Genomic DNA, 72,089 nt, shown 5'->3' with positions numbered 1-72,089 from the left:
GGCAAAGAACTGGATACTGAAGTGACGTTCATCAATCAAGGAGAAAATGAACAAATTGTAGTATATGATTGTGATCAAATACTACTGTACTGTAAGAAACAATGAGTAAGTTAATTTTTTTAAACTTGGAAAGACTTACATGAAGTAATGAAGACTAAAATGAATAGAACCAAGACAACACTATATAAAGCTATAAAATTTATACTTTTAGATTAACTTGTGAATGTCCACCTCCAAAGAATATATTGAAAATAGCAATACAAAAACCACAATCTTACACATCTTTTGGTTTGGTGATACTTTCTGTGGTGCAGAGAGGGTCATGAAGGGCTGAGATATGTAGGAATAAATTCTATTAAATAATTTTTTCTTGAAAATATGGTATTGAGCTTAAAACCAGAAGGAAGTGAAACAGAGAAAAAACTACAAATTAAGATCCCTATCAAATGTTGGAATAAAAATATTAAATAAAATGATGTCAAAAAAGGTAACATCAATACTTGAAAAAGGTTAAACATAAAGATCATGTTAGATTTATACCAGGAATTCAGAATTGGGGTTCAATATTAGGGGAAATATAAATGCAATGGACCAATGGATAATTAAAACAATAAAAATCAGATGAGTACATCAAGTGATGAAGAAAGGCTTTTGAAACAGTACAATGACCACTTACAAAGTTTAAAAAAAATTAGAAAATCCAAGCAATTAGGAATAGGAATAAGTAATTTTTTCCTAACTATAGTAAACAGTTTTTATAAGTCCAAGGGTAGACCATTTGTAAAGAAGAAATATTAGAGGCCTATACACCTAGGTCAGGGATAAAGTAAATATATTTATTGTCATTATTATTATTTTACAAAATTCTAGAAATATTAGTTATAGTAATGATAAGATAAAAGAAATTGAAGTAATCAACAGACAAATAGGAAACAAAATAATTACATTTTTTGCAGATGACATGACGATTTACTTAGCCCTAAAATATCAATAGAATTAATAACCAATAAAGTTGTAGGTTATAAAACAAAATATATGTAAAATCATTCTTTTGGAATTATATCACCAACAAACTCTTGCAGAAAGAGAAAAAGAAATGCCATTTAAAATAACTAAAGAATATATAAAATATTTAGGAGTTCATCAATAAGACATCATGGGAACACTATAAAACTCCTTACAAAATTCAAGGTAAATTTAATAACTGGAGAAAATTAACTGCTTATAATGGGGATATGCTAATATAATAAAAATGATAGTCCTATCTACATGAATTTACAGAATCAATGTCATATTAATCAAATACAAAATAATAACTTTGTAGGACTAGAAAAATATGACAGAATTCATCTGAAGAAAGAAAAAGTGAAACCTCTCAAAGGAAATTATGAAAAAACAAGTGAGAAGAAAGTAAGCCTAGCAGTACCAGATCTCAAACTATGCTACAAAGTAGTACTCATCCAAACAATTTGGTACTGTTTAAAAAATAGAACATTTGATCAATGGGACAGATTAGGTTCCTAAGAACCACTATCCTATTGTATTCAATAGGACTGTATGTTCAATAAATACAAGAAACCAAACTACTGGGTAAGGTTTAACTATTCAACAAAAACTGCTGAGAAAACTATATTTAAGTCAATTAGACATTAGGTTTAGATAAACATTCCAACCCTAAACCTTCTTGTGGATACAGGATTTAGATATAAAGATGCCATTTCTAAAGAAATTAGAGGAGAAAGGAAGTAGGTACCTTTTACAAGCATGAATAGGGGGAAATTCGCAAAGCAGAGGTTTAGAGAAGATAAAAGGGACAAGTTTTATTGCATAACTTTTGAAAATTTTCTGTACAAACATTATCAATGCAGAAAGCCAATCCATGAATGAGAGTGCAAGGAGGGAGAATATGTCCAGATAACAGTATACATACACACACAGACGAGATACAAAATGAATACAAAGTTGTTTGACCAGGGAAGGCTCTAACATCAGGAGATCAGGAAAATTTTCATGTGATACTTGAACTAAATGAAGGAAAATTGAGATGGCAAGTGACAAAGGTTAGGAGAAAGTGCTTTCTAGGCATTTCAGGGTTAGGCAGGGCAAAGTCTTGGTGATGGGGTGTGGAGTGTATGTTTAAGAAGACAGGAAAAGTAGGAAAAAATCAGGGTGTGAAGAACTTGAAATGACAAAAGATGAATTTTTGCATTTGATCCTAGAGATAAAAGGGAGCCATTTGGAGTTGAGAAATGATATGGTCAGAACTACTTTAGGAAAATCACTTTGGCAGTTGTAAGGTGAATGAATTGGTGAAGAGAGAGATTTAAGGGTGGAGAAAGTATACAATGGTATACTAATTACTTGAAGAGGAAATAATTTTTAATATCATTTTAATATTAACAGTTGATAAATGAGATTTTCATAAGGCACTTGGAAAATCTTAAAATACTATATAAATATAGTAATAATAATAATACATGACAACAATGGCCATACATGTGCTTTTTAAAATAATTCTTTCTCTATTTGAGAAATGCCAACAAAAATGGCAATTTACATATACAGAAAAAGATTATATACAATATCATGAATCTCTATTATGAATTATTAGAGCTCTTTTCTTCAACAAATTCAACATTTCAGAGTGGTCTTATTTGTCTATCTCCCTCTGAACTTTTTGCTGTTTTCTATGCATTTTTAAAATGCTTCATTGACTATCTTCTTTCTTTTTTTATCACTACCAATCATCCATTCTCTCTCAAAAGATTCCTAAAGTTTAAAAAAAATCAAACCTCATTTATGACAAATAAAAATAATCATGCAAAATAAATACATGTATTGATCAGGTTCATCTCATTCTGCACTTCTAATCCATCTCCTCTTTGTAGGAGTACAATGGTCATCACTGAGCTTCTAGAGTCATTGGTTGTCTGTTGCAAGGATCAGAGTTCTTAAGTGTTTAAAAATTATTTTCCTTAAAATGTTTTAATCATTGTACAGATTGTTTTTTAGTCCTATGTACTTCATTCTGCATCAGCCCATACAACTTTTCCCAGGTTTCTTTTAATTCATCCCTTTCATTATTTTTTATGGTGCAAAAATATACATTGCACTCATATACCACAGTTTATTCAACCATTACTCAATTGATGGGTATCCACTTTGTTTCCAATTCTTTGATGCAATAAAATGTGCCACTATAGATCTTTTCTCTCTTACTTTGATGATTAAACCAAGAAATAATGTCACTCTGTCAAAGAGTATGACTTCAAAGTTTAGTGATTTTTCTGGGCAAAGTTCCAAATTATTTTCCAAATGATTGGACCGATTCACAGACCCATCAACAGTTCATTAATGAGTCTGTTTCTCTTCAGTCTTTCCAAGAGTTTTCATTTTCCTTTTTTTTCTTTTTTGCCAATTTTGTGGATTTGATATGGGACTTCTGAATTTTTTAAATGCATATTTCTTACTGTTGGAAATTTGGGACATTTCCCCCATGGCTCTTGATAGCTTTCTTCTTTTAAGATGCCTGTTCATATCTTTGTCCCATGTATTTATTGGAGAATGACTCTTGTTCTCATATATTTAAATCAGTTTCCAGTATGCCTTGAATAGGAAACTTTTACCAGGGGAAGTTGCTGAAAAGTTTTTTTGGTAGATCATTGCTACCCTTTTAGTTTTTCCTGCATTGACAATGTTTGAGCAGAAGCTTTTCAATGTTACATAATCAGAAGTTTCCATTTTCTCTCCTGTGGTCTCTTCCATTTGTTATTTGATCAAGAATGTTTACTTTATCCAAAATTATAAAAGCTATCTTCTATGTTTCTCTAATTTGTTTATAATATAACCCTTTGTATCTAAGTTCTGTATCCATTTGTGGCTTATGTTAACATATAATAATATATTTTTTGTGAATCTAATTTCAACCAGACTACTTTCTAATTTTCAGAGTAGTTTTTGTCAAATAGCAAGCCTTTACTCTGTCCTTGAGATCCTAAAAGTTTATTTAAACTTTAAATACTGTTCAATTGCTTCTGGATCTTGAGTATTTAACATGTTCTACTGATCATTTTTTCTTTTGTTTTTGGCAGCACCAAAAAATAATGATAAATACTACTTACTTATCTACTTTAGTGTAATACTTTTAAGCCCTTTAGATCCCATTTTTTCCATTATTTCCCTTATGTTTCTCCAAATGAGTTTTACTCTTTTTTTCTCCTGTTCTAGAAAATGACTGATAGCATTTTTTATGATTTTGAATAAGTAAATTAATCTCAGTAATAAAACCTTTTGTTACATTGACACAGTCTATTCAATAGCAATTAGCATATGTCCATTTATTTAAACCTTCCTCTATGTAAAAAATGTTTTGCAGTTGTTTTCATATAGTTTGTTTATGTTTTTTGGGGGTAGACTTCTCAAAGTTTTATATAGTCTTTAATTATTTTGAATGAAATTTCTTCTTCTATCTCATTCTGCTGGTTTATTTTTCCAAAATTGAAAGACTGCTAATTCATATAGATTTATTTTACATACTAACACTTGGCTGAACTTATTGTTTCTACTAATATTTTTTCTTTTTTAATTTAAATTTGTTTGTTACATTAAAATACCCCATTAACTCCTTCCTTATCTCCTTTACCCCATTAGAAAAGGTATCATTTGACAAAAAGATATACATACACATAAAATTATGTCTTACTTATTTCTATTTATCAATTCTTTTTGTGTAGGTGGGCATACATTTCATCCTTCAAACAATATTTCTATTGCTATATATAATGTTTTGGTTCTGCTCATTTCTTTCTTCATTATTTCATAAAGATCTTTCCTTGTTTTCCAAAATTAACTTGCTGGTCATTTTTTATGACATATTCTATTAATTTTAGTTGAATAATCTTAATTTCTCCAAGTAAATCAGCATGTTCCCTCAATTTTTCTTGTTTTATTGCTAAAGCCAGCATTTTTAGGACCATAGAAAATTAAAATGGACATCCTTGCTTTACCTCTGATCTTCTTGAAAAGACCTTTAACATGTCTTTGCTATAGTTAATAATAGCTTTTAGATTTAGCTCTTTGATTTCCTCAGTGTCCATTGAGGAATATTTGGGAATATTTGATTCCCTATGTTTACCTGGGCTGGGAAAAAATGTACTTTTTTGTACTTTTGGCAGGGAAGGGAATGTCTCCATTATGATTCAGTCTGGTAAATTTTCTGGATTTTTGGAGGACTTTGAAGGGAAGCTAAGCTGTACTATTTCCTGTTGCTTCTCCATCTTGGCTCCTTCTTGGTTTCTTACGTCGCTATTTTAACAAGAAGTCTATCTCAGTCTATTTGCTAGTCTTCTTAAATCTTCCCCACATCACATCCCCAATCCTTTGCCCAGTGCCTAACCTAAAGACACAGAACATGAGTTCAAATTCTGGTTCTACCACTCACTACCTGTGTGACCTTGAAAAAGACACTAATTTCTCCAGGCCTCAGTTTCTATATCTGTAAAAATGAGGGCACTTGGATAAGTCCTTTTTAGTTCTAGATCCATGATCCTATGGATTTTGAGCCATGACTTTGCACAAGAAGTTTTGCCTTAAAGTTTGCAGTTCTCCTTTCTAGATTTTGTTAACCCTTAACAATGGCAGAGGAAAAAGATGAGTAAAATAAATGGGATATTCACAAATCCTGAATTACACTAATTAGGATACTGATCTCTGCTTTTACAGGACATTCCCTATACCTGGAATATTTTTCCTTTTTTCCCCCATCTCCTAGTTCTTTTAAGGATACTAGTGTAAGTGCCATCTATCCTAAATTCCTAAATTGTTACTCCATTCTCCCTACTCAGATTGTTTTGTTTTGCAAGTATCTTGCACTTATCTATGTTATAGCCTTTTCCCTGTAATATGTAAGCTGCAGGAAATACTTCATTTTTTACTTCAAAACTCCAGAAAAATGTAAAAATGTGCCATTGCCACTCATTAAAATATTGAACAGTACAGAACATGGATAAATTTTCTGATTACTTTATGAGAGACCACCTTCTAAACTGACATAGACCCAGTGGTGCCTATTGTTTGAGTCCAGTCATTCAATCAATTAGAACCCAACCAAACTATATATATAATGGGGATGAAGAGAGGATTTTGAAGAATGAAGGAGGAAGGGAGGAAATGGAGGAGAGTGAGGAGACTGTTGAGTAGAGGAAAGGGACTAACCATAGAAATGTATTTAATATTTCTCCTTATCCAGAAACATAGCATTAGAGACTTTGTGAAATGTTTTACTTGAAATCAAAGAATACTATGTTTACAGCATTCCTCTGGTTTACCAGTTTGGTTATCCTGTTAAAAAAGAGGAAATGAGGTTAGTCTGGAATTAACCATTCTTGATGAAGCCATACTAGCATGTAGTGATTGCCACTTCCCTAAGCACTCACAAACTCCCATATTTGTTTATCAAAATCTGGATTTATCCCTCAATAAAATGTAAACTCCTTCAGGAAAAGGGCAGCTTCCTTTCTGTTTTTACATTCCTGCATCTAGTATAGTGCTCTGCACATAGTAGATTCCTAATAAGTATACCATTTTTTAAAAAGTTAAATTGAGAATAATGATTCATGTTATATATTATATATAGTATGTATTATGTGTATGTATGCATATACACTTTTGAAAATATAGATATTTTAAATCTGCCATGAGTATAGTCATTCAGTCTAGTATGGAATCCAGACCTTTATATTGATTTGAACTAAAGGGTCCCTCTTTTACCCTTGCTCTTTTTTTCCTTTTAGAACAAATCCTTGATGAAACTTTCAAACTTCAGCTTTAGGTTACTCAGAGTTTCCATGAAGGCTAGAATTTAGAAAGAACCAAACTCCTTATGAAAACAAGCTGTTGAAACCCACAAAAATCCAGACATTGGTGTTTGACTCAAAAGTCGAACAATGCTGTCATTTTGAAAAATCAAGGACAAGAGAAACATAATGGGGATGGAGATGACTTTGAAGAAGGGAGAAGGAAGGGAGGGAATGTTGGGACATGGGAAGGCTCCTGAGAAGAAGAAGAGAACTTGCTATGGAAATTATTTTTATCCCTTTATATAGCCTGACCAGAATCCTTGGGTGTAGGAAGGCTGATGCCTGTGACAAATCAAGTCAGAATCCAGGATATCAATACTTTTGAGAGGCATTGGCATTTACACATAGACCAGCGGAACTTACCAGAAAAATGGCCAACTTGTTCCTGATACACAATAAGCAGGAAGACCTGACACCTTAGAAAGAACTCTGACCAGTATTATTAAGGGGAGGCAAATGACCTAGGAAGTCACTTCTTCAGAGCTTGTAAAATGTTCCTTTATTATTTATATTTTAAAATAACTCAGGATTTCCTAGTTACCCTTTGAGCCAATCTATGCTTTTCTTTATCATTCAGTTGTTGGAGAGCAAGAATCACATTTTAGCCCTATTTATTAGGTTTTTAAGATTTTTCTTCAGTAGCTGAGCTCTTCAGAAGATGTTGAGTTTCCCGTGAATCTGAGGTTTATTAAGAACATGAGTGCTTCTTCCTCATTTTGTTAATGACACCTTACCGTAATATGGTGATTTCCAGTTGACAAAATTGGCATCTATAGTCACAATAATAGCTATCATATGAATAATGCATTAAAGTTTGCAAAACACTTTACATATATGATCTCATTTAAGACTTACAAAAACTCTGGGGAGTTGGTACCACAGGTATTATTATCTGCAAAATACAATGAGGAAACTGAGGCTCAGTTTATGATGTGACTTGGCCAAGTTTGCACATCTAGGAAATGGAACAGCTGAGACTTAAACCCATGTTTTCTGACTTCTAGCATAGTGTTCTTTTCCCTATTACATCTCCCATACTAAGGATTTACAGCTACTTAAAATCTATTATAAAGGAGAGTAATTAATATGACCATGGATGGGCACCATGATTCACTAACATCAATAAGTGATGGCTCATTTTGTTGATGTTGTTGTATTACCTAATTCATATAATATGCACAATAGGTATATAATGATTGTCTCCTTAGAGTGCCCTCCTGAGGCTGCATGTTTTAATAGCACTCGGTCATTCAAAGGCCATAATATTACTTTTAATGATAGCATTGATTTATAGGTTCATTATTCCGGAGGCAAAAAGGAAGATTTAGATTTCAGAGGACATTTAGTCCATCCTTCTTTTAGAGATGAGTAAACTGAGACCCACGAATGCAAAGTGACTTTCCTTAGATTATATAAGGTAGTAATGAGATCAGAGGTGGTATTTGAACCCAAGTCCAATGATGCCAAAAGCTGTACATAAAGATCTGAAGTACCCCATTGATCTATAGGATTATGCACTGCTCATCCATGATAGTTAATCTGAATATAATTTTGTTCCTAATTACTATAATTGTTCTGTTATTGTTTGGGCTTTATTTATTTCATTCTTGGTGAAATACTAATTGTATTATTGGATACTGAGCTTTCACTACTTTCATGCCCTTACACATGATTCTTTAAATAAGCTCTTTAAATTCTTATTGGTTATAACCAATTGCCATAGGTAGATTCAGAGCCGCCTTTTGGGAAACAATTTTGTTATCTGCCTTGTTGGTTCCATCTCTAATATCTGGTTATGAAATTTCACAATTTAGACTCTGACTTATACTCTGACCCTGACTCTGGTTCCATCTGATTTTGGCTAGAATATTACAGTATTCTTTCTTGGCTTGATGTAGGACTCCATATTTATTAGAATATATAAAGTGCTCTAAAACAAAAACAAGTAAAATGAGTTATTCTCAAGAGAAAAGTGGGATTTCACAATGATCTCCCATTTAGGAGCCAGCCTGGAAGATAGAAAGATGTAGGCTCAAGTTCTACCCCTGGTATGATTTTAAAATATTCAGGATTCATTGATAGGTACTGATGCCAATCATACCTATCAATACACATAGATATTTTAATAACTGGCTTCTTATATGCTCAACATAGGTCCATAGTACACAGAAACCAATAGTCAAGAGTGGCATTTCCAAAAGTCTTATATAGGACAGCCAGGAGAGATATAATTGGAATTTTATAGAGGGTAAAGGAGACTTTTAAGATTTATAGTTTTAAAGAACTGAGAGCAGAGAGGGAATCAGGTAAATTGATGATCAGGGGAGGTCCTAGGTTCAAACCCGGCCTCAGCCGCTTCCCAGCTGTGTGACCCTGGGCAAGTCACTTGACCCCCACTGCCCACCCTTACCACTCTTCCACCTATGAGACAATACACCGAAGTATAAGGGTTTAAAAAAAATGATGATCAGATCAACAAATTTTATAGTTCAGACATTTTCAGTTATGTCCAATTCTTCATGATTATTTTTTTTTGGGGGGGGGGAAGTTTCTTGGCAAAGATACTGGAATGATTTGCCATTTCTTTACCCAACTCATTTTACAGATAAGGGAAGTGAGATAAACAGGGTTAGGAAGCTTGCTAAGAGTCACACAGCCAGTACGTGTCTGAGGCTGGACTTCAACTCTTCTCCCTGACTTTAGACCCGGCACTCTATTCATTGTGCTACCTAGGTTACCTAGCAAATATTTGGGGATTTTAACTGGAATTCGTAGACAGAGCAGGAACTAGCTAGATAACCCCAGATCTAAAGTGAGATTTCTCAGCTAAAATAAATAATCAGAGAAAATTTTTTTATCATTAACCAAAGCTAAACTTTTGGTGTCTCAATTAAATTTTAAATGTTTCAGCTAATTATGTGACTTGTCATCTCAGGTAAAATAGTGGCTATATGAAACTACTCTTATGACAGACACATACTGGCTGTGTGCCTCTAAACAAGTTACTTAACTTTGAAGGACTAGAATGACTCTCTAATACCCTAAGTTGCAAAATAATTAATGGTCTGCATTGGTAGAGGGAGTTTCCGCACTGGGAAGACCTGGGATTTTAATGTAGTTCTTCTGACTCTATCCTGTGCTCTTTCTATTATTTATTCCAAGAGAAGCAGGCAGAGCAGAACATCAAATAGCTACCAGGAGGAAGGCTACCAGGTCAGCCTGTCACCAAATATTTATTAAGAATTAAAAAAGAAAAAAAAAGAAAAAAAAAGAAAAGAATTTAGTGTGTGCAGCTAGGTGGTGTGATGGATAGAATGCCAGACCTGGAGTCAGGAAAACTCATCTTCCTAGGTTCAAATCTGACCTCAGGCACTTAATAAGTATGTGACCCTAGGGAAGTTACTTACCCCTATTTGCCTTAGTTTCCTGTGGCAAACCATTCCAGTATTTTTGCCAAGAAAACTCCAAATAGTCACAAAGAGTCAGATACAACTGAAATGACTAATTAAAAAATCATCGATCAACCCCAGTCATTTTACAAAGAGGCATTTCCAGAAAAGATCCCATAAAAACAGAATATATATTATAAATTCTTTTTTTTTCTTTTTTTTTAAATTCTTAATAAATATTTGGTGACAGGCTGACCTGGTAGCCTTCCTCCTGGTAGCTATTTGATGTTTTGCTCTACCTACTTCTTTTGGAATAATAGAATATATATTATGAAGATTTTCTTTCCCTAATACTTAGGGATCCACTCTCCTCTATACTGCCTTGGTTCCTGGAAAGAATGGGCTCCAATAAAAAGGTTATGAAAGAACGTTTGCCCCACCAAATTCACTTCTGAATATAGGATAGTTACTTTCTTACTACATGGTCTAACATTATCAAATTATCAAATCTGCCATTACATTGGATGGAGCAGGTCATGGATGCCATACCACATTGGGCTACTGGCACACCCCACTTCTTGGGGTTCTTGAGATTTCACAAGGTCCTAAAACAAAGGAAAGAAGACAGACAGAGAGGAGGCAGAAACAACAGCTAGTCCATGTGTTCATAGGCTACATTGGAGGAACCCAGCTCTAAGGTCCTTCCCCTATATGAGGTCCATAATACTTTCTGCCTCACTTGTTCCCAGAAGAATTTCAGTTGCCCCCATGATAGTCTTTTGTACTCTTGATCATTTCTTGCTCAACAAAGAGGACTTTCTCTTCATTCCTTGATGAACAGACTCTAAACAGTCATTCTACATTCTCCAAAGTCCAAGGAAATCCAAGAAGATTGCTTCAAGCAGAAAACACTATGTTCTCATAAGATTTGGGCTATCATTGCCAGTCCCCCATTACATAGAGATGAAAAAACTGAATTAAGTTCCAGAAAACAGTGACTTGTCTGAAATAGTATAGACAATGAGTGTCAGTACCCAAATTTGGATTAGGTTCCAATATTTCTTCTACTCCAATATACTAGCTGCCTTGGAAGGGGCAAGGGGTTTTTTCCACACAGCAGACTGGAAGTTTCTTCATGTTTGAAGAGCCTCTGGATGGTTTCATGATCCTCTGTCCCATAATCAGAAATAGTCCTCTACCACATCTCAAAGTAGATTAAATTTGTCTCTAATACTTTTTCATTTTCCTTTTACTCCTCTTTCTTTTCTCTTAAAACTTTACCTCCTGCCCTACCCTATTGCAGCAAGTAGCCTGAATTCAGTCAGAGACTCTTGGATGCTGAATTTGTGGGAGAGCATACTCCAGTCTTATAGGATTTATGGACAATGATCATCAAAGCACTGATGTAATTGAGTTCCACTGCAGTTCTTAGTGTACCTTAAGGTGCACTCTGAAAATGGCTTCAGAGGCTTCCACTCTAAAACTTTACATTTTAAGAGAAGAATCAAAGATATAAAGGTCCTCACTGTCCTTGGGTATGAATCTCAAATGGTAGAATTTCTGGACCTGAGGGGAGAAGCTACTTTGTTGGGAGCAGAGGCAGGGAAAGGAACCCTAATCAATGTCTCTGAAATTTACCACCTAAAGGTTGCTCTCCCTCTCCTATTTGTGTAATCTTTTTTAGAAGGATCCTAGGAGTTATGTCTGAAGCAAATGCCCAGAGCATGTCTATATTCCCCAAGAAGCACCCTGGAAACCTCAATTCTGCTCCCTCCACGACCACCGTCAATCAAATCTTTTGAAAAGTTTTATAGCTATACTTTATTTTTATATTACAAACACTTACAGATTACTCCCACTCTGTGAGGTCTCTTGTGTCAGAGTAAAATAGGTCAATAAAACAAATAGTATAGTGACTTCATCTGAAAGATTTCATCAGACCACATCTAAAGCACTCCCCAACCAATCTTAAAAAAAAAAAAATTCAAAAAACAGAAATCTGTTTTCCTGTCTTCCCTTTCTATATCACACTGGGAAAAAAAAGAAAAGAATTTTCTCATAACAAATATGTATAGTCAAGCAAAACAAATTTCCTCAGTAGCTACATAGAAAAAAAAATATATGTATATATGAAATATACATATATATCTCATTTTGTACCCTAAGTTCTTCACTTCTGTAATGTTTCATCATTAGGCCTCTAAAATTATGATGGATTCACAATTGAATTCTATCAAATATTCAGAAAAAAATTAATTCCAATATTATAAAAACTGTCTACAAAAAATAGAAAAAAAGGGAATACTCTCTAATTCTGTCTTGATATACAAACCATATGGAATCAAAACAGAAAAAGAAAGTTATAGCTCAATATTCCTAAGAAACATAGATATGAAAATTTTAAATTAAATATTAACAGAGAACTTTAAACAACATATCACAAAGATGGTACACTATTAGTAGGTTGGATTTATAGCAGGAATACAGAGTTGGTTTAATGTTAAGAAAACTATAAATTTAATCAATCATATTAATAAATTAGATTTAAACCAACACCTAATACGTTATATGCAGATAAGCTACAGGATTATAAATCTTCATTTCTTTGTTGACCATTGACTTGCTATCTAGCCCTAGCCAGAGAAATCAAGAAGACTTGAGTTCAAATCTTACCTCAGATATCCAAATCACTAGTTTGAACTCAAGCAAATCATTTAACCTTTGTTTGCTTCAGTTTCTTATAAAAATAGTACCTACCTCCCAGAGTTGTGAATCATTTGGCACAATGTCTGGTACATATAAGTGCTATATAAATGTTATTTTCCTCTCTAGCCAAGATTCTGTTCAACATTTACTAAACACTTCTATTTGTAGTAGGAATTGGTGATATGAAGATTGGTTTTTTTAAATGATGATCATATCATCAAAACAATCTAGTACTGGCTAAGAGATAGAAGAGTGGATCAATGGAATAGACTAGGGTTAAATAACCTCAGCAATCTTGTGTTCAATAAAGCAGAAGATCCAAGCTTTTGGGATAAGAACCCACTATTTGACAAAAATTGCTGGGAAAATCGGAAAACAGTATGGCAAAATTAGTTTTACATCAGAATCTCACACCCAATACCAAGATAAATTCAAAATGAGTATATGATTTAAGCATAAAGAGTAATATTATAAGTAAATTAAGTGAATAAGGAATAGTATACCTATCTGATATATATAGGGAAGGAAAGAATTTAAGACAAAGCAAAAGACAGAACATTACAAGATGTAAAACAAATAATTTTTATTATATTAAATTTTAAAATGTTTGTACAAAAAAAAACAATTCAACCAAAATTAGAAGGGTAGCAACAAACTGGGGGTAAAATTTTATAATAAAATTCTCTGACAAAAGTCTATATACAAAGAACAAAGTCAAATTTATGAGCAATCAAATCATTCTCCATTTGACAAATTGTTAAGGGATATGAATAGGCAGTTTTCAGATGAAGAAATAAAAACTATCAATAATCATATGAAAAAATGTCCTAAATCCCTCCTGATTAGAGAAATGCAAATCAAAACAACTCCGAGGTACCACCTTACACCTAGCAGTGGCCAATATGATGGCAAAGGAAGATAATAAAAATTGGTGGAGATGTGGCAAAATTGGGACACAATTGCATTGCTAGTAGAATAGTGAATTGATCCAACCATTCTGGAATTATGCCCAAAGGGCTTTAAAAGAATCTATGTACTTTGATCCAGCAATACCCAGGTTTGTATCCAAAAGACCAAAAAAAGGGGGGGGGGGTGGAAGGTTCTGTTTGTACAAAAATATTTATAGCTACAGTTTTTGTGGTGGCAAAAAATTGGAAAATGAAGGAATGTCCCTTGATTGAAGAATGGCTAAACAAATTGTGGTAAATGATGGTGATGGAATACTATTGTGCTATAAGGAACGATGATTTCTATAATGCTTGATTTCTATAAGAACTGGAACGACCTACATAAACTAATGAGGAGTGAAATAAGCAGAACCAGGAGAACATTACACACAGTAACTGAAACATTGTGGGCTGATCAAATGTAATAGACTTTGCTACTAAAAGCAATGCAATGATCCAGGACAACTCTGAGAGATTTATGAGAAAGAATGCTATCCACATCTAAATTGTGGGAGTAGAAATCCAGAAGAAAACATATGATTTATCACTTGTTTATATGAGTATATGATTTGGGGTTTTGGTTTTAAAAGGTGACTATTACAAAAATGAAAAATATGGAAATAGGATTTGAATGATAATATATGTTTAACCCAGTGCAATTGTTTGTCAACTCTAAGAGTGGAGAGGGAAGAGGGGAGACAAGAAGAATCATGGAATCATGAAAAAAAATTTATAACAAAAACAATTATAAATAAAATAAAATGATGATCATAGCCTCTAAGAAATTTATATTCAGAGTTGAGGGAGGTTTGTAAAATCCTACTGAGAGCCAATAACTATAATACAAGATAGAGTGCAATGTGAGCAAAGGTGTGTTACAAGGTATTCTAAGTAAAAAGAGACCCGAGATTTTTCATCTGTAAAAAATGAGGAGGAAATGTCTTCCAAAGTAAATTGAAGTACTGGAGGCATGGAGGAGGCATTAAACAACTGCCAGAGAGTGTACTTCTCATTTGGCAAGGCAAACACTAATATCATGAAATGCTCTTCAAAGAATTGGAAAATATGAGCAGGAGATCTTGTGACTGGCCTAGAGTCCAAGTGTTAGCTGTCTCATCTGGTTGGTATGAAATTTGAGACGCAAAATAACTTTGTCAGGTTCTAACTTGAGCTTTATTATCAATTTTAGCAAAAGAATGCTCACAGACATTATTTACCAAATGCCTGAAAGTGAGTCCAATTGCTACACATCTTATGAAATCTAGTCATTGCCCAATTGGTTGACTGGTTCTCTGCATACATGAAAATGAAATATCTGCTCCCCAAAACATGGAGGTTATAAACCTTGATCTGGGGCCACCCTCTGTAATTTGGAAACAAAGTCAGGAAAATGTCACTCTTTGAAATAACATAGGCATTAAATAAAGTTGGCCAAGAGATGACGTGTGAATAAGCTGCTGATGAGAGCAGAGACTTCTGAAACCCCCTCAGGGTAACGCGAATCTAAAGTATAGCTAAAGTAAACAAACCCTTCACTCTAGCACTATACTATAGCATGAGGTAATGTTGCTTTTGGGTGACTAACAAGTCATGATCTCCACAATGAAGAACACAATCCAAAACTGAATTTGGGGTCTACCAGAATCTCCTTTAAGAAGAGACTAACATGTAAGTGATTGAGAGGAGAGGAAAGAGGCAAAGAATTTGGAACTGAAAATTGAAAAAAAAAAGATTTTAAAAATAATTTTTATATTTAATTGGAAAAAAAATTTCAAAAGTCTAAAAAGTATTCCATTCTCTATTGTATTGTGTGAGTCGCATGTAATATTTTCATAACAGAAGAGTCTGTTTAGAGGGTAGGAAAGGGAGAGCCAGAGATTAAGAATTTGTTAATGTTTATTCAGGGGAAAGCTTGGATTAAAGATGATCTGTTGGTTCTTTGGAAAGAAATATAGGCAGAGTGGAGAAGAATCATTTGTCAAACTATCCTGATTTGATGGAAATAGTACCTAACATCCAACTCCTTTGGTTTCAATTCTACACTCACCAGCAACCTTCTGGTTTTGTAAATTGACCTCCTAAGTGGATTGATTCAACTGGAAGAAATACCCATTCAAAAGACTGAAACCAGTTCACTTGTCATTGTCAATCAGCAAACTGGCATTCTAGTTTCTAAGTTAGATTCTCAACTTTATAAGGTCCAGTACTGGGTGAATCAGCTCCTCAGAGTTCAGGACCCTTGGATGAACTGATTAAATTGAGCTTCTTTTTGAAACTACCAGACTGAGAATCAGACCCATGAGGTTCAGCTTTACCAGCCAACCATTCTTTCTTTAATAGCTTTCTTTTAGCAGTAAGCATTCTTTGATCCAGGCTTTGAAAAAAATTCCTCGAGTTTTTTGCATATACTTTGGAGTCAGAATAACCTGTCCTTAATTCTCCTATTTTGATACTTGCTATTTAACTCTGTCCTTTAGTTTCTTGGAGCCTTGGTTTCTTCATCTGTAAAATGGTTGTATTACCTATAGTACCTATTCAAGAAGAGTGTTATGAGGTTTAAATGATATTATAATATGCTGTATAAATATCAGTGTTGTGGACTTGGAGACAGAAAAACCTGGGTTTGACTTTTACCTCTAACATTTACTAGCTCTGTGATCATAGCCAGATTATTGGACCTCTCTGAGACCTACCTGACAGGTCTCTAAAACAGTTATAAATAAATAATGGTAACCTACCTCGTGGGGTTGCTATAAATAGCAAATGAAATGATGTATGTATCACAATTTACAGATTTTAAAGTACTAAATAAATGTAAGCCATGATTCTTCGAGTCTAATATTATTATTATTGTTCCAAAGTTAAATGCTAGCATAATGATTATACCATACTTTAACTAAAATTTGTATTTCCCCCAGTTTCTAGCACAGTGCTCATTCAGAACACAGAAGATGCCTGTTAATGTTGCTGAATTGAATAATGAATACAACCAGAAACGTACTCATCCATAAACACTTTTTTGTGCCTTAGAACTCTTCATGTACAGTATAGTGAGACACAATCCATTGTAATCACTACCAGATTGCAAGCAGATGTTAGTTTGTTTGACCATAGAAAGCTCTCCTTTCTGCCTGGACTTATTTGATTTACAACACTGGTATATAATGCTGGAGTTAATCTCTAGTTAAAATTCATGGAAACTAATCTTGGCTCCAGTCCACATAGGCTGCTCACAGACTTTAATCTGGCACAATAGGATTTCCCCTTTTTTGGTTACATACTTAGGGCACTAATCACACTCTGTCAATTTTAAATACTATTATTAATAATATTTAGGAAACCTCAGGCAGTAATGTTCCAAAAATACTTATTTCTTCTATATGTTTCACAAGGACAGAAGTATAGACATAATTTATCCTTACAAACTATAATTTTTAAATGCATTTATATTTATTTTCAAGAAGTCACCTCTGCTTCCTGCCTCCCTCCCCACTGATACATTGTTCAGGTCCTGTTGATTCTTTGGCTGTCTATTGCATCCATCTCTTCCTTTTCCTTCCTATTGCCTCCATGTTCTTTAATTCTTTACCATCTCACACCTGGATTGCTAGAATAGCTTTCTAACTGGTTTCAGCTTTATCCATCTTTCCTTCCTCCAATCCATTTTCCAACCTGAAGCCAGGTACACCTTCTTAAACATCACTTTCTCGTGTGGTTTCCCTTCCCAGAACTCTTGCATCATTCCTCACCACCTATGATAAAATCTGAATGCCTTTACCTGGTATTCAAGACTCTTCCAGTCTTTCTTTCCGGGAACTTCCTGACACAAATCCTCTATTCTCCCTAAACCTATCCATTGTCCCCACTGAGTTTTCTTTTCCATGTGCTTTTATGCATATCATTCATTACCTCTGTCTGGGATGCTTCCCTTTTTTTTTCTCCCAAAATCTGGTTGCTCCTTAAAGTTCTAGCTCACATCCTTCCCACAAATCTCCTTTTTTTTAAGTCACAATATCTTTCTTCTCTGAACTCCCATAGTATGTTAGATCTGTACCACTCACTCCTTTGGCTCTTCTCTTTTTCAGGATAGCTTTCTAAACTATCTTCTCCCTGGGCTGAACTCTTCCCTAACTGGGCCATAAACTCTTCAGAGAAAAGCACCAGCTCACTGATCTTTGTATCCATTATACCAAGTAGTAAATTTGTGTTTGATTAATGTTGTTATTTTTATTCAGTCGTGTTCAATTCTTCATAATCTCAGTTGGGGTTTTCTTTGCAAAGATATTAGAGTGGTTTGCCATTTCCTTTTCCATCTAATTTTACAAATGAGGAACTGAGGCAAACAGGATTAAGTGACTTATCAAGGATCACATAGCTAATGAGGTTCTGGAGCTGTTTTTTTTTTTATTTGAAAATTTTTATTTAATTAATTGATTTAGAATAGTCTTCCATGGTTACATGATTCATGTCCTTTCCCTCCCCTCCTTTCGCCCCGCCTCCCATAGCCAATGAGCAGTTCCACTGGGTTTTATATGTGTCATTAATCAAGACCTATTTCCATATTATTAATATTTGCACTAGGGTGATCGTTTAGAGTATACATCCCCAGTCATATCCCCATTGACCCATGTGATCAAGCAATTGTTTTTCTTCTGTGTTTATACTCCCACAGTTCTTTCTCTGGATGTGAATAGCATTCTTTCTCATAAGTCCATCAGAATTGTCCTGGATTTATTGCATTGCTGCTAGTAGAGAAGTCCATTACATTCAATTGTGCCACAGTGTATCTATCTCTGTGTATAAAGTTCTCCTGGCTCTGCTCCTTTCACTCTGCATCAATTCCTGGAGGTCATTCCGGTTCACATGGAATTCCTCCAGTTCATTATTCCTTTGAGCACAATAGTATTCTATCACCAGCATATACCACAATTTTTTGAGCTATTCCCCAATCGAAGGGCATCCCCTCATTTTCCAATTTTTTACCAGCACAAAGAGTATGGCTATAAATATTTTTGTGCAAGTCTTTTTCCTTATTATCTCTTTGGGATATAAACCCAGCAGTGTTATGGCTGGATGAAAAGGCAGACAGTCTTTTATAGCCCTTTGGGCATAGTTCCAAATTGCCATCCAGAATGGTTGGATCAGTTCACAACTCTACCAGCAACACATTAATGTCCCAATTTTGCCACATCCCCTCCAACATTTATTACTTTCCTTTGCTGTCATGTTAGTGAGGCTGGTTTTAAACTCAGGAATATGAGTCTTCCTGACTCCAGGCCTGGCATTCTATCTACTGCACCATCTTGTTTAATATTGGAAGACGCCTAAAGGAAATGGATTTCTCTGTTCCAGCAAAGAATAGATGGAGAGGGAATTTAACAGTAGCAGGACCAAGTATGTAAATCAATACAAAGATTTTATTATAATTTTATTTTGAAATAATAATTTTCATCCTATCTCTATTTTATTTGCCTTCTGGATTTTTAACAAAAATGTCACTTTCAATTGATGCAGCTTGGTCCTTCAAGGTAGTCTTAAGTTCCAGCCCTTCTAAAGATCATCGTATGAGTGTTTCCCCTGAAGGCAGGGTAGAAGCATAAATTCATAGAAATAGATGAATATATTTATATGACTAAAAGATAAGATTTGAGATGATAGGGTATTGTGGATTATTGTTCATAGACTTTTAAGGAAAGGGCAGTTATCTTTAGGGAATCATTTGAATGTAGTACTACATGGAGTCAGTGGGTTGGATTAAGTGGCCTTTCAAGGATCTCTCCCAGGTCTATTATTGCATAATTTTATTTCAACCTCAGAATATATTCAATTCAGCAAACATTTATTAAACAACTACTCTGTGCAAGACACTGTAAGAAATAGTTCCTGACCTCAAGGAACTTAAGATCTATTGGAGGATACAATATGTACACAGGTAAGTTAATGCAAAATATAGACAAAGTAAATACAAATTAATATTTGTGAACGGGAGTATAATGGCCTAGGGAATCAGGAAAGGTCTCATATAAAGTAGGCTATTGGCATATAGGCACGTGAGCTGAGATTCAAAAGGAAAGTATTTTGCACATGGCAGACAGCTACTGTAAAGCCCTTGGGTTGGTGAATGGGCCATTATATGAAGAAAACAACAACTAGACCATTTGGACTGAGTTTTAGAAGTCAAAAGGGGGAAGTAATATCAAATCATTCTAGAAAGCATTCAGATTACGAAGGAATTTAAATGCTAAAAAGAAGACTTTGTCCTTTATCCTAGAGAAATAGGGAACACTGAAGGTTCTTAATAAGAGAAATTACACAGTTAGACTGTACTTTAGGAATATCAACTTGGCAGCAGGGTGGAAGTTAAATAGCGAAAGATGAGATTAATAGCAAAGACCAGGTAAGACGTGATGAGGGTGTGAACTACAGTCTGCATGACCTGAGAAGAGGGGATAGACAGGAGATTTGGCAAAAGTAGGCAGGGCAAAACTTGGTGATTGATTAGATGGGAACTGGGGGTGAAAATGTAAGAGAAGTAAGAGATAGGGGGCAGCTGGGTAGCTCAGTGGATTGAGAGCCAGGCCTAGAGACAGAAGGTCCTAGGTTCAAATCCGGCCTCAGACACTTCCCAGCTGTGTGACCCTGGACAAGTCACTTGACCCCCATTGCCTACCCTTACCAATCTTCCACCTATAAGGCAATACACAGAAGTTAAGGGTTTAAAATTTAAAAAAAAAAAAAAAAAAAAAAAGAGAGAGAAGTAAGAGATGACTTGAAGGTTCCTAACTTAGGTGATTGGAAGGATGGAGGTATCCTCAACCCAAATTTAAAATCTAAGAAGAAGAATGAATTTAGGCAGAAGTAAAATAAGTTCTATTTTAGACATAATGAGTTTGAGATGCATACATACAAAATTTTGAAAGATACTACTTTCCTTTTCCCTCAGAGAAAAGTAGTCAAATTTAACTTTTCACTGCTATTCTATAATATCCTAAAGATATAGGAAGACCAGAGGATCGTAAGAGTTATAGTTAAAAGGTACTTTAGAAATCATCTTGTCCAATACCCTCATTTTACAGATAAGAACACTAAAATTCAGAAAGGATAAGTAAAAAAAAGAAAGGATAAGTAAATTAAGTAAATTATCTCAGATCACACAGGTTGTAGAGGGCAAACCAGGATTAAGTTTGAGGTCCTCCAACTGTGAGCTCTTTCCATTTTGTGCAGTTATCTCCTAAAGTGTGTGTTTGGTTTAACATGAAATAAAACATAGTTTTGTAGTGTTTCTTTTCCCTACTACTATGGGAAAATATCTGAAGTTATTCAGATATTTAGAATTAAAGAATCCTAGATATAGAGAATTTTATATTTATAGAATTTCTATATTTATAGAATTCTATTTAGAATTCTTTAATTATAGAATTATAGAATTCAGATATTAGAATTATAGAACCATAAGGATGTTAAGAGTCCCTAGAACTTATTTAAAAACTCCAAATTCAAACACCAAATTGTAAAAAGATGGCAATGATTCCTTAAAATTAAATCCTCTAGTGACATAATGTGCGGATTATCCCAAGCCTTAGGGTCAGCCTTGGATCACTTTTAATCTGTGTAGCTAATAACTACCACTGAGAATCAATCTAGAAAACACATATTTTGAACGACATCATGGAAGCTTAAATTAATAATCACAACATCTGAAATACTTATAGGAACGTGGCTTTTAGAGATCATCTTGTCCAGTTCTCTCATTTTACAGAGCAGGAAATCTGCACAGAAAGTTATTCTGTTTTGTGAAAATCCAAAGAAAAATGACAACAAATACAATGATAAGCCAACATGATTAAGAGCTTATAAATAATTTATTTCCATAAAGTCATTAGTTCAAATACCATCTTAAATTACACTGCTGCTTAACTACAAATGTATAATAATAATATCTCTTGCTGACAGACTGTTTAAATAGTAGAATTTTAAGCTTGGAAAGGAGGGACCCTTGGACATTTAGCTCAACCCTTTCATTTAAAAGATGAAGAAACTGAGGCTCAAAAAAAACTGGGATAGTTGCCACTGTTTTGCTTTAAAAATCACTGGCTATTTTTAGGAGAAGAAGTAACAACTATCTTATTTAAAAAGCAAAAAGAAAAACAAAAATGGAAGCACAAATGAACTTTAAATTTCACTGTATGAGGAAAAAAAAAAAAGACTGTTCAACATTTATCCTTCTAATCTCAGTTGCCAAAGTAGTTCAAAGTACATGTTCATTAAAGGAATAAAGAAAATAGGATCTGTGACTTACTTACCAGCTGTTGTTCTAGCATGAATAAGAATAAGGGAAAAAAGACCACTCTCTTCCTGATTTTATAACTTTTCACCACTGTTTTTCTCTCTCCCGATTCATAGTCCCTCTTTTCACCCCGAGGATCACATGAAAGCAAGCGTTCTATAAATGTGAGTTGGCTAAAGGTTGAGAACACTATGCTGGATGGCGGCGAAGTGTAAGGAATCTGACCCTGGGAGCTTTACTGCTGTGACACGTCAGTTCTCAAAAGGAATTTTCAGTCGCAAGATGAGAATAACACAAGAATAACAGCTTTCAGGTAGGGCTGAGGGGGGGCGGGGCGGGGGGGGGGGCGCACGGTGTTCCTTTTCTCCGACTGAAAGTATCGCAGCCCCTTTGGAAAACGAAGGCATTCTGGACACTCTAAAGCAGTTTATTTAATTGAAATAGCCCTATACTTGGACTTGGCCAAATTGTGCTTTACACTAAGACTGAGGGGGTGGAAAATAACCTGTGAAGTTAATGGACCTCCTGGTACGCAGTGGCACGTCATGCCCCTGTAGGTTTCATTAAAAAAAAAACAGTGTTTTTTTTTTCCTTCAAATGCGTTAACTAAATCCCTCTTTATTCAACTTTAAAAGGAGACCTGTCTTCATGAGATTTTTTTTTTTAAGTTTTTAAGTTTGTATTGCAAAAAGTTTGTGCCTCAGCAGGGGAAATAGCATTGATCTGAATTCAAATATTGCCTCTGACATTTATTACGTATGACATTATGTACGCAGGACACGTAACCTGTCTGAGCTGTGGGCAGTTCTCTGAGACTATGAAGAGGTTTTATTCCTGGACCATTGAAGAGAATTCTCATACCATATTATAAAACTTTTTTTTAATGTTATTTAATGAATTAATTTAGAATATTTTCCCATATTTACATGGTTCATGTTCTTTCCCTCCCCTCCAATCTCCCAAACCCCCAACCCCAGCCAATGTGCAATTCCACTGGATTTTACATGTGTCATTGATCAAGACATATTTCCATATTATTGATATTTGCACTGGGGTGATCGTTTAGAATCTACATCTCCAATCATATCCCTATTGACCCATGTGTTCAAGCAGTTGTTTTTCTTCTGTGTTTCTACTCCCACAGTTCTTCCTCTGAATGTGGATAGTGTTCTTTCTCATAAGTTCCTCAGAATTGTCCTGGGTCATTGCATTGCTGCTAGTACAGAAGTCCATTATGTTCTATTTTAACACAGTGTATCAGTCTCTGTGTACAATGTTCTTCTGGCTCTGTTCCTTTCACTCTGCATCAATTCCTGGAGGTCTTTCTAGTTCACATGGAATTCCTCCAGTTCATCATTCCTTTTAGCACAATAGTAATCCATCACCATCAGATACTATAATTTGTTCAGCCATTCCCTAATTGAGGGACATCCCCCTCATTTTCCAATTTTTTGCCATCACAAAGAGCGCGACTATAAATATTTTTGTACATGTATTTTTTCTTATCTTTGCGGTACAAACCCAGCAGTGGTATGGCTAGATCAGAAGTCAGACAGTCTTTTAAAGCCCTTTGGGTGTATAAACTTTTTTTTTTTGGCGGGTCTAATAATTTTTTTTGTTTTAAAACATTTTTATTGACATCTTATGCTTTCATATCATTTACATTTCCAATCTATTCCTGTGACATAATTACTCAGTGTTCAAGTTCAAATAAATATACAGAAAAAAACTTTCTGATATTGTAACTTTTTGAAATTGTTTTTTTCTCTCCTACTCATCATTCCTATTAATCTCTATGATCACATGAAAGCATTGTACAAATATGAGTTGGTTTGAGATCTAGAAATCTATGTCAAGAGGAAGTGTCTTCTTCCAGAGATACAGCCCCTTATAACAAAGAATAAGAAAAAAAATATTTCAGCAAATCTTACACATTGGATGTGGGAAAATGAGGAAGCTAATACCCTGTTGGTGGAACTGATAACTTATCCATATGTTTTGGAGAACAATTTGGAATTATGCCCAGAGTTATAAAATTGTATAACCTTTGATCCAGCAATACCACTAATTAAGGCCGATTTCTAAGTTGATGATAGAAAAAGGAAAGGAATCTATATGTTCTATAATATTGATAGGAGCTCTCTTTGTGGTGGCAAAGAACTGGAAATTGAGGAAATGCCCATCAATTTGGGAAATGGCTAAACAAGTTGTGCTATATGATTGTGATGGAATCCTTTTGTGCAGTAAGAAATGATGAGCAGGGGGGCAGCTGGGTAGCTCAGTGGATTGAGAGTCAGGCCTAGAGACAGGAGGTCCAACGTTCAAATCCAGCCTTAGATACTTCCCAGCTGTGGGACCCTGGGCAAGTCACTTGATCCTCATTGCCCACCCTTACCGCTCTTCCACCAAGGAGCCAATACACAGAAGTTAAGGGTTTAAAAAAAAAAAGAAATGATGAGGTTAATAAAAAAAAAAAAACATGGCTAGGCCTACATGAAATTATGAAGAGGGAAAGGAGCAGAACCAAGAGAGCATTATATACATCAACAGAAATATTGTTTAAAGAATGATTTGTGTATGCCCACTTCCTGAGAAAGAATTGTTAAACAGAAACAAGCAAGACATAATTTTACAAATATATACATCTTTTTGGTAAATTATGCCTTCAGGGGATAGATGGAGGGAGTTACCAGAGAATTTTAATGTAACAAACAAGTAAATAAATAAATTTTAAATTTTAAAAATGATTGTAATCCACACCATCTGCTTCAAAAGGCAGAGTTCTTTCCACACTGTGTCTTTGAAGGAATACTATAGAATATATAGAAGTGACTATGTTTTTTATTTTTTAAATTGAGATATGAAGGCATAGAATAGTTTAAAAGATGATAGACATAGTTCTGGAAGGAATCACAAATCATTTAGTCCCACCCTCTTAGGCACTGTATAGAGGAGTGATTCCCAGACTTTTTTGGCCTACCACCCCCTTTCCAGAAAAAATATTACTTAGCCCCCTGGAAATTAATTTTTTAAAAAATTGAATAGCAATTAATAGGAAAGATAAATGTAACTGTGGCCATCACCACTTCTCTGGATCACTGCAGCATCCACCAGGGGGCGGTAGCACCCACTTTGGGAATCACTGGTACAGACGAAGCAAATAAGGGCAGGAGAGATAATACTTAAACAGCTTGCCCAGCCAGCTCTGTGGCAAGCCTGAAACTTGATTCATGGTCTCCTGGCTCCCTTTCTTTCTCTGTTCTTTCTAAGACAACAGGCTCTGAGTCAAATTTATCTCTCAACAGTCTTCAATTGCTTTTGGCCATCTTAAAATATCTATTTACTGGAAAATATCATTTCTGTTTATCATAGATAGGCTGTCACATGTTTAATTAAAATGGGCAGGAGAAGACACTAAAGAATCAGTGTAGGGGGCAGCTGGGTAGCTCAGTGGATTGAGAACCAGGCCTAGAGAGGGAAGTCCTGGGTTCAAATCTGGCCTCAGACACTTCCCAGCTGTGTGACCCTGGGCAAGTCACTTGACCCCCATTGCCTACCCTTACCACTCTTCCGCCTTGGAGCCAATACACAGTATTGACTCTAAGACGGAAGATAAGGGTTTTAACAAAAATAAAAATAAATAAAAATAAAAAAAAAGAATCAGTGTGGAATAGTAGATAGCCCTGGATTTGAACTCAGGATATACATATATACATACATTTTTTTTAATCAAATGATGCCTTCTCTAATGTGGGGAGGGAAGTGAGGGAAAGAAATACATGGGTACTTTAATGTAACAAACAAACAAACTAAATAAATAAATAAATATATTTAAACTGAAAAAAGATATCTTGCAAATCAATATTCTGGGCTCTCCCCCAGACTCCCACCTCTTAATAGAAGCAGAGAAGGAGACTTCTCATATTTCTTCTGTGGCATCTGGGTTAGTCATTATAATTTCACTGCATTCAACTTGAAATGATTTTGTTGTTATAGTAATTTCCATTTATACTATTACAATCATTGTGTATATTCTTGTCCTGATTCTTTCTTACTTAGCATCAGTTCATATACATTTTTCTGAATTTCTTTATACTCATCATTTTCAATGAATCTTATAGTATGGCTATTGTTGATGTTCAGTCGTTTCAGTTGTGTCTCTGACCCCATTCGGGGTTTTCTTGGCAAAGACACAAGAGTGATTTGCCATTTTCTTCTTCAATTCATTTTACAGATGAGAAAACTGAGGCAAACAGGGATCAAGTGACTTTCCCAGGGTCACACAGCTATTAAGTATCTGAGGACAAATTTGAATTCAGAACAATGAATCTTCATGATTTCTCTATCCATTGTACCACCTAGCTAAGATTCTATCACATTCTATTTAATTATATTCTATATAATTCTAACATTCATGTACTATAATATTTATCCCAATCAATAGGCATGCACATTTTTTGCTATTTTTTTAACTCCTACAAAAAGTATTGCTAAAAATCATTTAGAGTACACAGGGTCTTTCTTTTTGTGATTGAGCTCTTTGGGCTCTCTACCTAACTATGAATTCTCTGGGTCATAGAATGTGAACATTTTAGTCACTTTCTTAGCATAATTTCATGCTTTCCAGAATGATTGGGCCAATTTACATAGCTAGCAAGTGGGCACCAGTGTATCTTTCTAAACAAACCCTCCAACACTGGCTTCCCATCTTTTTGGACCTGTAATTTCATTGACATAGGGAACTCCCAGTAAGGAAATTCTTTCCACCAATGGTGATAGACACTTGCCCTGAAACTTAATGCTTAAGAATTGCCTAGACCCTGAGAGGTTAAGTGACTTCCCAGAAACACACAGCCAGAATATGCCAGAGGTAATACTTGAATCCAGGTTTTCCTGACTCTGACTTAGCAGTCTATGAACTACACCTTGCTGCCTTCCAGTATATTAAATACTTTAAATGACTGGGAGTTAAAGGATTTGGCCAGCATTTTAGAGACATTAATCTTTAAGTTCAGCTTTAACAAAAGGTAGCGAACATTACAAAATATAAAATGAATGACTTCGATTATGTCAAATTTGTACAAAGGTTTTGTACAAACAAAACCAATGCAAGCAAAATTAGAAGGTGTAGAAATGGAATAGGAAATATATTGATTAGATATTGATTAAGATAAGGAATTGTAAGAAGGTTTCTCTGAGACTGAAGGCAAGACAGAATTCCATGCGTGAGATGAGAACTTGGAAGGAGAGAAGCAGATAAAGTTCTGACAGTTGATCACTAAGCTCTGAGTTGGTCTCTAGCTTTTGGTGGAGGCAGACCCAACTCAGCCTTGCTCTCTGGTGGCTATAGGAGAGAAAGAAATCAAACCCATTTCAAAGGTTTCTACTTGCCTGACTGTGAGAAATCATCCTGGAGAAGAAGCTGTCATATCTGCTCTGTTGGAAAGTTATTTTGGAGGAGAAAGACCAAAGGCCTGTTTTGCCTGAACTTTGGGAACCTTCTGGGTTGTTGAAACTTTGGGCTAACTGACTCTATATTTACTTGGAGACACTGTTAACGATATTAAGCAATTTTTTAAAGGATTTTAGTTAGGTTTTAGTCTGATAGCTTTTAGGGTTTTGTTTTGTTGTTTTTTGTTTTTTTTTTTTAGTGTAGTGCTAAGCATTTCAGAGTAGCTTGAAGAGACAGAAGAGTTTGCCCTGAGGCAAACGTAAGTTTGGTGGAGATATAGTTCCCTTTTAGTGTTAAGGTTTTCCTTGTTACTAATCCTTATACTCATATATGTTAAAAATAAATAAATAGATTTTTATATCAATATATATAGTCTCCAAGCAAATTATATACTGGCCTGGTGAAGGGAAGTCGTTCCTGGCTTTCCTTTTGAGAGAAGAACTGAAAGATACTTTTGTGAACATTAAATACCATTTTGTGGTATTTTACCACAGCATCCTCCTCAACAAGATAAATAGTAATCCCAATACTTCAAAAGAAAGCAACAAACTGGGAAAGAATCTTTATAACAAAACTCTTTGACAAAGGTATAATCTCTCAAATATATAAGGAACTAAGTTAAATTTACAAGCCATTCCCCAATTGACAAATGGTCAAGGGATGTGAATAGGCAATTTTCACTTGAAGAAATCAAAACTATCAATAAGCACATGAAAAAGTGTCCTAAATCCCTCCTGATTAGAGAAATAAAAATAAAAACAGCTCTGAGGCACCACTTTACACCTAGCAAACTGGCCAATATGGCAGCAAAGGAAAGTGATAAATGTTAGAAGTGTTGTGGCAAAACTGGGATACTAATACATTGCTGGTGGAGTTGTGAATTGGTCCAACCATTCTGGAGGGCAATTTGGAACTATGCCCAAAGATCTTCAAAAGAATGCCTGCCCTTTGATCTAGCCATACCACTGCTGGGTTTATACCCAAAAAAGATAATAAGGAAAAATATATGTACAAAAATATTTATAGCCATGCTCTTTGTACACAGAGACTGATACACTGTGGCACAATTGAACGTAATGAACTTCTCTACTAGCAGCAATGCAATGATCCAGGACAACCATGAGGGACCTATGAGAAAGAATGTCATCCACATCCAGAGAAAGAATTATGGGAGTAGAAGTGCAGAAGAAAAACATATGATCGATCATGTAATTCGATAGGAATATGATTGGGGTCTTCATATTAAAAGATAGCTCTACTACAAATATGAATACTATGGAAATAGGTTTTTGAACAATGATACATGTATAACCTAGGGGAATTGCTTGTCAGCTCTGGGAGGGAGAGGGAAGCGAGGTGGGAAAAATCATGAATCATGGAACCATGAAAAAATATTCTAAATAAATTTTTTCAAATTAAAAAAATATCAGGGGCAGCTGGGTAGCTCAGTGGATTGAGAGTCAGGCCTAGAGACAGGAGGTCCTAGGTTCAAATCCGGCCTCAGACACTTCCCAGCTGTGTGACCCTGGGCAAGTCACTTGACCCCCATTGCCCACCCTTACCACTCTTCCACCTATGAGCCAATACACAGAACTTAAGGGTTTTAAAAAATAAATAAACAAACAAACAAAGAAAGAAATATCAGCTTTAAGATTAAAATCATTTAAAATTGTGAGGTTCTAAAATATCTAATAATTAAAGCATTTGACTAGGTATCAGTAATCTGTCTGTCTTTTACTATCTATGTAATCTTGAGTAAATGATAACTTCTCTGAGTCTCAGTTTTTTCATCTGTAAATTGGAAACACTAGTATTCCCGATAAGCCTACCTTACAGGGTTGTTACAATGATTGTATTAGTTTATATTTTGGTCAGTTCTTTTAGAATGGTAAAAGGATCTCACAGGATAAGTATATGTTATCATCTTTATTTAAAGGAAACATATTGACTAGCTTATAGGTACATTGGCATAGTGAAGTATGGAAGTTGTTAAGCTATGAAATATTCATTCTACTATGATTTGCTGGGCTATAACTTGAGGAAATGGGAATATTTTAGTAGATAGTATGTCATCTACTTTCCTAATACCCTTTCTTCACATACACTTGAATGAAGATGAAATTTCTTAAAAAGAACCAAGTAGAACCACTCTTCTACCCAAAAAAAAAAAAAAAAGAAAGAAAGAAAGAAAGAAAAAAAGATCTTATCAGTTCAGGTACATCTTGAGTCCTACTCTTAACTTGTAGAACTGGTCTAATGCCATTCATTTATGTTACCATTGTCATCAGTTTAGCATATAATGAAACCATTTTGTAAAGATGAGTAATTCTTGCATAATTTTTTAACCTGGAGCAGACAACAGAGAAAATTAGTACTCTATGTACAGTTCTTTCTACTTTTTTTCTTTGAAGAAATTGTCACATTTTTGCCAACTTCAAAGGACTATCCAAAAATCTTTGGTCTAATATTTCACTGAATCAAGTTGGTAGAAATATCAAATCCATTTACTGGAGTTCCTTTTCATATAAAGATTTTAATTTTTAAAGTATTTAGAGTAATAAGACCTAGTCTATATAATGTATATATTATAGAGAGTATCATGGATATGGGTTGTATAAGATTTAACTCAATAATTCAATCTTTTTTTTCCCCAAATAGAATCTTAAGAATAATTTTTTTGTTCTTAGCCTTCCAAGTACTTAGAAATCACTGGCAGCCATATGAAACTTTGGACATAATATCTCCTTTGTAGTTGCTACTACAATGATGATTAATCCAAGCTTTTCTTATTTTTCTTGGTCGAGAATTGAGCAAATTCACAATCCTCCTTAATTCTTCATCTACCCTCGACTTCTTTATATAATCAACTGACAAATCTTATTAATTCATTATTTACATTTCTCATATCCATCCCCTTCTCTATACTTATATAGTCACCACTGCAGTTCAGGCTCCCATGGCTTCTCTCTCAGACCACTGAAATAGCCTTCTTGCTGGACTATGTCTCAAGTATCCTCCTGCAATTTATCCTCTATACAACCACATAAGTGATCTTCCTAAAACATAAGTCTGATCATCACATTCCACTACTCCAAAAACTTCAAGGGTTTCCTCTTATCTATAGAAACAACACTACATTCAAAATTAAAATATTGGAGAAATATTCAAGTGGGGGGACAGCTAGGTTACTGAGTGGTAGAGTGGCAGGTCTAGGGACAGGAGGTCCTGGGCCTCAATTGACCCTTGCTTGGAATCAGTACACAATATTGATTCTAAGATGGAAGGAATAGTTTGTTTTTAATTCAAATAAGAACTTTTTAAAAAAGCTTTTAAAGCCCTTCACAACTTGACTTTGGCATATCTTTCTTGTTTATCACAAAATACTCTTCCTTTCATGCACTACAGGAGTGGAAACACAGAAGAAAAACAACTGCTTGAACACATGGGTTGATGCAGACATGATTGGGGATGTAGACCAGAAACGACCACCGTATTGTACTCACACTATTGACCTATACTCAGCTCTCACTCTTGAGACATAATTGTCCTACCTGCTTTTCCAACCATACAGCTCTTGGCTAATACTTTTTAGCTACTTCTTGAGCACAAATTTTCATTGCTAATATGTTGCTGCCTATTTATGCCCATCATGTCTCCCCTTTAGTCATTTGAGTCACTCACAATGTTGATTCCTCAAATATTATGTTATTCCACAATTTACAGTTATATAGCTGAACAAGTTATTCCTGTCATCAAAACAAATAAACTGAATTGTCTTTTTACTCCAAATTTCTGATGAAGAAGTGGATTTTCTCCTTGAAAAATAAACCATAGTCCCTTGATCCTTCCCTCACCAGACTTTGCCCTTGTCTCAAGCTATATAGCTTGAACCTAAAAACTATATCCCCCAGACTTAAAAAAGTAAGAATTCTAGCCCCTCTCTAGATATCTATCTATCCTGGCCTCCCTTTGAGCCACATTGTACCCACCTTGTTATATGTGGGGGATGGCCATATTACAATGGCATAAGCAAATTAAGTCAACTTTGAGTTACTGTATGATGAATCTTGATGTAGGTACAATCTACCACCACTGGCATAGGGTCATGTCAGATGAGTGGTGCTGTTGTGTTACTTGCTGTTTATGAATCTGACATAATCTCAAAGTTAAAAATACTTTCTATTAAAGGTAAAAAGTACCACAATCTCATGTTTCTTCATATAATTCATTTTGGCAAGTAAAATTTAACAAATTAATTTCCCCTCAAATATATATAGGGAACTTTTAAACTATTAAAAATGGAAATAGCTCAAGAAAAATCATAACCATTTGAAATTTTCAACATTTAAACATAAATTTCTTTTTGTATTCTTTTTGTGTCTAATTTTTAGTGAAATGATATCCATAGTAGACAAAGACATAAGAAGTTTGAAGAGAAAATCCGCTAGTGCTCCATTGGAGCAACTGAAACTAGTATAAGTAAAAACAACAAAGAAAAGTTTAAGCAGCAAAAAAAGACACAAAATTAAAACTCTTAATTCAACCTATTATATTTATCCTTTGAATCTCATGTACTGTTATTGATAGAGAACATAGACTACTGTAATTGCTTTGTATGAATGTTTTAACCATAGATGATATGAAATCTAATTAACTGTACAACTCTTGGCAATGTCAGAACAATTTTTTCAAGAAAAAAATGTTTCTAATAACAAAAACAAAATGTTTGCAAAACCACCTAAGCAACATTATAATTTGCATTATATAAGGTTGCTTACAGAATTGCTAAGTGTAAGAAGTCCTGTTTGTTAGATGAAGCATTGGTTCCACCTGCATCTCTGATTATCAAAATGATTCTTCTCTAGTCATGTGCAAAGCAACTTTGAATAGTTCCATTTGCTGATATTATAGTGAGAAAGATAATTGCTCATGTTGCTAAAGACTTTATGATTGATTAATTGCAAAATTAAAATCTTCAAAATGGCAGGTGGATGAACTGGTAGATAGAGTTAAAGTGGCTAAAATATGATTACATTCACACTATGGTCTCAAAACTGATATTAAAGATTTGTTGTTTTGTAAACTTGTTTATAGTAATACTATATAATAAAGATAATTTCAGTATAATTGATAGATTTTAAAAATGAAAACGATATATTGTCAGAGAACTGTATTGAATTCCGCACTGAAGGTGCTCAGCTGATATAAGGATGAAAAGCAGGTCAATGACCATTATTTTACAATTTGGCTTCGTACAATTTATGTACATTGCATTACATGGATGCTTAGTGTCTATATAATTAATTAATCTTCCTCAATCCATTAGTGGATATAGTAAAAGAAAGTAAAATTGGAATTCATCTTCCTGAGTCCAAATCCAGTCTCAGACACTTATTTTCCTGTGTGACCTTGGGCAAGTCATCTGCTTGACTCAGTTTCCCCATCTGTCAAATGGGCTGGAGAAGGAAATGGCAAACCAATACAGTGTCTTTGCCAAGAAAATTCCTAATGGAGTCATGAAGAATGAGGCATAACTGAAAAAAATCAACAAGAAAACCAACAACCAATAAGTTCAAATCACTTGTCTGTGATCCTTATGGAATGCAAATCCAAAGAGCATGGTTTATCTGATGACCTAGAAACAGAAAGGGAGGAGTAGAACTATTAAATTAACTGTACCAATATGCCCGTGTCCTGTATCTTTCTATGTAAAGCATAAACTATTTTTGCCTTAGTTGAATTCATACAGGCCATTCCATTGGTTGCTCTGATAACCCTTCAAAAGCTAAATTTCCAAGTCAGTCTGAATAATTCCCAGCAGGGAGCAGAGACAGTTGCTCTCAATGGAGATATAGACACAGAGAGGAGCAGCATTCCAAGCAGGAAATGGCTTCCCTTAATAGGACCCTGAGCAGCAAAAAAAAAAAAAGAGCTAACCATGGATTTGAAGAATTAGTCCTATTATATGAGAATTCGGTAGTAGAGAGGAGCAGAACCAGGGAACCCAATGGAGTGTTTTCCTTAGGAGGGAGTAGTGTGAGGATTCTGTGAGGACAAAAAGGACCTCAGATCCCTGTACCACAAGATTCATGAGTTTTTCTGGAAACATGTTCCCTATGTGTGTGCCTCACCACCAGTGTACTCAGAGTTTGTTCCTATTCTTTCCCCACATTCTGTTTGTAATTGTGGGGAGTATACCTCAGATTTGTGCAAGGAAATGTTTTGTGACTATTGTTTTTGCTATGTCATAGTGAATGCTTTTGCTAAAAACTAATTGTGTCTCTTAGCTGACTGTTAATGGAAAGCTTACTAAGGGGTGCTCATGAACTCTTTTAGGAATGTAGAACCAGAGGTACCCCTAGAATCTGAGAATAGTAGTTATCCTGAAGAAACAACTAGTGTAAAAGTTCAAGCTAGAAAAAATGTCTCAGAGGGATCATTACTTGTGTTTCACCGTACTGAGAAATATGAAGGAGTAGTAACACAATTTTTCAAATTGTTAAAAGAATAATCAGCTTTACTAATAAATCCATTAAAAGGAAATTTCTTTACAGATTATATGACATTGGAGCAGAGCACAGGTCACATACAGTGCTCTAAAATATCCTAGTTTTCTTGTGTCAAAGTGCTTCAAAGAGTGAGCTAAGAGAAGAAATGATCATTTTTCTTTAGTGATAATAAAGTAGTTTTATAAAACAAATTTTCTCCTGAAATGTGTAATTTGATGAATAATTTTTTAAAACTGTACTCACTCTCTCTCTTACTCTCTCTCTCTCTATATATATATACATATACACATATATAAATATATATAATATTATATATACTGTATAAGTATATCAGTGCAAGGTCTTCCAATTTATATTTCAATTCAGAAGAATAAAATGCCATTTATGAAACATTTGGTGTAGTTAGATGGCCCAGTAGATAAAGTGCTGGGCCTAGAGTCAGGAAGATTCATCTTCCTGAGTTCAAAACTGGCCTCAGACTCTAGCTATGTGACCCTGAGCAAATCATTTAACTCCCTTTACCTCAGTTACTTATCTGCAAAATGAGCTGGAAAAGGAAATGGCAAACCACTCCAGTATCTTTGCCAAGAAAACCCCAAATGGGGTCAGCAAGACTCAACAACAATGAAAGATTTTGTGCTATGGAAAATAAATTTATAAAATGATATTTTTATGTTTACCGATGTAAGAAAACTTGCCTTGCAAATGAAATTTAAACTTTTATTAATTACTTGACCAGTATGAAAAAAGTTTATTTTAAAGATTTGAATATTTCTAAACACTAGCAGATGAATATAATGGCTAAGCTAATTAACCCATTTGCTATTTACAAAGAAGATATATCTTATTTTACTCTAGTAGAACAAGAACTACTGAAATGTTTTGGCTATAGATGAAAAAAGAATTATCTAATAATAAAGAATTATATTAAACAACGCAATATAAATTTCACTGCTATTTGTAACATCTTATTTAGGTGAAATAGGTACAAACTGCTAGTTTGTTTCAATGACAAGATATCACTACAGTGGATCATGGAAAAAACTTATTAGTAGCAATACCAATAACAAGAAGTTTGTTTTACTAAAAAACAAACAACCCATTCATCACAATATGTTTATCTTTGTTATAAAGATAACTGATGTGGACACCTCCAAAAAGGATTTAATCAGCTCTTTGGGATGCAATTTTATTGTACATTTAAGATTTATATGTTATAAACATTGCAATAACTCCTTATTTCTGTTAGGATAAAATGTGAAAATTACTGGATATCCACATGTTGTTTATGAAAAGTGGAAACATTAAAAAAGGTGGGGGGAGGGGCGCACGTTGCTAAGCAAAATAAGGAAGTCACCAGCCTGGGGCGTTTGCATGGGATGTGGCCTGCAAACTCCTCCCTCTCTGCAGAAGTTCTTCATCTAGAGTAAATGAAATTGTTTATATATATATAATATATTTTGGTAACCGTGTTTCACCTCCTTTGTAACCCATGCCTTTTATTTTCTGCATTTGAAAATATTGTCCTGAGAAACCTCCAGGACTACCACAGACGTACGAAAGAAGAGCCAACCTTCCCCTAGGAGTGTTGCATCCACCTTCTCCGTTTAGAAAGAAAACGCATTTTGTGCTTTCTGGGCCACCGTCCCTCTTTCATTAATTTGGAACAGGAAGAGAAGTTAACTAATCCAGAAAGCGGGAAGCCGCCGGGTGTTGCTGCGCACGCGCAGCAGTCCATATTCCTCCCCTCCCCCTCTTCCCCTCGCAGGTTGCTAACAGTTACTCTCCTCAGAAAAGAAATAGTGGGTCCGGGGCCATGTCGGGCAACTACGGTCGCGGGGCTGCCCGGGCAGGCACCAGCAGGCAGCGAGATTCGCTCCCGCCCGCTCCGCGAGAGGCAAGTGGCTGCCGGACTCCGCAGCGCAGCCAGGGGATGGACGACCGGGGCGATGGCGTCGAGACGGCGGAGGACGACACCTGCCCGACCCCCGGAGCCTCGGAGCCGAACCTCGAGCTGGAGGGAGACGACTGCAATCGGCGCCTGATCCGCCACCAGTACCGCGAGCTCATTCACAATGTGCAGCGTGAGCCGGGGTAGTAGGGTAGGGGGAGCGAGGGGGGCGGGGAGGGGTTTTTCGAGAGGAGGGGGCGACCTCCACTGCCGGAGGAGGAGCTCTCTCCCTCCATCTAAGATGGTGTTAAGCTTTCTCTGTGCTAATAAGCGCTTTACACTTAGGATCTCATTTGGTCCCCTACTGCTACTCTGGAAGGGAGGGGGGCTGATGTAATCGCCGTTTTTCGCTGCAGAAAACTGAAGTGACTGGCCCAGGGTCTCACGGCTAGGCTGGATTTGAACTCTGGACATCTTAACTAGATAGAGCTCTTCCCCCCTGCTCTAGTCATCTGTCCATTGAGATTAATAGCACCCTGAATCAAAGCAATAAACATTTAATAACAGTATGTATTATCACATTTTAAAGTTTGTAAAGTGCTTTAAAAACCACCATCCTATCATCTTCACAACTAATGAATCACAGTAATAATGAATAATATTAGTATGTATTTAATAAATGTTTTTTAAGGTTTGCTAACCAACATATTATCTTCACTACTACCGTGGAAGGTAGATACTGTTATTCCTGTATTACTAGTGAGCAAACTGAGGCAGGCCATTACCCACAGTCACACAGCTGAACAGTGTCTGAACCTGGATTTGAACTCAGGACTTCCTGACTCCAGCTCTCTTCCATCCCTACCACCTTGCTGCCCCATATCATCCATACAATGGGGTTAATAGCAGACCCCTAGCCAGAATCACCTTAGTAATGAGTGTTTAGTAATATGCAGCAAGGTAGTGTAGTGGGTAGAGCAGTAGGCCTAGAATCAGAAAGATTAATTTTTCCCAAGTTCAAATCTGGCCTCAGACTCTAGTGGGGTGAACCTGGACAAGTTGATTAGCCCTAGTTTGCCTCAGACTGTAAAATGAGTTGGAGAAGAATATGGCAAACCACTTTGCTTAGAAAACCCCAGATGAAGAAGAATTGGACATGATTAAACTTGCCTTTAAAGGTTTGCAAAGCACTTTACAAGCAAACATTTCATTTTATCTTCCCAGCCAGCAGAGGTAGATGCTATTTTCCTCACATTACAGGAGAGCAAACTGAGGCAGGGTCACAACAGATATATGAATTTGAACTCAGCGGTTATATATATCATCCTGAGCAAGACACTTCATATTGCTCTTTTCTCATCTTTAAAATAGCAGTAATACTTGGACTAAATGCTAAATCTTCACTTAGTCCAGTGCCTGGTGCATAGCAGACACTTAATAAGTGCTTGATAATTGAACTGTTTTCTATCCAAAATACAATTGATACTTGAGTACTTCACAGGGACTATTGAAGAAAGTACTTTATAAATGTGAGATGCTATTTTTGTTCTCTTTTTCTTCCTCAATTTCAGTTGCCTACTCCCTGGCTGAATTTGTTTTTAGCAGCTTTTAGGATTGCTTGTTTTGTCTTTTTAAAACTCTTACCTTCTGTCTTAGTATTGATATGAACTATTGGTTCCAAGTTAGACAGCTGGAGGGTGCTAGCAATTGTCCAAGTCACACATATTGAGATTGTTTTTAAAAAGAAAGGCAACAAAGGGTACATAGTGCTGGGATCTCAGAAAATAACCACCGAAAAGGCAGAAGGAGAGTATGAAGTAGTGGAATAGTATGAAAAGATCACACTAGCCTGTTGGGGAGAGAAGGTAAGCTTGGCTTGAGGTCAGTGTGGTCTTGGAACAGCCATTCACACTTCTGAACCTCAGTCTCCTTCCTGGGATGAAGAGGCTGGAATTGACAATCTCAGAGGGCCTTTTTTGCCCTGGAGTACTTTGATGTAGCACTCGGTGCTTTACAAAATTTCCTTTTTCAGACTTTTAAAGACTATTATACTATGTACTTAATAATAATAATCATGAATTGATATTGGTGTTAATGCCCCACCATATATAAGTAGATGCAACAGGCCATAATAGAGAGCTGACTGCTGAGACTGGAAGCGGTTTCAAGCCCTCCTTCTCACTCATACAGGCTATGTGACCCTGGCCAAGTCATTCTCAGTGTCCCAGGTAACTCTGAGATTAAAAATTGCAGAACAGTTGCTAGAGATTACAGACTAGGACCATATGCAAATCATACCTTAAATCTGTTTTCCAAAATATTCTCAAAGCAAGGTTGTCTCCGTTTTTCATTTGTAAGAACCAAAATGAAGAGTAATTTGACCAAGGTGTTTGTAAAAGTGCAAAATTTGGAGTAGAATTCAGTTCTTTTGGGGCAGCTAGGTAGCATAGTGGATAGAGCATCAAGCCTAGAGACTGAAGGTGTCCTGGGTTCAAATTTGGCCTCAAATAATCACTTACCCTCCTCCCTAATTGCATCCTTGGCATTTTATGCCTTATAAAAAAATAGTCCATATTGATTCTAAGATAGAAGGTAAAGGTTTAAAAAAAAAAAAAAGAACTTGGTACTTTTGACTCCTGATGCAGTCATTTTAAAACTCCATACTACATACCCTTTGTAGGCTAGTTATATGAGTGTGAGCTCATTAGATGTCAAAAAAAAATAGTTAGAAGATAAAGGAATAAGGATCCCACATTTGTTAGGCTGTTCTAAAACAAACAGTAAACCACCTTTGTGCCAAGGATCTTCATGATAATTTCTGAAACAGTGGGAAACAGGACCTTAAGAAGTAGTTGCTATAGCTGTTTAGTTTTGTCAAGGATATACTAGTAAATGTTTCAGTTTTCTAAAGTACGTATTTTTAAAATAGAACAACGAGAAGATATGCTGAGTTCAAAAAGCAACAAATTAACAGATGCGCTTGAACAAGCCAACCAGCTATTTAACAGAGGTAAGTGATAGTTTTTAGTAATGCCTTACTTTAAATTTAACCAGGAATATTAAAATGACTAATGGCGTAACTATATTCAAATTACTGATATCAAATTTGTCAAAAGGAGAGCTTTGTAAGAAGGGGTTGGTTATTGTTTTTATCTGAATTGTGTTGTCTTTCAGTATTGTTTTACTTGTATCTTTATTATTTTCTGCACTCTCTTGACTCTGCTTACTTTGTTCTTCATCATTTTTTATAGTTCAGTAATAACCCATTACTTTCCTGTACCATGGTTTCTTTAACCATTTGCCTAACATTGATTGAAACTTGTGCCTTTTTGTATCACTTAGGATTAATGCTGTATAGCAGTTATCCATTTATGAATTGTAGTAAACATGACTGGATATAGGGGAGGAGAAAATAATCAGAAATGACTGAGATTTAATTAAACCTATGGCTGGGAAAATAATAAGTAACAGAAATAGGGAAAAGAATAATTTTATTTAGGTAAAGAAATAAGAGTTCTGTTTTAGCAAATTCAGTGCAAAAAAATCTGTTTTGTGCAAGGCCCTGTGTGAAATGATAGACATGTAAAGATAAAAAATGAAATAGGCCTTTCAAGGATTTTAAATACTGCATACATATGAATAGAAAGTCATTTAAAAGATAGCATAGGATAGTGGGAAAAAAGGACAATGACTGGGCACAAAGAAGTAGGTTTAAATCCCACCTTTGGCAGCTTTTACCGGTGTGACATAGGTGTCAAAGCCTGAGTTTCCTCAGGGGTACAATGAGAATGTTAGACTAAATGGCTTCTAGAATTTCTTCCAGTTATAGATCTTTGATCCTCAGAGAAAGGATATTACTGACTGGGGGGATCCAGCAAGGTTTCATAAAGGAAATGGCTCCTGGATAGAGCCTTAAGAGGAAGGATTCCAAAAGGTAGCAATGAAGATGGAGAATGTTCTAGACAGAAGGGTAGCCTTGCGCAGAGAGCAGAGATAGAATGTCTGGTTAGGAGAAAGGCAATATTTAGTTTCTGCGGATAGCATATCCCAAGTGAAAATGTCCAGCAACAAATTGATTGGGGGTATAATTATTCTTGTGGCTAATATTTTTAATTCAGTCACTTTGGCTGTTCTTTCATTTGTATCTTAATGATTTTCTTCTCTTTTGCACAGTGTCTCAAGCAAGAGAAGCAGCCCTAGATGCCCAATTTCTTGTTTTGGCTTCAGACTTGGGTAAAGAAAAAGCAAATCAGTTGCACTCTGATATGACCTTATTTGATCCTTCATCGTTTGCTGAAGATTTAGTAAGTTCTAAACCATTGAATTTTAGGAACCCCTATTTCACTTTACCAGATTTTGAAAAGATTTTAAAATTATTTTCTTCTGTGATAGGATTATTATAAATAAGTGATTAGGAGAAAAATAAATCAACTATTAGACTTTGTAGATTATTGGGAATGATCTAGAACTTTTTTCCTAACATTGATTCCTGGTTTTAAAAAAGTCCACTAAGTTTAGCTGGTAGTCATTGGAATCAAGCATGGAGCTAATAGTTAGGTATATGATAATAACTTGGGTATCAGAAATTTGCTATAATCATAGAGGTATATGTATTGCTTTAACATAATGTCTGAAGATTTCTGACATTTAAAAAATAAGACTATCTTTTGTTCTTTGTGAAATTGGAGCTGATTGAATTCCAAAGTTATCTAGAATTTCTATTTATTTCCTCTGTAGAAGAGTGAAATTAAAATCCAGTCTAAGTAATTCCCTACTTTGACTCTATTATTTTAAATGATAAGCTGTTAATAAGATTGACTTCTTTCAAAAGATTGACTCCCATCAAACAGACAGCTTAGTTAAAATTTATAGACAGTTCAAATAAGGGTTCTTGTCACTCTTCTACTGTCCTATAGAGCCTGAAAGGGCTTGCATGGGATTGAAGACAGTTTTATATTTTTCTTTGAATTATGAATTTCTGTAACTAAAATTTCACCATCACCAAGTGGCCAAACTACTAATGATGAGCCTTTCTCCATACTTAACTAGACTGGGCCTCAGAAAGCATATAATCATTCTGTTGGCTGGACTTAAACTTGAAGCCTGTCCTACATACTAGAACCAGCTAGAGCTTATACTATTAACGCCTTTTGAGAGCTGAGTGAGGCATTGTCTTTGAGGAATAAGCTGGTCATACATAAAAATTAAATATATTACTGGTACTCAAAGTATGAGGTCTTTGTCCAGCGATCAATATATGGGCATGCTATGAGAGAAACTGAATATATATATATTCTTGTTATAAATGAAAATTAAAGGCAGAATAAAATTATAGCTAAAGCCAAGGATGGCTTACAACTTTCCCTTTGAGTGAGGTAAATAGAGGACTCAGTTTTATTGTGCATCCAGAGGTAATAAATTCTCATCAGGCCATCCATTGGGTATTTTTGATTAATTAATTAACTTTTTGAGGGCCCTTAGCTTCCATCTTAGAATTAATACTGTGTATTGGTTCTAAGGCAGAAGAGTAGTAAGGGCTAAGCAGTGGCGGTCAAGTGACTTGCCCAGGGTCACACATGTAGGAAGTGTCTAAGGCCATATTTGAACCCAGTCTCTGGTCCTGGCTCATTCATTGGGTATTGCATTTTATTTGTGATGAGTATTTGCTAAAAGAGTACCATGAAAGTAATATTAGGCACAAACATTTGTTGCACAGAATAAAGAGGTAAGAATTGTACAAAGGATTTGATTTTGAGGGTCTTAATATATATTCTGATACTTGGTGGTAAGGTTAAATGCCATGATGGAAATAGATCAGGATGATGAAGAATATTGGAAAATACAGATCAGAAATAATTCAGACAATAAATGTTGATCAACATTTAGTGCTTATATTCTAGGTACTGTGTTAAGCACAAAAATCACAAATACTAGCAAAAAGAAAGAACCCTTGCCCTCAGGGAGTTTATATTCTGAAGAGCAAATTAAACAGTGAAAAAAGAAGTTAGGTACTCTGATTTAGGACATGATGGAGGAGTCCAGTTTGTGTCTTGTTGAGGAATGAAATGATAGCTGATCTGGGCACCCTTCTTAAATGGTTTTAGGAGGAACTGCAGAGACTTTCAAGGCACAAATTCCAGTGCTAAAATGATCTTTCTGGGAAAAGAGGTTTTAAGGGGGTAAGATGGAGAGGACTGAATTGCAGCCTAGTGAGAAATGAATAAGGAATAAAGAATCAGAAGGCTTAGGCTACATAGAAGCCTAATGCCTTTATATATTATTTATTAGAAAAATAGGAAGGCTGTACTAAGGCAAACAATAGGAAAGTGCATTTTTGATGTGGGAGTTACTTGAATCCGCTGTTTTTGCATAGTCTTGACTGCTAGTTTGTTAGAGCAAACATTAAAATGGGAGCAGCTGGTGGGGCTCAATGGATTGAGAGCCAGGCCTAGAGAGGGGAAGTCCTGGATTCAAATGTGACCTCAGACACTTCCTAGCTGTATGACCTGGGCAAGTCACTTAATCCCCATTGCCTAATCCTTGCTATTCTTCTGCCTTAGAAACAATATACAGTATTGAGTCTAAGATGGAAGGTAAGGGTTTAAAACAACAACAACAAAACATTAAAATGAATATAAGACTATGAAAGAGAAAATTGAATACAACTCATTAGCTTTTACTATAACAAGTTGGCAAAAAAAAGTGGGGAGGAGGGGCGATGTGGAAAGAAGCAAAGGCTCGGTTATAATTTCACACCAATGTTTAACCAATATAAATTAATTGTCAAACCGAGGGTACCAAATAATAAAGTGCCTTAGTCAGCAAATACTTGCCAGGTGGAGATATATGGAAGCTTGGGAAAACAATAGATTTATAACATGAACTTTTTGATTAAGTCTTATAGAGAACAGTTTTGTATTATGACAAATATTTTCTTTTAAAAACGTGCAGGATATAGTAAAACAAGTTTAATGAGCTTTGTTACAGTGATCCAACTAAATAGAGTTATCCTATGAACAGTAGGAAAACAGACAAAAGATTGGTAAAAGCTGTTAGAGCCAGTTCTTGCCATCATCAAGAGATGAAGACCCTCATCACTGAACTGTAGCATCATAGCCTCAGATAGATGTAGAGAAAAGATAGAAAGGCACTGATAAAAATAAGGACAGCCGAAAGCAGCTGGACTAGACCCAGTGTACCCAGAGGAAGAGTGCCTGCTTGAAGTGGTAGGTCTGACTGAGTCTGGGAAGAGAGCAATCCCCCTGGAAAAGTGTGGGGAAAAATCTTAGACAATTTTTCTAGCCTCCACCCCACCAAAGGCAAGATGTGTCACATGGTGCAATGAAAACTGGCTTTGAAGTCAGAGGACCTGAGTTCAAACCCTTTTCTGTATGGTCTGGGTAATTTTAACTTTTCTGGGCCTCAATTCATCAGTAAATGAGGAGGTTGAACTTGATTTTTTAAGTTCTCTTCCATTTCCAAATCTGATCCTAGAACCCAGTATCAACTACCAACCTATATATTTACCTTCTTATCTATAAAATTTACATGAGAATAAGAATACATATATTGAAGTTTGGTAAGGACATTAAAAGGAAATAGGTTTTCATAAGTAATATTTCCCTTTAGAGTACACCTTTATGGTACATCACCAGTATGGTGTGTGTGTGTGTNCATATGCTGTGAAAAAGGAGCTGAGAGGATTTACAAGAGAGACTGCAAGAGCCAAGTGAAAACTTTTTTCTAATCCAATGAACTGAAGGGTCTTTAGAGAAGTGGAGTGAGGGATAAGTACAAAGCAATAGGCTTTATTGTGGATCTATTTTTATTCACAAGACAAGGTCTTTGAGACAACCTGAGATAAGCAAAGGCATGAGGAGGAGAGCAAGGGCTGAGGGGACACAGATAATTGGGATCATGGGGCAGCATGGAGCTGTGGACAGAGTGCTAGGCCTGAAGTTAGGAAGACCTGAATTCAACTATGACCTCAAATACTTATTAGTTGTGTGACCCTAAGCAAGACACTTAACCCCGTTTGGCTCAGTTTTCTCCTCTGTAAAAAGAGCCAGAGGAGGAAATGGCAAACCACTCCAGTATCTTTGCCAAGAAAAACCCAAAAAGGATCATAAAGAGTTAGATATGACTGAAATGACTAAAGAGCATGGAAAAGAGATAGAATGTGCATGATCTGGGCCTTCAATGATCTGGTTTTCAGTAGCTGGAAAGAGAAAGGGAGAGAAGGTCATTTTCATCTTATTCCAGGGCTAGAAATGCTTGCCTTCCTTATCTCTGCCACCTAGCTTATTTCAAATCCCAGCTAAAATCCTACCTTCTATAAGAAATCCTACTCAATCCCTTTTAGTTCTATTGCCTTCCCTCCAGTGATTGTTTCCCAGTTATTCTGTAATTATAGTTGTTTATCTCAGTCTTTCTCATTAGATCTTGAGATCCCCAAGGGACTGTCTTTTGCCTTTCTTTGTATTCATAGTGCTAAGTCCTGGCACATAATAGGCACTTAAGATTTTATTGACTGAATGATTGACAATCTAGAGAAAGATGGATTCTGAATCTGTTATCCAGCTTTTGCCAGACTTCTGTCACTTGCCCCAACATTAGCAAAATTATTATTGGGTCCTGTCCCACACAAAAGGGTCACTCAGTTATGCGAAAGAGGACCAGGTATCATATAGCAAAGAGAAAAGCCTTAGTCACATTTATTTGACTTCCTTCCTAACTTTGATATTACAGGCAGGGAAATGGTCTATCATAGGGCATAGGATCAATCAATGAGCATTTTAGTACTTATTAATACTAGCTATTAATACTTGTGATACAAATATAAGAGAAGAAAAATTCCTATCCTAAAGGAATTTGTATTTTAATGGGAAATATGATGGATGGATAGTTAGGTAGGTAGGTAGGTAGATAGATAGATAGATAGATAGATAGATAGATAGATAGATAGATAGATAGATAGATAGATATGTAGGTTCTGCTTACTCTTGATAGTTTTTAAAAATTGATTCAGTAGAGCAGAATGCTGTGTTAATGACTTTTCTTCCAACAAGGTGTCTTGCGTATATCAAAATTATACATAATTTCCTGATGAAGATAACAGAGCTTTGGCTCTCATCCAGGAAGGTTCAGGATTTAGAAATGTATTTGCTACTGTCATGGAGATGCAAAATCTTTGTCAAAGTGGGCTTCCCTATAAATATTGAAGGCTTCCAGATACTCCTGTCCACAAATGCTGTTATTATTATCTTCATTGTGTCAAGCACAAGAACAGTTGCAGGGGCCTCCTGGAGGACGCACACACACAGAAATAAGTTGGTTGTCTATATAGGTAAAAGGAAGTAAATGAACACTATCTCGTCTTGGCTTAAGATTGTAGTTCAGTGGGTACCCCATTGGTATAGAGCCTGACACATAATAGGTGTTATGAAAATGCCTGTTTCCTTTCCTTCCTGTTCCTCTGCTGTGTCTGTCACTATTTGACAAAGGTCTTGAAATGCTGCTGCTTTAGTTCTTTTGTGATCTCATCACAGCTCTGATCTCAGCAACAGGATGACTCCCTCCATGGATGTAGAGCATAGCCCCTTTCTGCTCTCTCTGGTGTGACTCTTATCTAGCTGCCTAAAATTCATACATATACCTTACCTAACATGCTTGGGAACTTTCCTCACTTAATTTAACCTTTTCTTGGATGTTAATGAAGCATGCTAATAGTCATTGTTTAGTGAGCATTTTTAAGCTGCTAGGTGGAGTAAGGCTTTGTGCTAGAGCTAAGACAAAGCCCCTATCTTCTAGGAGGATCCCTTCAGGGATGTGGGTGGGTGGAATACAGCATGTGCACAAAATGTTAAATCTCTCCCAAGTCCAGAAGAGATCAAAGGGGCAAACTGCCAAAGGGAGTAAAAGAATATGATACAGTGGAAGGATAGTTTGGACAAGGAAATTAGAGTGGTGGAGAGGTTTCCAATGGAGTGTTAGAATGGACATGTTGGTGAGAACTTATTGGAGATAATTTACACCTTGTTAATCTTGTATTCATTGAATATGATCAAATGAGGCTACGAACGTGATGATATAATTGGAAGGTACGGACTTCAAAGGACCAGAAGTTGCTTATTGGGAGTTGAAAAAGGGAGGATTTGCAAGTAGCAGTGGGGAGCAATGAGTGTACCAAGTTCTCTTGCTGGTCCCTTGTATCCAAGGCATGAGAGAGATTTGTCAGTGTTGTAGATGGTAAGGAATAGAGTTTTGGTTATTGCTAAAAGATGGTGGTAAAGGTAGAAAATGAAATGGCATTTTTAAATTTTATTTTTTAGAAAAATGTCCATGGTTACATGATTAATGCTCTTATTTTCCCCTTCAGCCCCCCAACACCCCCATAACTGACACGTATTTCCACTGATTTTAACATGTGTCATTGATCAAGACCTATTTCCATATTATTGATAGTTGCTTTGGTGTGGTAGTTTCGAGTCTACATCCCCAATCATGTCTGCCTCAACCCATGTGTTCAAGCAGTTGTTTTTCTTCTGTGTTTCCACTCCTGCAGTTCTTCCTCTGAATGTGGGTAGTGTTCTTTTACATAAATCCCTCAGAATTTTCCTGGATCATTGCATTGCTGCTAGTACAGAAGTCCATTACATTTGATTTTACCACTGTGTATCAGTCTCTGTGTGAAATGGCATTTCTTAATGATAAGGCAGAGATTCCAGATGGCACAGGCCAAGTTGTGGAGGAATTTTGAAAGGAGTATTAGATGAGATTGTGATTGAGGATTGTGATTTTGTTTGGGCAGATTATAACTCTTGAGTCTCAGGGATTTGAGGAGCAGGAGGGAGGAATTGGCCAGCCATAGGGTAAAAGAAATTCCATGTAGGGAGAAGTCTATAGATTAACATGATCTCAAGATTCTGGTCTTGTCTCCTAAATACTTTGAATCTTATCTTAACTTTATCTAGAAAATTAAATAATATCCTTTTTCAAATGTAATTAAATAACTCCAATTTTCTTGTGTTAGCAAAGCAAAAATTGACCATACAGCTATGCTTTGACTTTGATACGATTTTGATTGTATTAAGGTTGGTTACTTTCAGCCATACTTTAAGCCTTCCAAAGGCAAAAACGAGATCTTAAAATGTTCATGTCCTCACTGCTTAGTAGCATGATGCATGTCCTAAGAGTTTTGTTTTAATCAATTAAGTGGTGAATAGTCTAATGTAGGTATCTCTTTTTTAAATAAAGATTGTTTTTTCTAATTAAAGTAATTTTTAAATTTCATTGTTGTGTCACTGACCTTATTAAAAATGGCCACTTGAATATGCAACTCTTCCAACAATATAATCTTTGGTCTTAGGACATAAAGTATTGATTTTATATATCTAGAGCAATCAGAAAAGTTTTGCATGTGTCACATTCTTAGTAATTGATTGGCATTAGAGCTGATAAATTTTTGTGGATATTTCCAAAAATGATCTGTTAGTAGACATGTGCAATAACATCTAGTACACATTGTGCTTCTAGAAAATAGCACTTAAGATACTAAAGAGTTAGACCATCATACTTTCTTACCAAGAGTTTATAACTTAGGTGGTTAATTTTTCTTTTAAGTTCGGGAGGTAAGCTTTCCTTTTCATGGGACGTACAATTTATTTCATGGCTGTTCATAAGCTTATTTAGCTGCTGTGTTGTAGCTGTGTGTATCCCTGAGATATGATAAAGTTTCTAATCATTTATAGACTTAGGAATGTTTTTTTATCTGGTAAGTTAGGCATTTGGCTAAATTAAGACTTTTTCCACCTATTGTTTCAGCTTAAGTTTATGGGCCTAAATCGGCTTGAAGTAGAAGAAAGTGACAGTGAAGAAGAAACTATTATTATTGGATTCTTACCTCAAGATTCCTGGCTCAGAATAGGATTAATATCAATAAGATTCTTGAAGAGTGCTCCAACATTCCACTTTTTGTAAGTTCATTTGGGGAATGGCAGAAGGGTTGATAATCAACAATTTATCTTAGAAATAACATATTTGGCATGAGTATAGATGAACTTCATAAAGCACTAAAAAAATTTTTTTTCTATTAACAAGCATGTATTTTCTCTCCCTTCCAACTCTCCCCATCCCAAATGAACAAGAAAAAAAGGAAAACCCTCATAACAAGTATGCATAGTCAAGCAAAGCAAATTCCTGCATTGGCCATGTCCAAAAATGTATGTCTCATTCTGCATCCTGAATCCGTCACCTCTCTGTCAGGAGGTGGGTAGCATGCTTCATCTTCAGTCCTCTGGAATTGTGATTTGTCATTGCATTGGTCAGAGATCTTGTCTTTTAACTTAAAAAAATGTTACTATATAAATTGTCCTCCTACTTTTTCTCATTTCACTGCATCATTTCATAAGATCCTTCCAATTTTTTCTGAAACTTTCCATTTTGTCATTTCTTAAGATAAGAATAATCCATATGCCATGATTTGTTTAGCTGTCTCCAGTGATGAGCATCCTCTTAATTTCTACTTTTTCGCTACTACAAAAGAGAACTATTAAAAATATGTATTTTATATGTGGGTCTTATTTTTTTTTCATCTCTTCAAGGTATAGACCTAATTGAGAATATGCTTAATTTAATGTTTGGTTTGGTTTGACTATTTGGTTATAATTCTGAACTGATTTCCAGAATGGTTAGACCAGTTCACTTTTATACCAATAGTGTATTATTTTCAACCCCTACAACTGTTGTCATTTTTTTTGTCACCTTTGCCAATCTAATGGGTATGGGGTAAAAATATCAGAGTTGCTGTAATTGCATTTCTCTAATTATAGTATTTAGAGCACTTATTTGTAAGATTGCTTGGATTTCTTCCTTTGAAAGCTACCATTTCACACTTTGACCATTTATCAATTGAGGAATGACTTTTATTTTTAGAAATTTGAGTCAATTCCTATGTTTCTTTAGCTGTATGCAGCCTTTATTTGATAAGCTCTATGTAAAGATTTTCCCCCTTAATTTTCATTTTTCCTTTTCATTTTAACTGCATTGGTTTTGTTTTGTCCAAAAACTTTTTTAATTTTATGGTATCAAAATTGTCTTTTTTTTTTTCAGTAGATTTAGACTGTTTGATTTATTTACGAGAGTCCAGATAGTTTGTCTGTGATCCCTTTTGTCCATTTTATCATCTTAAATCTTCTCTATCTGATACTTGGTTGTGAAGTCTTCCCTTGTTTTATAGATCCCAGAGGTAATGTCTTTCCTGCTTTTCTAATTCCCTTCTCTCCCTTTTTTTCTCTTCTCCTTGAGATTCTTGACTTTGTACCTCAGGATTAATTTACTAATGTCTAGTTCTAAAATAGTTCTTTGGTAAGTTTGATGTGGCACTGAAAAAATAGACTTATTCAGATAGCGTTGACATTTCAATGATATTGGCTTAGCATACCTGGGAGAAATTAATATTTCTCCAATTATTTAGCTTTCATTATACATTCATAAAGTGTGTTTTGTAGTTGATTAATGTAGTTTCTATGTATGTCCTAATAGATTACCAAATATTTTACATCTTCTGTAGTCATTTTGAATGCATTTTTTCATTGTATTCCTGCTGGGTTCTGTTACTGATAAACAGGAATACTGATGATTTCTGTGAATTTGTTTTATATCTTGGAAATTTGTTTCATTGAACTTTTTGGTTGATTCTTCTGGAGAAATTATCATATCTGCACAAGTGAGAAGTATAGTTCTTCTTGGCTTATATTTATTACCTACATTTCTTTCATTGCTGTTGTTATAATTTATCACAGTGTTAAATTTAGCTCTAATAATTGGAATCCTTGTTTTACCTCTGATCTTGGAAAAGTATCGCTTCTATATATAATTTTACTCTTGGTTTTAAATATATAATTTACTTAGCAGATTAAGTAAATAGTCCCTTTATTCTTATTCTTATAGAAAATTGGAAAGCAGTCTGGCAAAATACTAGATATAGACAAATATCTTACATGATATACCAGAATTTTTAGATTAAAAAAAACCTTTTTAGCATCTTTTGATTATAATTATGTGGTTTTAATTTTAAAAATTGTTGTTACTAATGAGTTGATAGGCGGCCTTATGGTTAGAATACTAGACTTGAAGTCAGGAAGATTCATCTTCTTAAGTTTAGATGTGACCTCAGACACTAGCTGTGTGACCTAGGGCAAGGTGTTTGCTTCAGTTTCCTCATCTTTAAAATGATCTGCGGAAGAAAATGGCAAATCACTCCAGTCTCTCTTTATAAAGTAAACCTAAAGTTGGGATTATGAAGGATTTGAAAAATAACTGAACAACAGCAAAAATAGCCCTATAATGCTAGTATAAATCTAGTCTGATCATATTATTTAAAATCTAGATTCTTTTTGACATTTTGTTAATATTCATTAGGAATCTTGATTTATGTCTTTCTTTCTTAGCTTTGTCTTTCCCTGCTTTAGCCTGTAGGACTTAAATTAATATCCAGCAACTCCAAATATTAATTTTATAAAGTTTATTAATAATCACTTGAAATAGAAGGAGGAAAAAAGGAAATAGAAGTAGAAAACTTGATTACTCAACAAAACTAAGACCATGTAACTAAATTCTCCTTGCCTGTTTAAAAAGCCTGTTCCACCAAAGCCCTGGCAGGAAGATAAAAGAGAAAGAGGCAGGGCTATGTAAGAGGGGAAACTAGATATTTAAGGTATGGTCACCAGTATAGGATTAACTCAATTCCAAATTAAAATAGATCCAAATCAGGGTGACTTTTATGGAAGTTTATTTACAATTAGGAAGGTTGAAGGTAGGGAAATTTAGAGAGAAACTCTGGCTGGACCATAGGTGCAGACCAGGTAAGAATTTAGAGGCCCCAGCAAAGGAGCACAGAGGTTAATTAAACAAGGCTTCTAGCCACAAGGCCTTTTACAGTTAGAGAGGCAAGAGAGGCCTCCTTGAGGGTAGAGCCTCCAGAAACACCAAGGGAGGAGAAAGGAAGTAGAAAGGAAGTCAGCCTAACTTACCCACGTGACAATTCAGAGGGAAGCCCTCTGAGGTCTCAACAGAGATCCTTCAACACCAAGTTCAAAGCGCCCACCCTCCACAGAAAATTACCATCATATTTAAGAGATAACATCTTTTGTCACTTCCTGCATCCACCTTCAATTTCAAGTGGACAAATGGCAGCGTTAACACTGTTTTGGACTGCCCTTTCGGCAGTCCCTTATTCTTGATTTGTTACTTATTGTCACGTGTGGGTAACTGATCTTCCCCTCCCTACTAAGTTGGGTGGGGTGACATTTCTGATGGCTAGAGTCTAACAATGAATGAGGATGAGCATTTACACAGCTATACCAAATTTATATCCTCCCTATGTCAGCACATAATGTGAGGAGAGTGGGGTGGAATTGTAGTTTTTAGGGTAACAGATTCTAATTACACAATCCCCCTGTGATCCTTTGGGAGACTAAGATAAGAGGGAAATAAAAGAGGGAGAGAGCAAAACCACTATTTGCTAGGTTCACTGACCAAAAACCAATTGGGGGGCAGTCCCCTTTGGCATAAGAGTTTACATTCAAAATAAATGCTTTCAACCCCACACAGTTCAATTTCACTACATTCCAAAGTTCATTCTGGATCTTTTGGTACAGGGTGTGGTTTCTGCAGGCATCTTCATAGTGCCTTCTCCGTGCAGTTCACTTTCTTGATTTGGGGAGGTAGCAAGTTTCTTATCCTAAAATTAATCTCAAACAAGAAAAATTTTTATAAATCTAGAATTTTATGACAATTATACAGACCCCTTGGGGAGGGTGTTGACAAATACACGGATCACCCAGGGGATACATGGCTGAGTTAGTTATGTGAATTAATTGTTAAAAGGAAATCAAAAACATTTAAAAAATAACCAAATAGAGGAAAAGAAAAAAATCAAAATTAAATAGTACATAAAAATTCTGAGTAGGGAAGATAAGCCTATAACAGGTCCTAGAATCAGGGCCCAATAAAGTGATTTATGTCCTAACATGCCTGTAGGGCTATAGCAGCAATGTGCACTTCCCCAATCAGTAGCCAGGACTACAGAAAACTGCCACACTTATGAAAGACAGAAAAGGGACTAGATTTTTGTAGCAGACAGGAAATAGCATTCCTTGGTCTGGCTACCTTTGCTCTCAGGGATAGGGGAGCCAATATTCTAGCCAAACTGAGGTACTTTTCAGAATATGGCATGGGGAAATCCTGCATCTGACATTATCAAATAGCCACTTCCTGGAACCCCAAAACAAGTCCTCTATCTTGGCACAGATTCTCATCAATCCCATCAGGGTTGGTTGGTCTCCTTGACCTTGTGCTCATAGGCACTGTGTAGATTAACTTTGCGATTCCTTCACACTGTATAATGGCTCTTTTGTGATCACTTCACCTGGAATCAGACATAATCATTAATCAAAGTCCCATAATATTTAACAATCAGTGGCAGGTTTCCATAGTCTAGAGCTTTTGGGTGTGTATTTATATTTGAGCAATTGGATAATTTAAACTTATATTAGTGCAAAATCAAAAAAACATTAATACTGGTAACATGTGCTTCAAGTACAAAAAAATGAGAGAAAAAAAAACTCCAGTATCCCATTGTACATACAAGGAAAAATAATAATAAAAATTTTAAAAATCAAAAATACATAGTTCACAATCAGTAACATACTGTGTTTGCCCAACAGAGGCACAATACAAAGGTTTCTCACCCAAAAATGAGATCTCTTTCCTTCTTAACTTGGCCATGATTTATAATGTGAGTGCAAATGATTTTTACCAAGTAATAGCTTTTCAAAACAGTAGTATAACAGCTAATGCATATTTAAGAAGTACCAAAATCCCCAAAATCATAAGAGCACATATGACAATAGCAAGCAAACCCACTATCATTAGGATTCACATGAGTCTCTATAGCCACTGAAGCTCATGGATACTTGTCCCAAGTTCTCCAAATCTATCAAATCTTTCAGCCTTGGCTGAGATATTTTTAACAAAGTCTATTACTGCCATCATTCCAAAATTTGGCAGAAGAGCCCAGGAAAAAAAAACAAAACAAAACACAAACCTCTGTACTGCTGATGAAAATATTTTGGGTCCAAAATGTCACCAAGAATCTAGATCATTCTGGTGCAAGGGTAGAGTAAGCTGAAGAATTACAAATATAAAAAAACATTCAGAAACTACTAGGCTTCGTGCGAAACGCTCCCTCTCACTGGCCATTCAGGGATACTGTGCCCCCTAGAAAAAAACTTTACCACTTCCAGATGAACCTCCCTCCTCTGGCATGAGACTATAACAGGTATAAAAGGCATGTCTTTATATGTCCCATTCATTGCGATGTGGAGGTGAGGGCTACAATAATGAAATCACTTCAGATGTGAAGATCACTCTCATCCATTACATTTTATAATGTGGAGGTAGGGAATATAATAGTGCTATAACACTTCACTTCAGCTACTAAATTAACCCTTTATTTCTTTTTACAAATAACTCAAAGGAAGGCAAATGGTCAGTCACAGGTAGTGGTGCTATTGGATATCTAAAAATAATTTCTGAAGGCCCCTTAAAATTAATTTAAATTTTTAGTTCATTAAATTCTCCAAAGATTGTAAAGCAATTTGATGGAGTCCATCCATCATCATATATGTGACAATTAACAAAGACAAAAGAGCACAAAAAGCCGTTTAGGCAACATGTGACCTTGATGGATCTGGTGACAAACGCAGCATTCATAAGGACCTATGGTTTTGCCATAGAAAAAAGGTTTGCACAAGTTGTTTATGGTATTTTCTCCAGTCCAGTCCATATGGGATGGTACAAATAAAGATAGTAACAGAACATATAGCTAATGGCCAAAACACAGAAACTTAAAGCAATTATAACAGATTAGATCAATATGTGAACTTAACAAACAAAATTAAATCTTAAAACAAACAATCAGCAAATACAATATATGTGACGGGATACAGGCACTGAATTCAAGAGTCCTTTTTTCCCCCCAATTCCAATGGCTGCATTACAGAGACTTCTTCACTATTTGGAAGGGAACAAAACTGAACAAGTTAACAGCAGAGTCGGAAAAGGCTTAAAAATTCACCTCCAGACTCTTTTAAGGTTCCTTCCCCTCCCCAGTATCATCATCCATCTAGATTCCTTTGGTCACAACTCTGGGGTTCCTTATAACCTTGCTGAGCATAGGTAGATACTGGGCAGATCAAAATGGTAAGGGGGTGTAGGGAGATGAATCTTCCCCCTGAATTTCAGGATTACTCAAGTTAATTGCAAGGACCAGTGCACCGAGAAACAGTAGTAAGAGAAGATACTCCAAAACTTTGAGCTGTGCAAGGTCCGTAATGCTCTCCCGGAATGGGCCATGCTTGCAATTCTACTTATTAAATTGGTTACAAATCTACTTCCTGTTTGGAAGAATAATGTTTCTTCTCCTCCCCCTTAGGAGTAAAAATGCCAGGGAGCCACTTGCTTCCACTGCCATGTGGACAGGGAGTTAAGAGGGTAGAAGCATCTTCTAAGGTAAAAGCTCTTTAGGAGGCTGATTGTTGCCTAAAAGAAATACCAGGGCTTTGCATTCAGGTGCTAGCAATGCAAGGGAAAGAGGGGTTAATACTTTTACCAGCAATAGCAGGAGCCGAGGCTGCAATGGTGGGCGGGACCACCCAGGCAATAAAGAAGGAAGCAGCAACAGCAGTGGGAAGCAAGACAGACAGGTGAAGACTCCACTACTTCCTAGAGGGGAAAGGCTAAAAAGCCATGGCAGGAGGAACACAATTTCTTTTCAAACTAATTTACTCAGAATTAAGGGTTCTAAACCTCACTTCTGGTTGCCATAAATGTAGGACTTAAATTAATATCCAGCAACTCCAAGTATTAATTTTATACAATTTATTAATAATCACTTGAAGTAGAAGGAATAAAAAGGAAATAGAAGTAAAAAAACTTAATTATTTAACAAAATGAAGACTATGTTACTAATTTCTCCTTGCCTGTTTAAAAAGCCCACTCCACCAATGCCCTGATAGGAAGACAAGAGAGCGAGAGGTGGGGCTACAGCAAATTTATATTCTCCCTATGTCAGCATGTAACGTGAGGAGAGTGAGGTGCTGGGAATTGTACTTTTTAGGGTAATAGATTCTAATTACACAATATCAAAGCCAATTTTGCATTGCAGAAGGAATTTAAAGTCCTTTTACTTTTTTTTTTTCAAAACATAATATTGGGATTGAATATTTGATTGGATTCACTTGTAAATTCATTTGGTTCTGGTGTTTCTTGCAGGGACTTCACTCATGGCTTTGTTTAATTTTTCTAATATTGGATCATGTAGAGAATACTGTTAATTTGGATACCTTTTTTGTAAGTTTGTCTACTTTTGTTACTAAGTTATTTCACTCATCTATTAAGTCACTCATCTATTAAATCCTTATTAGCTTTATTGGCACATAATTGAGCAAGAGTTTTTGTGATTTCTTTTGCAACTGTGAATTCTCCTTTTTTTATGAAAATTAGTTTTTTGTGATTTAAAAAATCCTGTCAACTAATTATTTGATTATTTTTCTTTCAGAAAAAGTTTTATCTATTTCTTTTGCTTCCAGTTTTGTTAATCTTTTTCTTTAGTTTTAAATGTTCTGCTTTGGTGTTAAATTTGTTTTTTTTAGCTCCATGTCCAGTTTATTGTTTTTATTCTTTCTCTCTTGCTGATGAAAGCATTTAAAGATATAAATTTTGCACTAGACTATTTTAGCTTCATCTTGGAAGTTTTGGTATGTTTTTTCATTGTTATGCTCTTGGATAAGATTTTCTTGTTTCTATGATTTGCTCTTTGACCCAACAGTTCTTAAGGTCATAAGTATCTAGTTGATTGTTAATTTTTTCCTTCAAAGATTATTAACTTTTATCACATTGTGATAAAGAATGCTTTCAGTATTCCTACTTTTTATTTTTTTATTCTTGTGAAGTTTTTGTATCCTAATACATGGTCAGCTTTTAAAAAGGTAGTATGCATGACTGAGATGTAAAATCCTTTCTTTTCCCATTTAGCAATCTACAGATTACTAGAGTTAGGAGATATTAGAGATTATCGTTTCTAATTTCTCCCTCATGTGTTTAGATGCTCTGCTGTTTCATATACAAATATATTTAGTATGATATTGGTTCTTTTATCTGTGGTGCTTTTAAATATTATATTGTTTACTTGTATTTGCAATCCTTTAATTTTTCTCTCTGGTGCAGGAGAATTTAAGTTTTTATTCTCTCTCCCATATGATAGCTCTTCAGATATTTGAAGGTGACTGTCATGTGTCCATGAAATCTCTTCTTTAGACTGACTTCAACTGTTAATATGTCCTAAACATCTTAGTTGTTCTTTATTAGATATACTACAATTTGTGACAGTTTCCATCTTAAAGATTGACTCTCATACCTGTATACAGTACCTCAAATGTGAATTGATAACACAACATGCAAGAGAACTATTTATTAATTTCCCTTAAACTAGACACTCTTCTGATACCAGTGCAGCCTAAAATTGCATTATTTTGGATAGTCATCTCACTTTGATTCATATTGTACTTGCAGCCAATTAGAATGCTTTTATGTCTCTCACATTAACTCTTTTGTTATCTGGGGTTGTGATGAAGGTGGACTGTTATGGTATATCTCACCCAACATGATCTCCCAGGTGAACAACAGAATTTCTTAAGTGGAAATTGTGGGAAGGAGTAGAAAAAAAAAACTATTAGATATGGGGCTAGGGAAAACTGGAAAGGTTTGAAAACTACTCTTCAGGGGATCCTCAGAACCAGGCATTGAAAGTTGGGATGAGAGCCTTATAGAAATGTTTGTTTAGAGGTAAGAGTTTTTAAAAAGTCATTGAGTCCACTCCCATCATTTCATAGGTTGGAGAAATTGAGGCCTCAAAACTTAGAGTCACATAGCTAGGAGGTATCTGAGAGGATTTGAATTCTTAATTCTCTCTGACTCCAAGTCCAATGTTCTCCAAAGCAGAAACCATGCTATGCTATATGACCTTAAGGAGTATATCCCTCTGCTTTCCCTAAGCCAGCCATGGACTTTTCCTTAATTTATCAGTTCTACTTTCTTCATCCATTTGTGGCTCTATATCCCTTCACTGCCATCTCCCATTGCTAACCTCCCTAGTTCTTTGCCCAGGTGATGGCCCCTCAGAGTAGTCATAACCTAACTTTAACCCAGTACTTGTAGCGAGTTTCCTGGCAAAATTCCACCCTACCAAAGTGTCTTTAATACCCCATGTTCTCAAGGTGGTAGCAGGCACTTGACTCACTCCTCCCTTCAGGAAGGTGTTTTGTGAATAAGAAGGTACTCTACCCCTTTTCATTTCAGGGGTATTGCAGATTATTGTTATCCCCAAAACTTGGTTGTCTTATGAATTTCCCTTTTGCTGTAGAGGACATCAGCAATCACTCATGTTCTCAACCACCATGTCATCTTTAAATTTTCACTCATCTCCCATATCCGGTCAATTGCTAGATCTTGTTATTTATACCTTATACATCTTGCCTGTATACCTTTCTCTATTCTCACAGGCACTGCTCTAATTCTGACCCTTATCACCTCTTGCTTTTGAACTATTTCAATGGCTTCTTAAATAATTCATTAATGGTCTCAAGTCTCTCCCTTCTCTAGTTCATCCTCCAAATAACTGTCAAAGTGATTTTTCTAAAGCACAGATGTGACTATCTCATTCAAGTTCCATTGGCTCCCTATTGGCTCTGGGATCAAATATTATTTCATCTTTAGCATGTCCTTTTATATCTGTTATCTTTGTATATTTATATATGCATAATTGCATAACACATAATTATTAGTGTGGTAATATATGGGTATAATTTATAAAATAAGCAAATACACACACACTGGGAATTAAAGCCTTAATTTTGTTTTATTGTCTCAGTGTACATTCAGAAAAGTTTGGGAACTTCTCTAAAACATGCTGCCTCACTCTACTTTAAAGCAGATTTTACTAGTTTTAAGATTTCCTGAGACACTTGGTATAATGGTTAAATACTAGATTTGGATTCTGTCAGCCTGAGTTAAAATCCTAAATCTGTTGCTTACTGCTTTTATGGGCATGGACAAGTCATTTAAATTATCTTGGTCTGTTTCCTGATCGCTAAAATGCCATAGGTGAGGTTAGTCTTTAATGTTCTTTCTACTTTCTAAATTCAAAATTTTTCTCCTACAATTAAATTCTTCCTTTTAGAAATATAGTCTTAATAGGGAATGGGATCTGTATGCTTGTCAGTACTCCCTTCACTGATACTTAGTGCTTTATCCCATTTAAAGTTCTTCTCCACTTCTCTATTTTATCTTCTGCGAAAAAATTATTTTAAGATCAAGAGACTAGTAGTCTGAGGAGGATTTATTGGGGTAAACTTAAAACACTTAAGGGAAACTCAAAATATATCAGAAGATATTTTTAGTTGAGTAAAACTTTGGAAAACTATTGGATATGGACGTGAAGATAGGGAGAGACTAAATACAATCCTATTTGGTAGTATTCTTATAAGCCTGGTGGCAGCCATATGTCTTTGAGAATAATTTTTTATACATCCTTAGAACAAAATAACTTGAGTTCTAAACTATTATTATATGCTGGAACTAGAGTTTAGGAAGAATCCTAGTGGTCACTAATCCAACCTCTCATTTTAAAGATCAGAAAAGTGAGATCCAGAGAAGTAAATGGAATTGTCCAAAGTCCCAAAGACAGCTGTAATTCAGACTTTGGTCAAACTTTACCCCCAAAGGAAGCACCCTTTGTGATGTATCATGTTGAGCAGGAGTTACCAAATTACTTGGGTAAGTTATAGCTTGTTTGAACAGATAGATTTTTTTTTCTCTTTCTCTAATAGATTTGGTTCATTTAAGACTGATCCTCCTGTGCCAAAGCAACGGAATGAACGTCAGAAAAGAAAAGATAACAAAGAAGAAGAAAGGGCCATGCCTGCAGAGGTTTGCTTCTTGCAGTAATTAATGTTTTTATATTTAGATGCAATATTCAGCCAACTTTATGTTTTAAGGACACTGTCATATGAGAGTCATGAGATAGGAAAATGGGATGCATTTTTAGAACTGTGCTTTTCTCGTCATTTCTTATCATTTTCATGTTTTGATTGCTTTTAAAAAAAATTTTTAAGGAGGTTTGGCTTTCATTTATTTTGGAATTGATTTATCAGTTTCTCTTCTATAAGTATTCTGAGAAGTATATTTGTTAATTTTATTTTTTCCTTCTATTAGCAGGATAATTTTTTAAACTCTGTTACTAGAAATGGAAACTGTTTACATTTATTCTTTTTAAATGGAATCTTTATTGTATTTGACAAGTTTATACTTGGATGTCATCCGTGGTGCTATTTGGTAGATAAATGTGGCTTTCAGCTAGGAAGAGTAAATAAATACAGTTGCAAAGAACCTCAGAGATAATTTAGATCAACCTATACCTGGATAGGAATTTTCTCTATAATATCCCTTAGAAGTGATTATCCAATCCCCATTTGAAAACTTTTAGTGATAGATTATTGCTTTCTGAAGTGACTTATTCCACTTTCAGACAGTTCTAATTATTAGGGAGGTTGCTTTTAATTTTTAATTTTAGTATAACTTTTTAATTATTTTTTATCAAGTTGAAATTTGCCTCTTTGCACTTTCTACTGATGGCACCTAGATCTACTCTTTGGAATTAAACATACAAATCTAATCATTTTTCCATTTGACAGTTGTTTCTAACGTTTGAAGACAATGATCACGTACCACCTAGGTTTTTTCATCTGTAGACTAAATAAAATAGCTTTAGTATCTTCAAGTTATCTGTATATTCTAAGGCAGTGATGGTAAGCCTATGGCACAGGTGCCAAAGGTGGCATGCAGAGCACTCTCTGGGCACTTGACCACCCTCTTCTCCCAACCCCCAAGTTAATTACTAGAAAGGCAGACTTGGGCAAAGCTGCTCCCCTCCCCCCCTCCACTGTACCTGATGACATTTTTTCACATCCCCTACCCCTCTGCCTAGCTTTCCAATGGGAGTACACTGTAAGGTGGGTGGCTCACAGGCAGCAGAACTGGAGGGGAGCAGAGCTTTTGGGCCACACCTCTCCCCTTCTCTACACTCGCTGAAGACATTCCTCACTTCACCCACCCTTCTACTCAGCAGCCCAATGGGAGTGCTTTCTCCCTTCCCTGTGTTGGTGTATTGGGGGGTTGGCATACCCAGTATGTTGGGGAGGGACTGGCATGGCACTTAGTCTGGGGGCTAGGATGGGGATGGGATGGGGATAGGGTGGGGATGGGGCCTGGCACTCCATCTCTAAAAGGTTCACCATCACTATTCTAGAGTTTCCTGTCCACTCATTAAATTAGTTGCCCTTCTAGTATATGTCATTTTATCAGTACTTCTAAAATGTGGTATGAAATCTAGAGCTGATACATGAGATGTGGTCTCATCAAGGCAGTATAAAATAAAATTGCCATCTCTCCTTTTATACATAATACTCCTGTTAATGAAACTTAGGATCCCATTAGGTTTTTTGGCTTCCATGTCATGATACTGTTTCAACTTGAGTTGGTGATTTACTAAAACCCTCATGTCTCCCATATGAATAAGCATATAAATGGCTCAACTTGTTTTGGGTAGTACCTTTCTGTATAATTGTGATAATGAGAATTCATGTTTGTTAACTTGCTTGTAATTTCCAGTTGAAAAAAATGGAGGAATCCCACCAAGAGGCTACAGAAAAAGAGGTAGAAAGGATCTTGGGATTACTGCAGACCTATTTTAGAGAAGAGCGTGAGTGTTACTTCAACTTCTAACTTAAACAAGATGCATTTAGAAATTTATAAAATTTTAAATAAATTTTAAATGAAGTGATTAGGCATTTTCTTTTTCTCTTAAAAGTCTATTTAAAACGATTTTTAAGAATATTTTTACAAATATTTTTATATAATTTATTGCCATCTTTTAGTTAATATCACTTTCACTCTTTAACAGAAATGCTGTTATATGGATTTTGGTGTAAAGAGTAACTTCTTTTCTATTTTTCCTTGTTTATAGCTGAGACTCCTATATCCTTCTTTGACTTTGTGATTGATCCAGATTCTTTTGCCAGAACTGTGGAAAATATCTTCCATGTTTCCTTCATTATAAGGGTAAGACTTAATTAAAATTTTTTCCAACTATCTATATAAATTTTTAAAAGCTACCAATAATATGAATGTAAAAAAAATGTTAAAGCTAGTTTTCTAAAAATCTTTATTGTTCCTCCCTATTTGAAAAATAATGTTTGTGTATAAAAGGCCAGAAGAAACTCACATTGGTACAAACTAGTTGATGTTTTCTGAAATACTGATTTTACCTTGTCAGTATTGAATTGATTAAAATAAATCAGTATTTTGAGTTTATAACTTTGACATTTTAAAAGCTATTTTAAATATTATAATTAGATTTGGATACAGCTAATCATTGAACCAATATTGAAATAATACCAAGATATTTTTCTTTAAAAGATGGAGACTGAATCTGAATTTCTGATAGAAATTATGTAATTAGGAGATACATTTCCAATTGGTAGCACTGTACCCACTTTAAAGTAAACATTTATTAAATATAATAAACATATATAAAATCACTTGATTTATGTTCATATTATACCACTATAAAGCTTTCTGAATGTCAGTCACAGAATGAATGGATGGATGGATGGATGGATGGAAGAAAAAGTATTTTTAAGCACTTCCTATGGATAAAGCAAGTCCTATATTAAGTGCTGATGAGACAGTCCTTATTCCTAAGGATGCCCAAACTCCAGTTGGGGGAGAAAACACAAAAATGAGTTCTGCCAAAGAGTGAATAGGAAAGCTCAGAAGTACTGAGGGGGCCTCCAGTGTTGACAGTCTTCCCATCCACCTAAAACCTTTAGTGTTTTCCAATATATCAATCAGTTCTGCTGAATTAGTTTTCTGCTTTCACTTTTTTCTTTAAAAAATATTCTTTGTTAGATGAATTGTCTCTTTGCAGGGGAGGAAGGAAAAAGATATTGGGATAAATTTTAGTAATGTAAAAATCAAAGATATCAATAAATGTTTTTTGATTTTGTAAAGTCATAATGTGAGTATACTTTGCAGAGCATTAAGTCAAGGACGGGTGGCACAGTGGACAAAACACTGACTCTTGGGTCAGATTGGATGGATGGTTGGATGGGTGGGTGGGTGACATAGATCCTATCTTTGTCCAACTCTTGCTTGAATACTTTTAGTGACAGTGAAACCTCCCCTTTTGAAGATAGGCTTGTTGCTAGACAACTTTCAGTGCTACTTTTTCTCTTACTGTAAAGTTGGCCTGCCAAATGTTGCTGAGTTCTAACACACAATTGAGGCAGCTGAAGTTTTATGTTTATTCTCAGAATATATTTGTATATATAAGTCTTTTCTAATGCCAAATATCATGATTTATATTACTGTCCACATCATGACAGGGAAATTAAGGGAAATCAGGTTTCCTAACCTTTATTTGTACTGTTACCTCAATTTTCTGATGCTATATTGCTACCATTTGAGAGATAGGCTTTGAAAATAAGATGTTTTCTCATCTTAATAACAGTCGGTAAAATAATGTATCACATTTGTGTTTTAGGATGGTTTTGCAAGGATAAGGCTTGACCAAGATAAACTGCCAATAATAGGTAATGATTTTGTTTTAAAATTTTAGTTTATAGAGATTTTTTTAAATTAAAAATTAAAAATTTCTATTTTTTAAGCAACTGAGTTTTATTACAAGGTTTACACTTAAATAAGATTAAGTTGTTAAAAAACAATAAATAAAATTATAACTAAATACATTGTCATATTAGTATTCTCTTTAAACTCTGAGAGATGAAACAATTGGATAAAGCTCTGGTCTAAAAAAACCTTAATTTCAAATCCAGCCTCAGACATTTACTAGCACTGATCTTGAGCAGGTCACTTAACCTTTGCCTTCCTCAGTTTTATCAACTGAAAAATGGGGATAATAGCACTTGTCTTACAAGGCTATTGTGAGGATCAAATGAAATTATATTTGTAAAAAAAGTTCTTAGCACAATGCCTGGCAATTTATAGGTTCTGGATAAATACTTATTGCCATCCTCTAAATTTCCTTAAAGATTTCCTTAAAATGTTCAATTTTAGATTTTCTTCCATTTTCTTTTTTCTGTGTCTTTTAATACAGTGTGTTGGCATTAATTTGTTAATCCACCCATCTCTATCTGCATTCCCAAATTTGCAGTTGCTCATCAGATCACCACCTGAAACATAGCCTGTTGAAAACTAAACCAGTTGTCATCTTACTCGTAACAAGTATTATTTCCTAATTTTCCTTTTGTTTTTAAGCAAACCATTCTCATCCATCTTCTTCATGCACTTATCTTTGGAATATTCTGTCCCTAGTTTGCTAATTCTCCCTTATATCCTAATTTAATTGTCACAAATTCTTGTCATTTCTTCTACCACAATTTCTCTTGAGTGAGAGATTGGATATAATCCATTACTTACGGTAATGCTTTTCATAGAAATCTAAATCTAAGTACCTCATTCTTTTCAATTATAAATGTCTCATTCGTTTAATCTTCCTGTAGTCTCCACTGTTCTAAAGTACTCTATATTTTAACAGTTGCAATTATCTCTTTTTATTTCTTAAGCTATAATGATTTCCCATTACCTATCATATCAAGAAACTTCCTTTACATTAAATCTTTACATTAAATAACACAGTTCCTTCTTTCCTTTTCAATCTAATTACTATTCAGAATACTTTTGTTCCATCCAGGTCAGTTTGTTTATTCCTCCTACTTGGGCATTATTAATAATTTTCAGATTCATATAACCCATTTTCTTCACTTAGAATTCATTCCCCTTTATTCTACCAACTTGTTAATTATTTCTTATAGTATGTAACTCCAAACCCATGACTTTCAAGAAAAACTTCCCTGATCACTCTTGCCCTATTTCATTTTTTCTAAACTTTCACATATACTTGTATGTCTCATATGTTCCTGTGCACAATTATATGCTGTTTTGAAATTTTCCCTTTGTTTTATGTATGATGTAGCCAACTATATAGCAAACTCTTCAACATCAGTGATTATAATCTTTCCTAACAAATTTTCACCCAAAATTCCTCATGTATTATCATGCATACCAGAGGCACTCAACACATTTGTGGGGAGGAAAATAATTGTTTATCTAATACCCAATTACTGTTGAAAATAAAAGGAAACAAATTCATGTTGTTATTGTAATAAATTGATAATATGTTAACGTGTCACATGTTGGATTACATTCAATATATTTTAAATGAAGTGGCATGTAATTATTTAATTCAATAACAAGTGTTTTTAAATTTACAATTCTATTATAGGAAAAAACCTCTTGTGATTTACTAATGTTTGAAAACTTTTTTGTCTTAACAGAGCCCATTACCCAGCGTAATGAGGAAAGTGAAGAAGAAAGCACACAAATCAGGCACCAAGATATTATATCACTGAGTTATCAAGACTGGAAGGTAAAGCCACATATCCTCCTCAGTTTGTGAGATCTTGACTTTTTACATTGCTTTTAAGTTGAATGATATTTTCTTTAATATTCACTTTTTTTTTTCTACCAGGACATTGTGAGAACTTTTGAAATTTCACAGCCTATGATCTCTCCTCCATGCTGTAGCAAGTGAAACCCAGACTTTTATTGCAAACTGAGTTTTTGCTCTCTAAGGTATGGTTCTGTGTTATTTTGATTCCCAAACTACTTTCCTTTATGACTTATACCATGGAGATAATTGGCTATGGGTTCTATAGTTTTAGGTTCTTGTATATATTTGATGTGTATCCCTTAGCTTCTTTTTTCATAAGTGTCTTTTTGACTGTAGGACACTGGCAGAACAAACATGACCAGCTAGCAAAGTTTATTCTTTGGTTAGAGTTCTATGGTGTTTCTGGCAAAAAAAAATTTATTCATGTTAAAAACAGAACAGGAATTTATCCTTTTGAAGGAGCACCAAAATGTTTGACTTTCCCTCATCTTGAACTGATTTCTTTTACTGCTATTTTATAGGAGAAAGTATATGCAGCCCCTAATTTCAAATTAAAAAGTAAAGATTAGGAAAAACGGATTTTGGCTAAAGTTGTAAATGTTTCATTTGCTTACCACTTTTTGACACCCAGTAATTAACATAAAACTTTTAAAGTTGATGTATGTTTTGATTTCATATTTATTTTTTATTATTACATGGCACAATAACTGGAAGTTGTTCATAGATAATTTATAAATATTGAATTAACAATTAATTGTATTTGCAAATGGAGCTTTTTTATTTTAGTTTTTTTGAGTTTCTTATTATGAAATATATTTTCATGTGTTAAAGTTTTTCTATAATGAAATCAGTTATCAGATAGTTTATGAAGAGCATCCCATTAGCTGATTGTTCCACATTCTATACCCTCAAGCTTAGTAGAAATCTTAGGAATGGGTTGAAATTACATTCTTGTTATTTGAGGTACTTTTTAGGATTAATATTCTGCCATTAGTTATTGACCATTGTATTATTATCAAAATATAATTTAGCTGTTAATATTTTTACTTTCAGATTTTATGACTGTTGTTTTTCATATCTACAACTTTTGGTAGCTATGTAGATAAACATTTTATTTTTCATCATCCTATTTGTCTGCCAACAAAAGTGGGAATAGCACCAAAAATTTGGAGTTCGGAGAAAGGAGGTCTCTGTAGAGCCTCTGCCAGGCAATTGCAGTTTCACTTAAGTAAATGAATACTAGGAGCCCAATAATAATGATCATCACCAGCCATCAGTGCCTTTTTTTAATCAGCTTTGTTTATTTAGATTCCTTTTTGGGTAAAGTGTGCTGTTGTTTTAGTTAACTGTTAAGGTTAAAGTAGTTCTAATCCATAGGTTCCCTTTATTTTTTCCTTGGCCCTTTGTGAGGGGACCCCTCTCTGCCAACAGCCTGGCAATGACTTGGAAAATACTCAGGGGTGGGTGAGAAAACAGTTTCTACAAAAAAAAAAAAGCATTGAATACATACCATCAACCCATGAACATTGCTACCATTAGTGAGGCAAATTAAGTGGGATTATGTAACCTTTGAATAACCTTGAAACTTCCTTTGTGTAATGGTTTTCCTGCCATAAAGCTATCGCTGATTTTGTTTTGAACTGTATAAAAATCAGAATAGCACATTTAATATGTGATGTACCTTGTCTTGTACGTCTATGGAGCTTTCCTGACAATCCAGCAAATTAAGCTATATTAATTGGATTATATTTGAATTTGTGTTTTTGATTGATTATTCCTTATTCTTAGGTGATCCAAATGAAAATTGGCACCTTGAATGGAAAGAAGCACATATCATTTATTGTATTATGAAACATGTTTTCCAGAGAATCAGATGTTTAGGTTTTTTATTTATATGTATTTTATTTTATAGTTTATGAAGCTGCCTTGTTTTCCTGTGATTAAAGAAATTCACTGCCATATCTGTTACATAATTGTCTGTCTTTTATTGATTCTTCCATTATTATAGTTTAGGATCATGGAATTTCATGTAGGTTATTTACTCATGAGTTCAGATTATGCAGATGACTCAGATTTTTATATTCAATTGCATTCACAATTCCTTGTGCTTTAGGCCCCTATCACTGTATACCTATTAGATCTTTCAAACTGGATGTTACAGAGACATCTCAACATGAAAAATTAACTCGTTTTTTCCCGAAGACCCACAAGCCTTCCAAATTTCCCTAGTTCTTTTGAAGACATCATCTTTCTTCCAGTCTCCCAAATTTGTTACTCACATAATGTCTAGGAGTCCTTGGCAGGTTCCCACCCAACATCTAATAAAAAAAATTTCCAAATCTTACTGTTTCTGTCCTCATGACATCTCTTGCATCTGGATCTCTTCCCAGCCTTAATTTAGTCCCTCATCCCCTTTTGTTCAGATTATTACAGTGACATTCTATGGGTAAGGAATATCAGATATGCTGTCATATTGAATAATGTGCCTGTTGGTTTTGCTGAACTATCTTTTTTAATCTTCAATCCAAAGGAACACTCACTGGAAGGAAGTAAGGAGGAGAGTGACAGCAACAGAACTGTGGTCTATCTGACCATGGCAGCCATTTGTATAATAGAGGTAAATAGCTCTTTGCCACAGAACAGCTGACCTATACAGTGTGGCATGGCTACCTAGCTATCTGGAATCTTTCCCACCTCATTGCTGAGAAGATTTTAATTTCCACCTTCCTGGAGAGTTAGGAGAGCCATGACTGTCTCTACCACCAGTAACCTGGATTGAGGGTGGCTGTTGTATTCTAGTGATCTGAGGCTTTCTTAAAAGTTTAGAATAAAGGCTGCTTTTAACTGGGGAAGTTAGCAGTTAGCATATTTGGCCAGCATGTTTTGTTCAGTCATTTCTGGTTCTTTGTGACCCCGTTAGGAATTTTCTTGGCAGAAATACTAAAGTGCTCTACCATTTCCTTTTCCAGCTAATTTTACAGATAAGGAAATAAGCAAAAAGGATTAAGTGACTTTTCTTGGGTCACACACAGCTAGCAAGTATCTGAGGCTGAATTTGAATTCTGGTTCTCCTGATTCCTGATCATGTGTTCTATCCGCTACCATGCCACCTAGCTGCCCACCAATGCTTGGTACACAAAAAACATAGTGATTCAGTTCATTTATCCAAGCTAACAGTAGATGGGAATCAGCGAAATTATACAGATTAAGGCAAAAGAATACTTAAGAGCAAGTGAGCTTTTTGAGAATGATCTCAGGGAGGGAATCTTTCACTAGGGAAGTCTGTTCCTAACACCCTTTAGGATATAGGAATTGGGAATAAAGGAACATACGGAAGAGGGCCAGCTTCTGCACACATTTGGGGGCTCCAAGGTGATCTTTATCCTAACATTCAAAAATTAATACTGTTTCTTAAATTCTTTCAAAATCTGCCCATTCAAGATCTTAAAGTTCTTCACTGATCAGGAGTTTATATCTTCATATTTGAACTCACAGGACTGCCTTTCAAGAAACTGCTGTAGGTTAGGGACAGTGGCGGAGTTAATTTATCATACCTAAATGTCTGCGGAGGCCTCAGACAACAAATAGTTTTCAAAAATGCTTAAATAATACAAGATCATTTAATAGTAGCAATGCTATATTTTTGCCAATATTAAGAGTAATTGAGAGGCAACTAGGTGGCTCAGGAGAAAGAACCAAGTCTGGAGAGAGGGTTCTGCATTCAAATCTGTCCTCAGATACTTTCTAGCCATATGACCCTGGGCAAGTCACTTAACACCAATTACCCAGTCCTTACCACTCTTCTGCCTTGGACTCAGTACTTAGTATTGATTCAAAGAAGGTATGGGTTTAAAAAAAAAAAAAGATAGTTTAACAGCTAGTGAACAGGAATACCAGTTCCTTTTGTTTGGCTCCCAACCTCTTGTAGAGACCTCCCAATCCTTAGGGCTCCATATCTCCTCTCTGAAGGCTATGACTGTAGACTCTATTCAAAGCCCTTAGCTCTAGCCCTTAGGAAGCAGATACCCTTTCAAACTTGGCTAAAGCAGACAAGAAGAAGAAAAGGTCAGGGTAGCTGAGGCAGCCCCTCAAAATCCTCTCCAGTATTCCTTAGCGCCATCAAGCTTTTGGGCTCATGTGTGTCTAGGTATCAGTCCAGATTCACTTGTTCTTGCTTTGGGGAAGCTATAAATACCAAAGTCTTTGGTTCATTTCAAGTCACCAGCGAGGGGAAGGGTCTAATAATTAGAAAAAGAAGTTATCTTTGATGAATCTAAAGCAGTTTAAAACCTATTTCTCCAGAATTTTACTACCTATGTTCCCTCTCTTAGCTCTTAACCCCAATATAGATACAAATTTGTAATATTGTGCAGAACTACATTATCTTAAATGGAAAAAAAAAAAAAAAAGGCAAAACAAGGAAATGGAAATTGGAGAATAAGCAATACTTCCTAGAAGAAGAGAGCAGTGGGAGGGAGAAATGGAGAAATCAACCTTGTCTGCCTTTTTGGACAAAGCAGGGCATGCCCATTCTTACAGGAATTAGGTATTAGAAAAGTAGAAATCACAGAACTTGATGACCAAGTGGATATGACTGATAGGAGGATGAAGAGTTATGGTTGTCGCCCTGGATGCCTGAGGCACTATAAAAACTACTAGGTAAGGTTGGGAGTAAAATAGGTTTGGGGTAAAAATGAGTTCAATTTTGAACATGTTAAGTTGAAAGACATCCATTGGACATAGAGTTTGAGATATCTAAAAGGCAATTTGAGATATACTTGAAGACTGGACAGTGTGAGAGAAGTTGGGGACCAAGAAGTAGATCTGAGAATCATCTACATAGGATAATTAAAAATATGGGAGCTGATGAGATATAGAGGGAGAAGAGAAGAGGACCCAAAATATAGCCTCTTGGGACTCTCAGACAACAAGATCTTGAATCCAAAAGGAGTGATCAGAAAGGTAGGATGGGAAATAGGAGAGAGCTGTGTCAAAACCCCAGAGAGAAAAGAACATCAAGGAAAAGAGTGAGAGTGTCAGCTTCAAAAAGAGTGAGGATTGAGAAAAGTCCATTAGATTTGGAAAGTAAGGGATCCTTTAGGAACTAGATCCATAGTTTTGGTTACTGCTAAGACTGAAGATCAGGTTGCAGAGGTAAGAATGAGAAGAAAGGCACTTATAAAACCTTCTCAAGGAGTTTTTAGCCACAAAAGGGAGGAGAGATACAGGATGTTAACTGTGGAAAGGATAACTTTTTGAGGATGAGGAAGATGTGTGCATGCTTATAGACAGTAGGGAAATATCCAGTAGACAGTAATTAAAGATGAGTGAGAGAATGGGGATGATAGAGAAGACAGTCTGCTGGAGAAGATGGAATGGGATAACTTGTATTCGTGGAAGGGTTAGCCTTGGTAAGGTAATTTTTAAAATTATTTTCTTTTTCATTTTGGAATTCCAAATTCTCTCCGTCCTGCTCACCCACCCCCACTCCTCCACCCACTAAGAAGACAAGCAATATGACATCAATTATCCATGTGCACTATGCAAACATACTAAAGAGGTCACTTCATATGAACAGGGGTGAGGGAGTAAATAATGACAAAGTATCTGGGGAATGTCAGTTGAGAAGGGAGAAGAGAGAGCTATCATTGAATGACTCCCATCCAGTTTATATAATTTAATTTCCTCATGATGTAACAATATGCTTAGGCACTGAATTTGCACACAAAAACCTATGTTCTTTCCCCTACAAACCACATTTCCCCCAAGAATGGCCTGAATGGCTTTAGTTTTATTTAAAACCTTTACCTTACAGCTTTGGTGTATGCTCATTACATGTCACTTATAAGGATGTATCTAGAGCCAAACTCAATACTATTCTTCCCTACCCTGGATCTGTGACTTAAAATCAGACAGTGGTAACACAGCCACTAAATGGCATCCTTTCCTTCTGCTACTACCAGTGCTAGTTCAGGGATTCCTTTGGATCTCTTTCTGTCCCAGTGTTTCCTGTGCTGGAGTCTTGTCTTAGGCTTCTTCCAGCCCCTGAGCTTCTGGAATGTTCCATGTATACTCCTGGCCATTTCTGACACCCTAAGTTTCTTGCAGTGGAAAAATGATTTGCTGTGACTTTTTCTTGACTCCTGATCAAAAGTCTGGTGCATTTTCTAGATTGTTGTGAAGAAGGTATAGTGGGAAGTTAATCTAAGCTTTTTATTTAGTCATCCTGACTCCACTATAACATGGCCTTAATTTGTGCAGAGAAATATGAGAGACAAGGCCAAGAGGGTGGGGAAAGGAGAAATTACAAGAAGTTTGAGAAGGAAGAAAAAGTTTTGTAAAAGTTACTGGGTGGTGAGTGGGATAGTGAGTCTTCATAGGGTTCTCTAAAATCATCCTCTTCACAATTTCTTAAGAGCATAATAGTATTCTACCACATTTACATACCATAACTTGTTTAGCCATTCTGTGTATTAGCTACTTAGTCCTAGAATTCTTTTTTTCTGACCACTTTTGGCTCTATAATATGCCTAGAAGTTTCCTTTTTTTTTTTTGGTTGAGTGGTAGATTTTATTAACATTTTGCAATTTAGTTCTAAGAGATTTTTCTTATAATTTCTTGAAATCATAGGGTTTGTTTTTGGTTATGATTTTCAAGTGGTTCAACAATTCTTCATTTTTCCTCTTGATATGTGTTTGAGGTCTGTTTTTTGCTTTTGCTATGAGATATCTTATATTTTCTTCCTTTTTTTTCTTTAGAATTTGACTTTCTTTGAATATTTCTTTTGTTTCATTGGGTTCCGTTTAGTCCATTCTAATTTTCAAGAAGTTTTGATGTTTGGTAAGATTTTGTATTTTTTTTGTAAGCTATTCTCCAATTCTTTTTTTTCCAGTATTTTCATTTCTTTTTCCAATGTCTTACTCTTTTTCTGGGTTTGCATCTTATATCTTTTGGATTTGTATCCTTGTCACAATTTGTCTTATTAATTTTCCTATAGGCATATTGGTGATTTTTCACCCTGAGCCATGAAGCTAACCCCATTTGCTAGCTACGTTAAATTAGTTAAAGATAGGCAGCTCTTTGTAAGAGTAATATTATGTTCTAAGGAAATAGCTGTCTCTAAAAGGCAGCACTCACTAGGGAAATCACATCCCACCTGTCTATCCCCTGGAATTCCTCAAGAAAAACTCATCTTTCCTGTAAGATGAGGTTCAGGTGTCTTGTTCTGCCTCTTTGTCAGCTTCTTTTTTCTGTTCTTTTCTCCCATTATACTGAGAGCTCCATGAGGGAAGGGGCTGTCTTTTGTCTTTTTTGAACAAAAGTGGGCCAATTATATGGCTCTGATTCTGGAGTGGGGTCTCAGAGTCACCCTCATCTGAGACACAGTTGAGGAATAGGAG

At 35.4% G+C, this 72,089-nt stretch overlaps 1 protein-coding gene across 1 annotated transcript; it reads left to right on the top strand.

Annotated features, from left to right (window-relative positions):
* The first annotated feature begins 22,409 nt into the window (after positions 1–22,409).
* On the top strand, positions 22,410–66,657 carry NSMCE4A (NSE4 homolog A, SMC5-SMC6 complex component). Its single transcript, XM_044665635.1, has 12 exons — positions 22,410–22,499; positions 35,916–36,231; positions 38,968–39,048; positions 40,212–40,342; positions 47,862–48,013; positions 58,988–59,087; positions 60,828–60,918; positions 61,183–61,277; positions 62,761–62,809; positions 64,574–64,665; positions 64,768–64,871; positions 66,478–66,657. Exons 2-11 carry the CDS (start codon positions 35,964–35,966, stop codon positions 64,828–64,830), a joined length of 1,122 nt encoding a protein of 373 aa, XP_044521570.1. The 5' UTR covers positions 22,410–22,499; positions 35,916–35,963; the 3' UTR covers positions 64,831–64,871; positions 66,478–66,657.
* Positions 66,658–72,089: the final 5,432 nt, after the last annotated feature.

Source organism: Gracilinanus agilis, chromosome 2 (assembly GCF_016433145.1).
Source record: "Gracilinanus agilis isolate LMUSP501 chromosome 2, AgileGrace, whole genome shotgun sequence".
NCBI lineage: Eukaryota > Metazoa > Chordata > Mammalia > Didelphimorphia > Didelphidae > Gracilinanus > Gracilinanus agilis.
Note: the sequence above shows the minus strand (reverse complement) of the source record. Positions and strands in the feature narration are given on the sequence as shown.

What these genes read in the sequence shown, in the direction of transcription:
- NSMCE4A (XM_044665635.1), top strand. Translation starts at nt 35,964, where the DNA reads ATGTCGGGCAACTACGGTCGCGGGGCTGCCCGGGCAGGCACCAGCAGG. An exon ending in GACCTATTTTAGAGAAGAGC is followed by an intron (nt 60,919 to 61,182) that starts GTGAGTGTTACT and finishes CCTTGTTTATAG; the next exon opens with CTGAGACTCCTATATCCTTC. An exon ending in TGAGTTATCAAGACTGGAAG is followed by an intron (nt 64,666 to 64,767) that starts GTAAAGCCACAT and finishes TTTTTCTACCAG; the next exon opens with GACATTGTGAGAACTTTTGA.